Source organism: Schistocerca nitens, chromosome 4 (assembly GCF_023898315.1).
Source record: "Schistocerca nitens isolate TAMUIC-IGC-003100 chromosome 4, iqSchNite1.1, whole genome shotgun sequence".
In the NCBI taxonomy this organism is placed as follows: Eukaryota; Metazoa; Arthropoda; class Insecta; order Orthoptera; family Acrididae; genus Schistocerca; species Schistocerca nitens.
The window spans coordinates 426,465,993-426,538,081 of record NC_064617.1 but is presented as its reverse complement, the minus strand read 5'-3'; positions in this window follow the sequence as shown (position 1 = coordinate 426,538,081).

Below are 72,089 nucleotides of genomic sequence, written 5' to 3'. Positions count from 1 at the left end.
AGACCAAGACGGCCGGTGTGGCCGAGCGGTTCTAGGAGCTTCAGTCTGGAACCGCGCGACCGCTACGGTCGCAGTTTCGATTCCTGCCTCGAGCATGGATGTCTGATGTCCTTAGGTTATTTAGGTTTAAGTAGTTCTAAGTTCTAGGGGACTGATAACCTCATATGTGATGTCCCATAGTGCTCAGAGCCATTTGAACCATTTTTAAAGGCCAGAATCCAGAGAAAGCTTGGAACACAAACGATACGACACAAACGAGCAAGAGCGGTGAACATTCATGATTCTGAGTTCTAAAACTTCGTGACAGCGAGTGGAATTTATAGTAGCCCTTGCATTGCAATGAGGTATAATCACTTAGGAGATACATACTCCGAGCAGGGAAAAAAATGGTTCAAATGGCTCTGAGCACTATGGGGTTTAACTGCTGTGGTCATCACTCCCCTAGAACTTAGAACTACTCACATCTAACTAACCTAAGGACGCCACACACATCCATGCCCGAGGCAGGATTCGAACCTGCGACCGTAGCGGTCGCGCGGTTCCAGACTGTAGCGCCTAGAACCGCTCGGCCACTCCGGCCGGCAGCAGGGAAAAACATGTGTCGCAAAGTGCACACTCATAAATGTTGATCGTCAAACCCTCTGAGTTTGGGTCCCGACACGGACACAGTTTGCTGTGACGCTGCTGTTGTACACTGCAATTAAACCAATTGAGAGACTCCTTAGAGTAACAGTTGTATCTGCTGCCCCTGTAGCTCCAGGTTAGTTCCAGCGTCGGGTCAGCCACAAGAACTATAGGCCATGGCCACACGTTAACAGATGCACTATCATTACTGGCATCCCAGAACCAGACAGTGACGTAACCACTATCCACACTTCCCTAAAACGGAATGAAATCACACTCACAAATTCAAACAAGTCGTCGTAGGGTTTAGACTTGTGTTGGTTCACTGACAAAGACCCCATTGGTCTCCTTCGGTAGACACATCGTCCACTTGCCCTACGTACATAAGTAAACAAACTTCTCTATTGGTTCGCTGTTTTGTTTATTTATGAAGTCATTCATGAGCAATAAATATAATTATAATTGCAATTAATGATCAAGAACTCAGATGATAATAATGATAAGTTACAGACAAGATGGTGGCTGAGTAGTACTTTTCCTTTAATGTTTATCTAGGTGTCATTATGAAGATGAGAATTTGACCCAAAACTGGTGTCTCCCCTCCCCCACAACTGCAGTGTGCTCCTACCGGTCCTACCCCCATCATCGCTGTCGTAGTGTGCTTCTATTGGTCCAGCTCCCACCTTCATTCCCACCCCTTTAGTTCTCCAGCACACTGAGGCTGTCATTTTTAGTCTGTACCTCGATCAAGCAACAGTGCCACAACCATGAAGCAACAGAGATCATCCATCACCTCTGAGGAGAATAAAAATCAGTTTCATTCGAATGTATTATTATTATTATTATTATTATTTGTTTTTTAGTAATATTTTCCTGTTTCCTTCAGTGTAGTGGACTCCTGATGAAAATGCAGTCAGCCAGGCTCATTTATGGTAGCCATTTAATTTTTCACCACACTGTAGACTGTCAAATTTCGAGCTCTCAGTACGTGTTTCTTCTAACTTTGAGCATCCAAGGTAGCAGCAGCAACAGCAGTGGTAGTGGTGGTCCACTTGTGACGTATCAGAGATTAACGCAAAAGAGTTGGTCTTACATGAAAGTGAGTTATCACTAAAGTCGGCGTCTGTTCAAAAACTGTTAAAATTATCAATAATTATGATGGATTACAGCGCATCTATTTACCAGAAGTGGCATTCAGAAACTTGGTGTCAAGTGGTTCAGCAACCCAGAATACAGTAAATGACGTTGGCTGGTGATGGTTTTATGTTTACTGATTTTTTGGTCAAGTTTGGTTTTCTTTTCCAAAGTTGACTAATGGTGCCACTTCTACATCTACATCTACATTCGTATTCCGCAAGCCACCCAACGGTGTGTGGCGGAGGGCACTTTACGTGCCACTGTCATTACCTCCCTTTCCTGTTCCAGTCGCGTATGGTTCGCGGGAAGAACGACTGTCTGAAAGCCTCCGTGCGCGCTCTAATCTCTCTAATTTTACATTCGTGATCTCCTCGGGAGGTATAAGTAGGGGGAAGCAATATACTCGATACGTCATCCAGAAACGCACCCTCTCGAAACCTGGCGAGCAAGCTACACCGTGATGCAGAGCGCCTCTCTTGCAGAGTCTGCCACTTGAGTTTATTAAACATCTCCGTAACGCTATCACGGTTACCAAATAACCCTGTGACGAAACGCGCCGCTCTTCTTTGGATCTTCTCTATCTCCTCCGTCAACCCGATCTGGTACGGATCCCACACTGATGAGCAATACTCAAGTATAGGTCGAACGAGTGTTTTGTAAGCCACCTCCTTTGTTGATGGACTACATTTTCTAAGCACTCTCCCAATGAATCTCAACCTGGTACCCGCCTTACCAAAAATTAATTTTATATGATCATTCCACTTCAAATCGTTCCGCACGCATACTCCCAGATATTTTACAGAAGTAACTGCTACCAGTGTTTGTTCCGCTATCATATAATCATACAATAAAGGATCCTTCTTTCTATGTATTCGCAATACATTACATTTGTCTATGTTAAGGGACAGTTGCCACTCCCTGCACCAAGTGCCTATCCGCTGCAGATCTTCCTGCATTTCGCTACAATTTTCTAATGCTGCAACTTCTCTGTATACTACAGCATCATCCGCGAAAAGCCGCATGGAACTTCCGACACTATCTACTAGGTCATTTATATATATTGTGAAAAGCAATGGTCCCATAACACTCCCCTGTGGCACGCCAGAGGTTACCTTAACGTCTGTAGACGTCTCTCCATTGATAACAACATGCTGTGTTCTGTTTGCTAAAAAATCTTCAATCCAGCCACACAGCTGGTCTGATATTCCGTAGGCTCTTACTTTGTTTATCAGGCGACAGTGCGGAACTGTATCGAACGCCTTCCGGAAGTCAAGAAAAATAGCATCTACCTGGGAGCCTGTATCTAATATTTTCTGGGTCTCATGAACAAATAACGCGAGTTGGGTCTCACACGATCGCTGTTTCCGGAATCCATGTTGATTCCTACGTAGTAGATTCTGGGTTTCCAAAAACGACATGATACTCGAGCAAAAAACATGTTCTAAAATTCTACAACAGATCGACGTCAGAGATATAGGTCTATAGTTTTGCGCATCTGCTCGACGACCCTTCTTGAAGACTGGGACTACCTGTGGTCTTTTCCAATCATTTGGAACCCTCCGTTCCTCTAGAGACTTGCGGTACACGGCTGTTAGAAGGGGGGCAAGTTCTTTCGCGTACTCTGTGTAGAATCGAATTGGTATCCCGTCAGGTCCAGTGGACTTTCCTCTGTTGAGTCATTCCAGTTGCTTTTCTATTCCTTGGACACTTATTTCGATGTCAGCCATTTTTTCGTTTGTGCGAGGATTTAGAGAAGGAACTGCAGTGCGGTCTTCCTCTGTGAAACAGCTTTGGAGAAAGGTGTTTAGTATTTCAGCTTTACGCGTGTCATCCTCTGTTTCAATGCCATCATCATCCCGGAGTGTCTTCTGAGGATGTATTCAGTAAAAACATTGATATGTGTTGGAATGCTATAAGAAGAATATATTGTGCGTCATCACTACGTGATCTACGCAAAGAAATGCGTGCATACATACGTAATTTGCCTTTCCCACAATGTTACCCGAAATTAGAAGAACATATGAGACGTGTAAAAAAAATATTTGTACAATTTCAAGTAAAGATGCAGCGCCATTGCATCTCAGTTAGTAGTGTAGATGTACTACAAGAAAAAAAAATGATACTACCTCCATTACCAACTCTCAGCTGTATAACGGCCATATATTTTCACATGCAATTGAACAGCCCAAAAATATGTCACATGTTTTTGGTCTCTTTTTTGTAAATAAAAACGTCAGAAGAGACAATATTTGATATTCCTTTTCGCCTAATTCACTTCATATACGATAATTCTTTTGTGCAGAGATACATAGCATTGGTTAGACTATATACTACAGAGATATAGTTTTCTTTAATGGATGCGTGAATGAGTGTATATTATAGAGATTCATTTCATATGACTAGAAACCTTTTTACACTGTGACATTCTTTTTTTTATGTAGTGTTAGACATTCATAGTAATATAGCTAGCGTCTTTGACAATAAACTGGGCATTTTTTAAAAGAAGACAAATAAAAAATATATACACGAAGAATACTGGAACAGCTACTAGCACGTGAAACGATGTATATAGGGTCGTACGATAAAACTGATACTTTTTAGAATTGTAATTTCCAGTTTCCAATTTTTTTTCTGTAGTCAATTTGAATGGTATTTCGCTCCACATGACCGAAGCCGACAGAATTGTGTGAGTAGAGGAGAGTCTCAGTTCTATCCACATACACCAATCGTTTGCCGTTACGATGAGACAGACTGGTTTTAAGTTGTGAAACAGTATGCTCGATACGGTGCCATGATCGTGTGCTCGCTTGGCACACCACGTGTAGGTAAGAAGAAGAATGATCACAAGGTAGCAGGCACTGCCAGTGGCTCCTGTTCCTGTAAGCTGTGCATGTTGTTGTTGTGGTCTTCAGTCCTGAGACTGGTTTGATGCAGCTCTCCATGCTACTCTATCCTGTGCAAGCTTCTTCATCTCCCAGTGCCTACTGCAACCTACATCCTTCTAAATCTGCTTAGTGTATTCATCTCTTGGTCTCCCTCTACGATTTTTACCCTCCACGCTGCCCTCCAATGCTAAATTTGTGATCCCTTGATGCCTCAGAACATGTCCTACCAACCGATCCCTTCTTCTAGTCAAGTTGTGCCACAAACTTCTCTTCTCCCCAATCCTATTCAATACCTCCTCGTCAGTTTCGTGATCTACCCACCTTATCTTCAGCATTCTTCTGTAGCACCACATTTCGAAAGCTTCTATTCTCTTCTTGTCCAAACTATTTATCGTCCATGTTTCACTTCCATACATGGCTACACTCCATACAAATACTTTCAGAAACGACTTCCTGACACTTAAATCTATACTCAATGTTAACAAATTTCTCTTCTTCAGAAATGGTTTCCTTGCCATTGCCAGTCTACATTTTTATATCCTCTCTACTTCGATCATCAACAGTTATTTTACTCCCTAAATAGCAAAACTCCTTTACTACTTTATGTGTCTCATTTCCTAATCTAATCCCCTCAGCATCACCCGATTTAATTTCACTACATTCCATTATCCTCGTTTTGCTTTTGTTGATGTTCATCTTATACCCTCCTTTCAAGACACTGTCCATTCCGTTCAACTGCTCTTCCAAGTCCTTTGCTGTCTCTGACAGAATTACAATGTCATCGGCGAACCTCAAAGTTTTTACTTCTTCTCCATGAATTTTAATACCTACTCCGAATTTTTCTTTTGTTTCCTTTATTGCTTGCTCAATACACAGATTGAATAACATCGGGGATAAGCTACAACCCTGTCTCACTCCTTTCCCAACCACTGCTTCCCTTTCATGGCCCTCGACTCTTATAACTGCCATCTGGTTTCTGTACAAATTGTAAATAGCCTTTCGCTCCTTGTATTTAACCCCTGCCACCTTCAGAATTTGAAAGAGAGTATTCCAGTTAACGTTGTCAAAAGCTTTCTCTCAGTCTACAAATGCTAGAAACGTAGGTTTGCCTTTTCTTAATATTTCTTCTAAGATAAGTCGTAAGGTTAGTATTGCCTCACGTGTTCCAACATTTCTATGGAATCCAAACTGATCTTCCCCGAGGTCCGCTTCTACCAGTTTTTCCATTCGTCTGTAAAGAATTCGCGTTAGTATTTTGAGGCTGCGACTTATTAAACTGATAGGTCGGTAATTTTCACATCTGTCAACACCTGCTTTCTTTGGGATTGGAATATTATATTCTTCTTGAAGTCTGTGGGTATTTCGCCTGACTCATATATCTTCCTCACCAGATGGTAGAGTTTTATCATGACTGGCTCTCCCAAGGCCATCAGTAGTTCTAATGGAATGTTGTCTACTCCCGTGGCCTTGTTTCGACTCAGGTCTTTCAGTGCTCTGTCAAACTCTTCACGCAGTATCTTATCTCCCATTTCATCTTCATCTACATCCTCTTCCATTTCCATAATATTGTCCTCAAGTACATCGCCCTTGTATAAACCCTCTATATACTCCTTCCACCTTTCTGCCTTCCCTTCTTTGCTTAGAACTGGGTTGCCATCTGAGCTCTTGATATTCATACAAGTGGTTCTCTTCTCTCCAAAGGTCTCTTTAATTTTCCTGTAGGCAGTTTCTATCTTACCCCTAGTGAAACAAGCCTCTACATCCTTACATTTGTCCTCTAGCCATCCCTGCTTAGCCATTTTGCACTTCCTGTCGATCTCATTTTTGAGACCTTTGTCTTCCTTTTTGCCTGCTTCATTTACTGCATTTTTATATTTTCTCCTTTCATCAATTAAATTCAATATTTCTTCTGTTGCCCAAGTATTTCTATTAGCCCTCGTCTTTTTACCTACTTGATCCTCTGCTGCCTTCACTACTTCATCCCTCAGAGCTACCCATGCTTCTTCTACTGTATTTCTTTCCCCCATTCCTGTCAATTGTTCCCTTATGCTCTCCCTGAAACTCTGTACAACCTCTGGTTCTTTCAGTTTATCCAGGTCCCATCTCCTTAAATTACCACCTTTTTGCAGTTTCTTCAGTTTTAATCTACAGTTCATAACCAATAGATTGTGGTCAGAATCCACATCTGCCCCTGGAAATGTCTTACAATTTAAAACCTGGTTCCTAAATCTCTGTCTTACCATTATATAATCTATCTGATACCTATTAGTATCTCCAGGATTCTTCCAGGTATACAACCTTCTTTTATGATTCTTGAACCAAGTGTTAGCTATGATTAAGTTATGCTCTGTGCAAAATTCTACAAGGCGGCTTCCTCTTTCATTTCTTCCCCCCAATCCATATTCACCTACTACGTTTCCTTCTCTCCCTTTTCCTACTGACGAATTCCAGTCACCCATGACTATTAAATTTTCGTCTCCCTTTACTACCTGAATAATTTCTTTTATCTCGTCATACATTTCATCAATTTCTTCATCATCTGCAGAGCTAGTTGGCATATAAACTTGTACTACTGTAGTAGGCATGGGCTTTGTGTCTATCTTGGCCACAATAATGCGTTCACTATGCTGTTTGTAGTAGCTAACCCGCACTCCTATTTTTTATTCATTATTAAACCTACTCCTGCATTACCTCTATTTGATTTTGTATTTATAACCCTGTAATCACCTGACCAAAAGTCTTGTTCCTCCTGCCACCGAACTTCACTAATTCCCACTATATCTAACTTTAACCTATCCATTTGCCTTTTTAAATTTTCTAACCTACCTGCCCGATTAAGGGATCTGACATTCCACGCTCCGATCCGTAGATTGCCAGTTTTCTTTCTCCTGATAACGACGTCCTCTTGTGTAGTCCCCGCCCGGAGATCCGAATGGGGGACTATTTTACCTCCGGAATATTTTACCCAAGAGGACGCCATCATCATTTAATCATACAGTAAAGCTGCATGTAAAGCTGCATGTCCTCGGGAAAAATTACGGCTGTAGTTTCCCCTTGCTTTCAGCCGTTCGCAGTACCAGCACAGCAAGGCCGTTTTGGTTATTGTTACAAGGCCAGATCAGTCAATCATCCAGACTGTTGCCCCTGCAACTACTGAAAAGGCTGCTGCCCCTCTTCAGGAACCACACGTTTGTCTGGCCTCTCAACAGATACCCCTCCGTTGTGGTTGCACCTACGGTACGGCCATCTGTATCGCTGAGGCACGCAAGCCTCCCCACCAACGGCAAGGTCCATGGTTCATGGGGGAAGAAGCTGTGCCGTTTCATCGAGTCTGTCCACCGAACAAGGTATTTGTCAAGAAAGGAAAGATCCTCTAATTTGACGCAAGCTGTGCATATATTTAGGATAAGACACATAAACCCAACGATCTATGACAAATTCATGTCGACTTTCGTCAGATCGATAAACTTCGTGTTTTAAGGTGTAATACCATAAGGATTATCGGTCACATATCAAGATATGTCAAATTCTGTGGGATTGTACTTAATTTGTATGGATCGCACCTTTGCCCAGTAGATCAAACGGTGTGTCCATATGAAGTAACTTTGGGTCATTAAATTTTGGCTTGACAAATTCATAGTGAACTCGATATATGTGAAGTTTTGGAACGTCCATTATACACATACCATCATAAAACGATGTCTTTAACTGTACCGAATCCTTAGTCATCTCGACAGGGAGCAAACCTTGACTGAAGATTGAGGAACATTTAAAATTTGTCGCAGGTTCGAATCCTGCCTCGGGCATGGATGTGTGTCATGTCCTTAGGTTAGTTAGGTTTAACTAGTTCTAAGTTCTAGGGGACTAATGACCTCAGAAGTTAAGTCCCATAGTGCTCAGAGCCATTTGCACCATTTTAAAATTTGGCATGGCAGTATTATTTGGTGCACCATAATGCCCTTCCCAGCGGTAAACAACATGAATTTCACATTGGGTTTTTAAATTCTCCATGGTTTGTCCGAAAAAAACATTTATTAATTTAAAAAATCTTTCTCAGAGTCAGTGTGGCTGCTTAGATGCCGTGAGTTACCCTAATTAGTTCCATTCCCAAACGGATACACTGCTGGAGGCTTGGGCAGTGCATAATGTAACTCTGTGTTCCCCACTCGCCGCCATTAGTTTGCGGATGGAACCATTACACGAAACTTGGTGCTTCACACATTGTGGCTAATCGCAGTGTGCAACACATAAGTTACCAGGATATTCCAGGTCTGCCTCCACGACATATTTTTTACCAGATTCAGCTGCCACAGTCGTAAAATCACCTCATCTAAGGATTTCCTCAAAATTCCCCAAACAATCAGATGCATGCCATATCCATGTAAGTTTTAACATCAAGGTACATGATGTAACTCTCATACTCAGATGCTCTGAACTGTCATCCAATTCGTGGTTATTCCCTTGGCATGCCTATGCACTGACAAAGACCCTGCGAATCCCATGTTCGAAAAAGGGCAGCATCACAACATCGGTCAATAATTCAATGCCAACGTGTGTGTTTTACATCAATACAGCCCCCGAAAGCCCTATATGGGGTAACAGAATGCCGGATCTAAGTGTATATGGCCACGCATACACTCTAGGATTTCTCGAAAATATCCGTTAGCAGTTACACATCCGCGTCCATACACAGTTTTGCGTACTAGCCTGAATTCGTACCACTCGCTGCATGCGCGTGCTACACATTCCTTATGGCGTTGCCTCTAAGGTTATTGGTGCATGTGGGTATGTAGGGCAATCCCGTTTCGTCGAGTCTGTCCACCGAACAAGGTATTTGTCAAGAAAGGAAAGATCCTCTAATTTGACGCAAGCTGAAACTGTGCGTCATCCGAAATACGTCTCTAGTGAGGTGCATGTTCTGCTGATGCACTGTCTCAGCAAGTTTCTGAAGAAGGACTTGCATAATCGAAGTGAGTTCAGGAAGTTTAACGTAATCTTTGGCATCACCTGCTTGCAGAACGAGATGTATCTGCCAAAGGTCTCAGGTAGGGCACTAATCTGATCATTACACAAACGAAAATCACCCAAGCACTCAGTAATGAAATATGCATCATTCCCACTCAGATTATGGAAGATGACAGGTAAGCATCATGGTACTTAGTAGTTTAGTTACATGCGCTGTGAGCTGCACTGCAGGACTACCCTATTTGATGACAGTGGCCTGTGCGTGGAGTTTTGGCTTCTCTGTCAAATGGCATCCTACAAATATAAAATTTGATTACTTTCTCGTATAAGGCTCCAATCTCCTCGTAGCTGGTCGTATGAATGTTGGTGTTATAAATGTGATCAACAAACTTTGCAAGTTTCTCAAGCTCAAAGAGTAACCATCTCGCAGAATTTTCCACAACGTATGATCTAAAAAGATTTTTACTTGTATCACATGAGCGTACAAGTTGATATGCTGTCACATATGGTGCATGATACTCTGAGTACTGTATGTGAGGCAGTGGGGTCTCCATTGCAGTGCACCAAAGGAGCAAGTAGAAATTGGAAATCATTGTAAATTACAAGGACGCCACTCTCCTGGTAGTGGAAACTCTTCAGCGTCAGAAAGTCGTTCTTCTCAGTTGCCATTTCCACACATATTTGCTGGAGCAATCAATCAGATGCTTCTCTGGACGCGTATTCATACTAAAAGTGGTGAGGTATCTGGGGCAGTAATGACATTTTTACATGAACTGAATGACATCTATGTTCATTTCTACTCTTCTGGATGAAAAGTAAGCAGGAATTGCTGTTTGTCACCCTTGGTCAGTAACAGCAAATCTACATGTTTCACACGCTGGTTGGCTACTCTGGGAGGATAGAGTGGTCCGAGAACATCGTGCTTCACTTCTTTCTTTTCCTGCACGCCATACTCTTCTAGCTTTATTTCCTCTGTCTGTGGGGCATAAACATGAACTGAACACTGTGGGGTCTGCCTCTGAAATTTAGGTACACTCTGAATAGTCACAGGGAAAAGGATGCTGTCAAAGTTGAAAAGTCCACAAACATTTTCTGTCCCATGTGTGATTGGATGCTCATCATCTAAGTCCAACAATTCTGAACATTCTGGAACTGATTACATAGGGATATGTCATGATGATGCAATTAGAAAACTATGGATTCGACATGACAGTGTTGATTTATATTACATACTCAAATGGCTTAAATCTAAAAATGTGCATAAGGCGATTCTCGAAGTTTATAAAAAACTTGTGGATGATTGCTACAATTAATGCAATAGATCACTATCTGTTTCCTAAAGAAATTATGCATGTTTTGTGAAATATTACACACAGATTTCACGAGCTTCTGAGGATGTTTCAAACTGATGAGTTTATTTCCGAGTGTGAGTGTTACGATAAGCGTTTTCAATTGGATAGAGATTGTGAATCTCATGGCCCACCTCATATTAAACTGCACTATGAAGTTTGAAGAAAAGGGATTGAATAAAATAAATGGTTTCTTTATGTGTATTCTTATTCTTTTCACATAAAATGTGCAACTGATGTAGCGCAACCGGTTGATAATGGGGGGGGGGGCTGGGGGGGGGGAGGCACTATCTTTTCCTATTTGAAGTCAGCATACTGACTGTGCTAAACCAGTAATACATCTTTAAGCACGCTGAATAAGATGCAAATCATGTAGTGAGAGACTGCTGCCACGAGACAGCAAACGGTGTGTCTGTGTTTAATAAAGTGCCGGCAGTGGAAGGATGAAGGGAGGATGAGGGGGGTAGAGGATGCAGTGACTGCCAGTTGCTGCATTTGTAATTCTGATTGCAGATTATACATTACCATGTTCGTTGTTAGGTCAAATATTCTTGTGCAGAAGCGCTATGTGCTGCAATATTACAGTGGCATGAATTTTTTTTGTTGTAATGTGACGTTAGTTAAAACAGTTTTACATGTGTTTGCAGGCTACTCAGTGCGATGTTAGTTGCTACGTCCCATGTTCTTGTGCAGGAATTTTCCTTACTGTAATATTACGATAGCTAGAGCGTACTTTTAATGCAATGAGTGATTGAGTTCCACATTTACAACTGTATTCTTAAAAAAAAGGTCAGTAAATGGCATTGGGTTGTCTTAACCATGCTGGAAACTGCAGACATTTCATGATGGTGCTGTTGCTCAAGCAAGGTGCAGACGATGAATGACGGTCTCAAGATGCTGGAGACCCTAAGAGAGGTATGGACAGTGGTAGCATGGAGGACCAACAGGAGCACATTGCAACAGTGGATACGTGGGGAAAGAACAATAGGGGCCCACAGGATCAGTGGGGGGAGAGGAGGCACTACTTTTGGATCATAAACTACTGTCTTTATGACGACATCTGGGTAAAAATAAATGAAAGTGCATTACCTAGCCGACATCATGCCTTTAAATTATCGTCATTATCATGAAGTTATTGATCATGATTACCATTATAATGAATATATTGCCCATTAATTACATCCTAAATAAATGAAAGGAGGGGTCAAGTAAAGATTTTTATTTACATACGCTAAGACAAGTGGCCAGATTGGTTACTTAAGAATAATGGGATGTTTTGAGGGAACCGACACAAGTCCATTACTCTCATAGACACGAGCCATCATACTGTGCAGCGAGACCCATTGATCACTGCGTGGATAAAAAATACGTAATTGCTAACGGAATAGTAGGAAAGGAACCATCATGCAGACAGGGCAACACTCAAGGAAACATACATAAAACTTCATTACTGCAGAATACTGAACTCAGTTACAAGATGCATGAACTGGAGTGGACACTCTACTCCAATCCGTAATTCTCATGAACTGTCCAGGGCGAGGCAGCTAGAAACACTGTAAGCGAGTAGTAGATGGACTCGAGGAAGCTGTCTCAAGAGCTAACACAAGACAGAGGCAAGACACTCTGCACTGTATGTGAACAGCGGCACAGAGTCCAATGAAAATGAAAGAAATTTTGTTCAGAATGGCTCTGAGCACTATGGGACTCAACTGCTGTGGTCATAAGTCCCCTAGAACTTAGAACTACTTAAACCTAACTAACCTAAGAACAGCACACAACACCCAGCCATCACGAGGCAGAGAAAATCCCTGACCCCGCCGGGAATCGAACCCGGGAACCCGGGCGTGGGAAGCGAGAACGCTACCGCACGACCACGAGATGCGGGCTGAAATTTGTAATGCCGGCCATGAACTCTGATCAAATCATTGTATTTTACCATGGTAACAGTCTTTCATATTCTGCCGACTCTTACCAAATCATATAACTTGCTAATCAAAAGCAATATGTGTCCTAACTTCCTGCATTGGACACTTCTAGGCAGGTACGTCTAACGGTATTTATGAGCCCATAAATTTCTTAGTTTGTGCTGATTTCGATACACACCGTGTAATATGAATGTTAATTTCCAAATGACCGATTAAACTAGTCAACATTGTAGCTCCAGAATTATGAGCTTGTTTAGGTATAAGCTTCTCATTCTTCCACCTACCTCTACAGATTAGATTACATTTACTTTCATTCCAATCGATCCGTAGTGAGGAGGTCTTCCAGGATGTAGAACATGTCAGGAAAACAATAATACATGACAAATATTTACAACTAAACCAAATAATCTAAGGTACCATTCCAGAGGTCCCAAGTGGAATGATCGTCATTTTTTAATAAACACTATATGAAAGAGTCATTTTACAAATACTAATGCACTGAATTTAAAATTAATTTTTTTTTATTTATAAGGTAATAAACGTTCAATACAACTATAATACTTATTTACAATGAGCACATACTGCAGTGAAATGGTGCAGAAGTTATATATATACACAAATGAGTTGGTTTTACTGAGAAATTCATCAATGGAGTAGAAGGAGTTGGCCACCAAAAAAATCCTTTAGGCTTCTCTTAAACTGAATTTCAATGGCAGATAAAAATCTTCTGTTCGCTGTGGCAGCCTAGCAGAGTCACACTCGTAACCGCATTCGTGCGAGACACCGACCCAAACGTTCTCCTGAAGCCACCCTCTGAACAGTAGGTGCAGTTAAAGTTTCCTCGAATGCTACACAAAGCAAGGATTAGGAGCAAATCTCTCAGCACATTTGTAGCTCAAATCATCAGTGGATGCCTGTGAATTCTTCACTCACCTCAATGACAAAGCTGGAAATCCGCTTGTAATAATTATTGTTTTCTTAACACATGCAAAATCGTTTGAGAAAATCCTTTAGTTTATATGGCCTGCTTTAAGTTTAGTTTAGTTACTACTCAGTTGTATTTAAGCTGCTGAAGCACTCATTCTACCACAGCCATTCAGTCACATGCACGCCTCCCCTAACACACACACACACACACACACACACACACACACACACACACACACACACACACACACACAAGTTGTCTGCAGATGGCCAAGAAAGCCGGTTCACAGCGAAATACAAAATAAATGTTGTGAAACATTAAGGCCGTGTATTTCAGATTTTCAATTTTCAAGTGATGACTGAATATTCCATAAAAGCTGTTATTCCCCACACTAAATTACTTGTCAGCTAAAGTCATCAATTTCCTGCACTATGTAAGCGTCAAGACTAGGTCTAAAATGGAAACGCAGCACAAAATGACACACTTTGAAAATATACCAGCACATATTGTTCCACGATTTCGCTGTACCAAACCCCTCATTATCAAATTCGCTTCAGTCTCACATCTCAAAGACAGACACCTAGCTTCCTTTAGACTCTCCCTGCAGAAGCTCTCATAAACAATTAGGTCGCTTTCTCTTCAAGACGCCATCTTTATGAAGCGGGATAGAGCTCTTATAATTAAACGTCTCTAGACAAGGTTTATCCTCTTCGTCTTTATTGAAGATCCTTGCAATGCACTTATAATGGAAGCTCTTATAGTAATTTGCACATTCCAGTGACTTAAAATAGGACGGTGGTGAACGCTTCCTCCTGGACGATAGATCTGCGTCTGTAATCTTGGCCGAACAGGACTGAGAAAAGGGGAGCGTTTCACAGTTCGACGCCTGTGTGTTCAGCGAGAGTGAAGGCACAGAACTCTTGCACAATACGTTAAAAGTGTTACGCACCGCGTAATGTGTTGTTCTGACATCTACGTGAACATCTAAAACATACTACGCAAACAACTATACTGTGTATCAAAGAGGTACTTCGTACCAATATTAGACGATTTCTGTCCTGTTCAGTAAGTATGCAGTTTCAGTTGAAAAGATGCATAATTTGTTGAGGGACATCGTGGAATACTCCCGCTTCCGCGCCTATAGTTTCCTGAGGTTCCAATACGTGGCGCTATACGTAACATTGAGAATGGCATCTGCAATGAAGTTGCGTACCAAGCAGAGGGCTGTGATTGCGTTTCTTTCGACGGAAAACCAGAGCACCGCAGATAATCATAGGCGTGTGCAGAGTGTCTACGGAAACCTGGCGGTGATCAAAAACACGGTGGGTCATCGGGGAAGGAGTCTCATCAATGCAGAAAGGTCTCACAAATCTGTCGGATCTCTCTCATGCCGGAAGGTCTCACATAGCTGTGACTGCTGCAGTGTCGGAAAGAGCGGACACATTGTGATCGACGCATCACACCCAAACACTTCCTTTCCCAACTGGATGTCTCTGTTGGCAGTGTTGACACAATTGCCCGCTATTTGGTGTACTCAAACGTGTGTGCTTGTTGGATTCCTCGCCGCCAGACAAATGACTATAAAGAGCAACGAAAAATCGTCTGTGCGGAACTGCTTGGGTATAATGAGGCCGATAGAGACAGTTTTTTGTTGAATATCGTCACAGGCAATGAAACAAAGGTTCTTCACTTCGGACCGGAACAAGGAGGTAATGCACGGAGTGGCGTCACACCACCTTCCCTACGAAGAAAAAGTTCAAAACTGTACCTTCAGCCGGTAAAGTCAAGGCAACGGACTCCTGGGACAGTGTTTTGTGTCCTCTCTCATGGTGCAACGGACAACTCTGAAGTGTATTGTGGTACCCTCAGGGAATTGAAGAAGCTGCATCAGCGTCTTCTTTGCCACATAAATGGAAACGAACCTCTCCATGACAACGCAAGGCCTCCACAAAGCCGGGCACCCGACAGCAGCTCACTTCGTTGGACTGTTATTCCTTATCAACCTTTAAGCACCTTAAGGCTTCCATCTGTTTGGCCGGAAGGAGGAGGTCCTCCACGGATGATGGATGATTGGGAGCTTATTGATGCAGCAAGACGTTGGCTCTGATGTCGACCATACAGTGGTACCATATGGGCATCAGATCCATCCAGTGAGGTGGCGTAAGGCAGTCCTATTGAACGGAGGTTATGTTGAAAAAAGGGTTTTCTATCCAAAAGTGTGGGAAATAATATGGTGTGCTGGAATCCTGAATAAAATCAACCTACTTACAAAAAAAAATTATATGTTGTATTATTTATTGAAGGCACTTCGTACCCATTATAGCAAGAACTCCGTAAACAGTTCAATCGCGGACCAATTTTACTAAAGCACTACCGGTCACGTGATATTGTCACGTTATCAGGTGCATATCTAAACAACAAGAAACAGAAAATAATGGTGACTGAACCCCTATAAATTATAGTAATACCAGAGTCACAAGCACCTAATTATGAAATAGATAACACACAAGTGTATTTACAAAAATTGAAATATAGTAAACAACATCGCGGAGACTATGGAAGGCCCATCCTTCATTGCTAAACCATAATGTCCGTAGGGCGTATAGCCAGTAAACAAAAATTTGAGCTAGAGAAAACGACCTTTGTCATGGAACAAGGACACGTCTAAAACCAATGAGCAAAATTGGGACACTGGACCAAAAGCAACGTATGGTAGCAGAAGGCATACCAACAAGTCAGCAGAGCCGTCCAGTTGAGCGGCAGCAAACACCAGCCGCACTGCAAGAGCGCAGCGAGGCGGGAAACAAAGGTAACGCCAGAGAGCAGAGAGTCGTCGCCCCAACGATCGCCGCCGTGACGTGGGATTGGAGAAACCAAACCCAACGCCGCCCCTATACTCTGACCGCAAGTTGGGGTTCGTTACACCGATTTTGATAAATTAAGGGTAATAAAGCAAGCAAACACCACGTATACAGATTGGTCATAAACAGTCTGCGAGGTAGGCAAATAACTGTTAATAAATAAGTAGGATACGTTGCGCTGTTTTCCATTTAATTAGCACTGAAGAAAATTTAAGGGGCCTCGAGACAGTTTCGCAGACGTATTCTTCGTTCGGTTTCCTCAAGCCGAAAAACGTAGCTTTTGTTCACCTAGCTTAAATCTATCATTTCCGAAAAAAGTATGTTTTAGTTGGGAATGAGCATTTGGTAAGTAGTAATTCAAGGACCCACAGATGTCGGTGCATTACCGCATTTTAGCGCTTGCAAGTGCTTGAACTTGCGCGCCAACGATCTGACTTGCTAACGTCATTGCTAATTAAATAGGAAACGGCGCAACATATCGATTTTTTTCCTTAACATTTATTTTGCAGAACAACCTACCTACAACACACTTACAATCTTTTCAGTCTATTTCTGGTCATCCTGTTTAAAGTCTGTAGGGTCGGCGCAGGCGCAAGAGCAAATTACATTACACGTACGGTGGTGGTAACCCAGTATGCAGTAAGGAAAAGATATCACAAAGCCGAAAAATGGCTGAGGTACAAGGGAGGCAAACTGTGGTAACCAGGAACACGCATAGATGATTTATGAGATGTTACGGCCATAATGATGCAATTAAAAACTGATATTAGACTTGACCACCGTATTTATTAATTTTATTTTGTCTCACACGTTTAGGGCTTACGCCATTCTCAAAGGCTCGATAAGAGAAATACATGGAAAGGTACCAGTGACAAAATATTGGCACAAGTACATAATATGTACTTCGTAAAAACAGAAGGAGCAAACATACACAGAAAAACATCGATAAAATTACATAAATTGCACATAGAGAAAAACTAAATATATGTAAAACATTCGTATGGGAAACCTAAACTGAATGTGTGAAACAGAGGCACAGAGCATCTGGTCTAACTTACGTGACGACATTCGAATGCAAACTAACTGTTCGCAATGAAGTATTAGGTAGAGAAAACCGTTAGATGGCAGTACTATATGGTGCTTATGAAAGTCGTAAGTAGTAGTCGTTTAAGTACAGAAATATTGATGCAGTTCACAAATAGAATACGCTGTTTAACGGCACATAAGTTTCTGTTCTGTCTCTATTAGACCATCGAGTTTATTATTTAATAAATATCCATATGAAGCAAGGAGTTTGGCGAAAATTGTCAACGTTAAGACGGTGACAAAGTACAATGATGTATATACAATAAGTCAACATATAGCTATTCAATGAAACGAATCACAAAATGTGAGTAATATGCTATAAAGAAATGCACTATTAGAAGCTATAATCGATATATTGGAAATCTAGACCGCAGCAGTTAAAAATAAGGTTACACGCATAATGTCAGGATGAGTATTTAGTTAATTAATTATCTTTCTGGACAAGCATCGGCGTATAATAAAATAGAAAGCAAATGTGTATAAGGATTGGATTACAATAGATGAATGTGATCTTAATCTACAGCTCACGATTAATAGTGAGACATTATCATCTGCACCAAATCTTGAGAACACGTTGTATCAGACGGATTTTAATTAATAATCTGATTGGTGTAACGGATACGATAGATAATTATTTGTCAGTTGGTTGCACATTTAGTGTAATAGGTCCACTGGCTTACAGACTTTGAAAAAGATTACAGTTTTGGATCAACAGTGTGCGCTCCCGTCACCACCATAACTTCAGATATTCAATTATTTTCTTTTTTCTTTTAAATTGGAGTTCGCCTCATTTGAGGAAGAATATGTGGAGAAAGTAAAATTCTTTTCTATAGTTTCTAAATATTCCGGAGGTAAAATAGTCCCCCATTCAGATCTCCCGGCGGGGACTAATCAGGAGGACGTTGTTATCAGGACAAAGAAAACTGGTTTTTACGGATCGGAGCGTGGAATGTCAGATCCCTTAATCGGGCAGGTAGGTTAGAAAATTTAAAAACGGAAATGGATAGGTTAAAGTTAGATATAGTGGGTATTAGTGAGGTTCGGTGGCAGGAGGAACAAGACTTTTGGTCAGGTGAATACAGGGTTATAAACACAAAATCAAACAGGGGTAATGCAGGAGTAGATTTAATAATGAATAAAAAAAAAAGGCGTGCGGGTAAGCTACTGCAAATATCATAGTGAACGCATTATTGTGGCCAAGATAGACACGAAGCCCACGCCTACTACAGTAGTACAAGTTTATATGCCAACTAGCTCGGTAGATGATGAAGAAATTGATGAAATGTATGATGAGATAAAAGAAATTATTCGGGTAGTGAAGGGAGACGAAAATTTAATAGTCATGGGTGACTGGACTTCAAGATGAAGGGAAAGGGAGAGAAGGAAACATAGTAGGTGAATATGGATTGGGGGTAAAAAATGAAAGAGGAAGCCGCCTGGTAGAATTTTGCGCAGAGCATAACTTAATCGTAGCTAACACTTGGTTTAAGAATCATGAAAGAAGGTTGTATACATGAAAGAACCCTGGAGATACTAAAAGGAATCAGACAGATAATATAATGGTAAGACAGAGATTTAGGAACCAGGTTTTAAATTGTAAGACATTTCCAGGGTCAGATGTGGACTCTGACCACAATCTATTGGTTATGAACTGTAGATTAAAACTGAAGAAACTGCAAAAAGGTGGTAATTTAAGGAGATGGGACCTGGATAAACTGAAAGAACCAGAGGTTGTACAGAGTTTCAGGGAGAGCATAAGGGAACAATTGACAGGAATGGGGGAAAGAAATGCAGTAGAAGAAGAATGGGTAGCTTTGAGGGATGAAATAGTGAAGGCAGCAGAGTATCAAATAGGTAAAAAGACGAGGACTAGTAGAAACCCTTGGGTGACAGAAGAAATAATGAATTTAATTGATGAAAGGAGAAAATATAAAAATGCAGTAAATGAAGCAGGCAAAAAGGAACACAAACGTCTCAAAAATGATATCGACAGGAAGTGCAAAATGTCTAAGCTGGGATGGCTAGAGGACAAATGTAAGGATGTAGAGGCTTATCTCTCTAGGGGTAAGATAGATACTGCCTACAGGAAAATTAAAGAGACCTTTGGCGAAAAGAGAACCACTTACATGAATATCAAGAGCTCAGATGGCAACCCAGTTCTAAGCAAAGAAGTGAAAGCAGAAAGGAGGAAGGAGTATATAGAGGGTCTATACAAGGGCGATGTACTCAAGGACAATATTATTGAAATGGAAGAGGATGTAGATGAAGATGAAATGGGAGACATGATACTGTGTAAAGAGTTTGACAGAGCACAGAGAGACCTGAGTCGAAACAAGGCCTCTGGAGTAGACAACATTCCACCAGAACTACTGACAGCGTTGTGAGAGCCAGTCCTGATAAAACTCTACCACCTGGTGAGCAAGATGTATGAGACAGGCGAAATACCATCAGACATCAAGAAGAATATAATAATTCCAATCCCAAAGAAAGTAGGTGTTGATAGATGTGAAAATTACCGAACTATCAGTTTAATAAGTCACAGCTGCAAAATACTAACGCGAATTCTTTACAGACGAATGGAAAAACTGGTAGAAGCCGACCACGGGGAATATCACTTTGGATTCCGTAGAAATGTTGGAACACGTGAGGCAATACTGACCCACGACTTATCTTAGAAGAAAGATTAAGGAAAGGCAAACCTACGTTTCTAGCATTTGTAGACTTATAGAAAGCTTTTCACAATGTTTACTGGGATACTCTCTTTCAAATTCTGAAGGTGGCAGGGGTAAAATACAGGGAGCGAAAGGCTATTTACAATTAGTACAGAAAGCAGATGGCAGTTATATGAGTCGAGGGGTATGAAAGGAAAGCAGCGGTTGGGAAGGTAGTGAGACAGGGTTGTAGCTTATCCCCGATGTTATTCAATCTTTATATTGAGCAGGCAATAAAGGAAACAAAAGAAAATTCGGAGTAGGTATTAAAATCCATGGAGAAGAAATAAAAACTTTGAGGTTCGCCGATGACACTGTAATTCTGTCAGAGACAGCAAAAGACTTGGAAGAGCAGTTGAACGGAATGGACAGTGTCTTGAAAGGAGGGTATAAGATGAACATCAACAAAAGCAAAACGAGGATAATGGAATGTAGTCGAATTAAGTCGGGTGATGCTGCGGGAATTAGATTAGGAAATGAGACACTTAAAGTAGTAAAGGAGTTTTGCTATTTGGGTAGCAAAATAACTGATGATGGTCGAAGTAGAGAGGATATAAAATGTAGACTGGCAATGGCAAGGAAAGCGTTTCTGAAGAAGAGAAATTTGTTAACATCGAGTAAGGATTTAAGTGTCAGGAAGTCGTTTCTGAAAGTATTTGTATGGAGTGTAGCTGTGTATGGAAGTGAAACATGGACGATAAATAGTTTGGACAAGAAGAGAATAGAAGCTTTCGAAGTGTGGTGCTACAGAGGAATGCTGAAGATTAGATGGGTAGATCACATAAATAATGAGGAGGTATTGAATAGAATTGGGGAGAAGAGGAGTTTGTGACACAACTTGACAAGAAGAAGGGACCGGTTGGTAGGACATGTTCTGAGGCAAAAAGGGGTCACAAATTTAGTATTGGACGGCAGCGTGGAGGGTAAAAATTGTAGAGGGAGACCAAGAGATGAATACACTAAGCAGATTCAGAAGGATGTAGGCTGCAGTAGGTACTGGGAGATAAAGAAGCTTGCACAGGATAGAGTAGCATGGAGAGCTGCTTCAAACCAGTCTCAGGACTGAAGACCACAACAACATTTTGTACCAAAAGTAGTCGTAATCTATTGGCTGATACTTTTAACTGCTCCGACAACCAACAATGACACTTCATCAGGCACTTAACCACTAGATCTGAATCGCTGGTTTCGGCCTCTATAATTGTGCCATGATGGACACTTCATCGTTCCACAGCTGTTGGCTGTGGGAACGTTAATTTCTGGGCTGTCCTGCCATGATGCGCTTTGGCATGAGAGGGCACCTGATGTCTGCACATTTTGGAGCAGCAACACGTTTGGAGAAACAACATTCCTTGGCGTCGAGTGAGATGGTCAACATTGCACAGCTGCTGCACCTGACCGTTGCTGGCAGGTAGGAACGACTTCACCTCGGCTGATACTTGGAATATTTACCGGGTGTGGCAGAACCCCACTGTGCAGGACATCAACATGGCTCCTAAGGCAACTGTCAGGAACACACAATGAACCTGAAAAAGGAAACATGTTTTCCTTTCAAACATGTTCTGAAGGAAACCTCCGTGTTCGTAATTGTATAAATCAAAGTTCAGCCAGTGGAGATTTAAATTATTGTAGCTATATGGTGTACTGATTGTCTTTTGGTGGCCAGTGTGCATACTTAGTTAAATTCCATTTTTAAAAAGTTTTTTTGTAAAGTGGTCATCGTGCCTAATCACCGAATTCGTATTGTTGTTCTTGTTATAGTACCTGTTGTGTCTAGATCAAACTCAAATTTTAAATTTTTGGTAAAGAAACAATTGGGCTTAATCATTAAATTCAAATTTTAAGATGTTTTTGTGAGGGGGAAAATGGGCCTAGCTTGAATCCAAATATTTTCTTATTACCATCATTGTTTCTTCTTTGGTTTGTGACCACGGGGGGAAATTAAGAGCTGTTCTAATTTTTACTTTAACAGGTGTTGTTAAGAATAACCCACTTAGTCAATTAGCCCTTCCACTTTCCCATGGCAAATTGAAGTTAAAAGGTTTTACACTCGTATACCCGACGGTTGTGTTCAGGTAAGCGGATATCCATATTTCGTGAACATAGAGCTTATAGTTCATTTTCTTCCTTGAATCACCAAATATACTGCTTAGGAAACGAATATCAAAAAATGTACGAATGTGTGTGAAATCTTTTGGGACTTCAACTACTAAGGTCATCAGTCCCTAAGCTTACACACTACTTAACCTAAATTATCCTAAGGACAAACACACACACCCATGCCCGAGGGAGGACTCGAACCTCCGCCGGTACCAGCGGCACAGTCCATGACTGCAGCGCCACAGACCGCTCTGCTAATCCCGTGCGGGATCGTTTCTCACTTTTAGCAAAGACTTATTCAAACATATGTAACCAATCGATTGTAAATTCCATAAAGCCAAACCGGAAATAAGATTCCTCGTAAATACATCAACTGGTAGGCATAATTCAATGCTTACGAATTATTTCCACAAAGATCTCAGCTGGATTTCTATTCACCAGATTTATACCGTGGGGACAAAAGTGTGGAAACAGCAAAAACACAAGACATTAGTGTGCCTATTACGGTGTTGGAAACCTGTTGGCAAAACAGTGTCTAATTGTCTCGGATTGGCGAGATACAGGTCCTCTAGCGTACCAAGGGAATCTTAAACCTTTCTTCCTGCAAATAGCGGTGAGTTCAGATACCGATGATGGAGGTGGATAGCGATCACGGACTCTTCTCTCCAAAGTAGACCACAAAGGCTCAGTAATACTGAGATCTGCTGACTGTGGTGGCAAGGGGAAATGTTCCAGTACCCATGGAATACCACGAAATGGCTGCCCAGTTATTCTTCGAAACCCTGGCATGTTTCAGTCCTTGGGTGGTACCGTCGACCACAAGATGGAAACGTTTTGAAACAAGACACATCCAACCAAATGACTTGATCCATTGCTCCATAGTCCAGGTGTTGTGACTTAGGTACCACGTTTTCCTATTAGGAAGGTGAAGGAGGAGGAGGAGGAGGAGGTGGGTTGGGGTTTGGTAGTCTGGGGAAAGAGTCCAAACAGAGAGGTAATCGGTCTCATCGGATTAGGGAAGGATGGGGAAGGAAGTCGGCCGTGCCCTTTCAAAGAAACCATCACGGCATTTGGCTGGAGCGATTCAGGGAAAACCTACATCAGGATGGCCGGACGCGGGATTAAACCGTCGTCCTTCCGAATGAGAGTCCAGTGTGCTAACCACTGCGCCACAGGAGCAGGAGGAGGAGACTAGTGTTTAACGTCACATCAACAACGAGGTCATTAGGGACAGAGCACAATCTCGGATTGTGGAAGGATGAGGAAGAAAATAGGCGTGCCCTTCCGAAGAAACCATCCCAGAATTTGACTTAAGCGATTTAGGAATATCACGGAAAACCGAAATTAGGATCGCCTCATGCGAGTCCATTGTGTTGACCACTGCGCTATCTCCCTCGGGGGGATTTTCATCATTGATGAATGAGTCTGGAATTCCAGCTCGCCCTGTAACACTTTGCTTATGGAGCTCCCTACGTTTTGTTTTGATGCTAAGAAGGTTCGCGAGTGCGACATTAACTTCAGTAGTGACATTAGTCTTCCCCCATGAACCATGGACCTTGCCGTTGGTGGGGAGGCTTGCGTGCCTCAGCGATACAGATGGCCGTACCGTAGGTGCAACCACAACGGAGGGGTATCTGTTGAGAGGCCAGACAAACATGTGGTTCCTGAAGAGGGGCAGCAGCCTTTTCAGTAGTTGCAGGGGCAACAGTCTGGATGATTGACTGATCTGGCCTTGTAACATTAACCAAAACGGCCTTGCTGTGCTGGTACTGCGAACGGCTGAAAGCAAGGGGAAACTACAGCCGTAATTTTTCCCGAGGACATGCAGCTTTACATGCAGCTTTACTGTATGATTAAATGATGATGGCGTCCTCTTGGGTAAAATATTCCGGAGGTAAAATAGTCCCCCATTCGGATCTCCGGGCGGGGACTACACAAGAGGACGTCGTTATCAGGAGAAAGAAAACTGGCAATCTACGGATCGGAGCGTGGAATGTCAGATCCCTTAATCGGGCAGGTAGGTTAGAAAATTTAAAAAGGGAAATGGATAGGTTAAAGTTAGATATAGTGGGAATTAGTGAAGTTCGGTGGCAGGAGGAACAAGACTTTTGGTCAGGTGATTACAGGGTTATAAATACAAAATCAAATAGAGGTAATGCAGGAGTAGGTTTAATAATGAATAAAAAATAGGAGTGCGGGTTAGCTACTACAAACAGCATAGTGAACGCATTATTGTGGCCAAGATAGACACAAAGCCCATGCCTACTACAGTAGTACAAGTTTATATGCCAACTAGCTCTGCAGATGATGAAGAAATTGATGAAATGTATGACGAGATAAAAGAAATTATTCAGGTAGTAAAGGGAGACGAAAATTTAATAGTCATGGGTGACTGGAATTCGTCAGTAGGAAAAGGGAGAGAAGGAAACGTAGTAGGTGAATATGGATTGGGGGGAAGAAATGAAAGAGGAAGCCGCCTTGTAGAATTTTGCACAGAGCATAACTTAATCATAGCTAACACTTGGTTCAAGAATCATAAAAGAAGGTTGTATACCTGGAAGAATCCTGGAGATACTAATAGGTATCAGATAGATTATATAATGGTAAGACAGAGATTTAGGAACCAGGTTTTAAATTGTAAGACATTTCCAGGGGCAGATGTGGATTCTGACCACAATCTATTGGTTATGAACTGCAGATTGAAACTGAAGAAACTGCAAAAAGGTGGGAATTTAAGGAGATGGGACCTGGATAAACTGAAAGAACCAGAGGTTGTACAGAGTTTCAGGGAGAGCATAAGGGAACAATTGACAGGAATGGGGGAAAGAAATACAGTAGAAGAAGAATGGGTAGCTCTGAGGGATGAAGTAGTGAAGGCAGCAGAGGATCAAGTAGGTAAAAAGACGAGGGCTAATAGAAATACTTGGGTAACAGAAGAAATATTGAATTTAATTGATGAAAGGAGAAAATACAAAAATGCAGTAAATGAAGCAGGCAAAAGGGAATACAAACGTCTCAAAAATGAGATCGACAGAAAGTGCAAAATGGCTAAGCAGGGATGGCTAGAGGACAAATGTAAGGATGTAGAGGCTTGTCTCACTAGGGGTAAAATAGATACTGCCTACAGGAAAATTAAAGAGACCTTTGGAGAGAAGAGAACCACTTGTATGAATATCAAGAGCTCAGATGGCAACCCAGTTCTAAGCAAAGAAGGGAAGGCAGAAAGGTGGAAGGAGTATATAGAGGGTTTATACAAGGGTGATATACTTGAGGACAATATTATGGAAATGGAAGAGAATGTAGATGAAGATGAAATGGGAGATAAGATACTGCGTGAAGAGTTTGACAGAGCACTGAAAGACCTGAGTCGAAACAAGGCCCCGGGAGTAGACAACATTCCATTAGAACTACTGATGGCCTTGGGAGAGCCAGTCATGACAAAACTCTACCATCTGGTGAGCAAGATGTATGAGACAGGCGAAATACCCACAGACTTCAAGAAGAATATAATAATTCCAATCCCAAAGAAGGCAGGTGTTGACAGATGTGAAAATTACCGACCTATCAGTTTAATAAGTCGCAGCCTCAAAATACTAACGCGAATTCTTTACAGACGAATGGAAAAACTGGTAGAAGCGGACCTCGGGGAAGATCAGTTTGGATTCCATAGAAATGTTGGAACACGTGAGGCAATACTAACCTTACGACTTATCTTAGAATAAAGATTAAGAAAAGGCAAACCTAAGTTTCTAGGATTTGTAGACTTAGAGAAAGCTTTTGACAACGTCAACTGGAATACTCTCTTTCAAATTCTGAAGGTGGCAGGGGTAAAATACAGGGAGCGAAAGGCTATTTACAATTAGTACAGAAACCAGATGGCAGTTATAAGAGTCGAGGGGCATGAGAGGGAAGCAGTGGTTGGGAAAGGAGTGAGACAGGGTTGTAGCCTCTCCCCGATGTTATTCAATCTGTATATTGAGCAAGCAGTAAAGGAAACAAAAGAAAATTCGGAGTAGGTATTAAAATTCATGGAGAAGAAGTAAAAACTTTGAGGTTCGCCGATGACATTGTAATTCTGTCAGAGACAGCAAAGGACTTGGAAGAGCAGTTGAACGGAATGGACAGTATCTTGAAAGGAGGATATAAGATGAATATCAACAAAAGCAAAACGAGGATAATGGAATGTAGTCAAATTAAATCGGGTGATGCTGAGGGGATTAGATTAGGAAATGAGACACTTAAAGTAGTAAAGGAGTTTTGCTATTTAGGGAGTAAAATAACTGATGATGGTCGAAGTAGAGAGGATATAAAATGTAGACTGGCAATGGCAAGGAAATCGTTTCTGAAGAAGAGAAATTTGTTAACATCGAGTATTGATTTAAGTGTCAGGAAGTCGTTTCTAAAAATATTTGTATGGAGTGTAGCCATGTATGGAAGTGAAACATGGACGATAACCAGTTTGGACAAGAAGAGAATAGAAGCTTTCGAAATGTGGTGCTACAGAAGAATGCTGAAGATAAGGTGGGTAGATCACGTAACTAATGAGGAGGTATTGAATAGGATTGGGGAGAAGAGAAGTTTGTGGCACAACTTGACTAGAAGAAGGGATCGGTTGGTAGGACATGTTTTAAGGCATCAAGGGATCACAAATTTAGCATTGGAGGGCAGCGTGGAGGGTAAAAATCGTAGAGGGAGACCAAGAGATCAATACACTAAGCAGATTCAGAAGGATGTAGGTTGCAGTAGGTACTGGGAGATGAAGAAGCTTGCACAGGATAGAGTAACATGGAGAGCTGCATCAAACCAGTCTCAGGACTGAAGACCACAACAACAACAACAGTGACATTAGTAGCTGCCTTCCTGTAATTTTTCGTCACGATCCTCTTCAATGGCCGACCGTCACGATCACTTATTTTCGTTCGTCTTGTGACTTAGCATTACGTTTTTTTTTTCTTTTTTTCCACTTTCCCTACGATACGATGCCTCTTAAAACATCACTTCGCTTACTGTCGTTACGGAAGCACCCACTTTAAGAGAACCATCAATTTTCCCACGTCCTACTTCACTTACCTCCGACATACATCTACAAAGAACGCTGTTCTGACCACGACTGATATTTGCAATGTGTTGAGGAAGTTGCACAAGTGCCGTTTACAGTCATATACAACAGCGCTGCCTAAAGGCTTGGCAGGCATCTGCGTTTATTTTGAAGTATTTACTTCTGACCATGTTCCCATATTTTTGCCAAACTCCTGTATGTGTCAAAACAAACAAAAACAGTCGTAGCCCAAATCGGGTCGCTAATTTCTTAACAAATATTAATAACTGTCACAGTTCAAAACTGAAATCTACCTGTGAAATTTTCTCTATGCTCAGAGCGTAAAATGAAAATGTAATCAGGTGAGAACACTCTGGCAGCATCAATCCTTTATTACCTCCATGAATTTACCTACCGTCGATCATGAAAAAAGTAAATTCTTTGTCGCAGTATCGTGTACCAGCTGAGTAATTAAGCATCCACTGCATTGTTCAATGAGCGTTAACTGACTAATGACAAGCGCAGTTCCTAATATATGGAGACCGAGAAGACCTTATGGTGTTCCACTGCACAGCTGACAGAACTTTTGCTAAAGCAAACGTATGTAATCTAAGCATTATTCTTATGTCACAGTTAACTGATTACTGAACCGCATATTAAAGAACACATGTGGGCACTAAATCTGTTACGTTATTCACCTACATTTTAAAAAGTAATTACACTACATAGCAATATTTAAGACGTACTCATGATATTCATCAATGAAATTTAACTATGAACGTGTACAATGCCCAAAGATTGGAGGCGCTAAAGCTGGTATAGTAGTCAATGACACTTTTAGGAGGAAAGTTGTTATTCACATTTATACATACCACAGGCACACGTTCCTCAATGTAGCCTGATTTATTACTGTGCAGAATAGTGCTTAGAAGATCGTGATCTTTAAACTGCTAATCGTTACATCACACTCTTTTGAACACTTTTTCAAATCTAAACCTGCATAGTAAAAAGTTTACAGTTTGCGATTATTTTTCGAAAGTAAGGTTAACCCAACATCTATGTATTCAACTTTCTGAACACTTGGAGTTATTCTAAGACTGCTTTATCTACCAGGTTACAAAACAAACTCCACTCAATGCTTTGCACAATCTAATAACTGCTGACAGTAACTGTTATAAAAACTTTCACTTTCATAACTGCCCGGAAATATTAAAGAGTTATGAATGCGAACTTAAAACAGTTGACGTGATGCACGACGCAGATATATGCCTGATACATGTAGTTAAAGTTAATGCTTCTATTGTACAAACGTCACAGAAACGCGGGCTGATTCATGCAAATGTGACAGCTCATGAGCTAGCCTGGAGAGGTTCGAAGAGCTGAGCTACTGTGGCTGCGACGCTGGTCAGTGCAGTGCAAACATGACCCTTCATACAATACGCTCCACAAAAGCTTTTCCTGGCCACGCAAACATTGAAAATTGCAGCGAAATGTAGGAAGATCTGCAGCGGATAGGCACTTGGTATAGGGAGTGGCAACCGACCCTTAACATAGACAAATGTAATGTATTGCGAATACATAGAAAGAAGGATCCTTTATTGTATGATTACATGATAGCGGAATAAACACTGGTAGCATTTACTTCTGTAAAGTATCTGGGAGTATGCGTACTGAACGATTTGAAGTGGAATGATCATATAGAATTCATTGTTGGTAAGGGGGGTGCCAGGTTGAGATTCATTGGGAGAGTCCTTAGAAAATGTAGTCCATCAACAAAGGAAGTGGCTTACAAAACACTCGTTCGACCTATACTTGAGTATTGCTCATCAGTGTGGGATCCGTACCAGGTCAGGTTGACAGAGGAGGTAGAGAAGATCCAAAGAAGAGCGGCGCATTTCGTCACAGGGTTATTTGGTAAGCGTGATAGCGTTACGGAGATGTTTAGCAAACTCAAGTGGCAGATTCTGCAAGAGAGGCGCTCTGCATCGCGGAGTAGCTTGCTGTCGAGGTTTCGAGAGGGCTGCGTTTCTGGATGACGTATCGAATATATTGCTTGCCCCTACTTATACCTCCCGAGGAGATCACGAATGTAAAATTAGAGAGATTCGAGCGCGCACGGAGGCTTTCCGGCAGTCGTTCTTCCCGTGAACCATACGTGACTGGAATAGGAAAGGGTGGTAATGCAGTGGCAGGTAAAGTGACCTCCGCCACACACCGTTGGGTGGCTTGATGAGTATAAATGTAGATGTAGATGTAGAATTCAGAGCGTGCTACAGTATTCCACGTTGCCATACACTATTGTCGTTTCACCTGAGGTTCAAATAAACTTTAGGGATAATTTCGCCTCGCCCTCCATTCCAGTTGGTTGCACATCAATGGCTGGCCCCGAGACTAGTAACCCTCGAGATAGCTCCTAACTTAACGCTCTTTCACATTTTCTACTGGCGCGTTCGCCTCCCAGGCATAGAGGGACTTCCGTCCTCCTCTCCCTAACTAAATATGAATCGGCGCGGTAACGTTGTTTCATACATTTAATGTACAAAATAAAATAAATTTCGTAACTAAAGACACAAATTTGAAAGCAAAAAAAAAAAATAAGAGAACAGTAGTTTTTATCTTACGAGTACATGACATGAAGCATCAGTAATGTTATGTTTTAGATAAAAGGTATAGATTTTACACAAAGAGGATGCAGATTTACATCTATCTTCATTACAAGTGTGGCTATACGTAGTGATTTCCTGTGGTTGTATGACGTAAAGCTTTCTTGAATGTGTATGTGTGACATAGTGTTTGATGTTTTGCCGCACTCTTTGAAATATCCCAGTTGCGTGTTGTAGAATGAAACGCAACTCGGATACCGTCACATACTCCATTTCTCTCAGGGTTTTATACAACTACTTTTTCGTGTAACTGCACTGGTGTGATATCGAACTACGGCCCTGACAAGCAGGTCTGGAAAATTTCATAGAGATAACAAATTTTACACGACATCTCTGAGTGTAACGTAGCAATTGCATTCACAGAATGAATGTTTCACTCTGAACCTGAGTATGTTTTATACTAGAACTTTCTCACATTATAACCAGTTTAAAAATATGTGCCAAACCTGGACACAATCTTCAATACTGCATTTGTATAGTACACTCTTATCAATAGAGCAAGGCAGTTTCGCTTAAATAAATAACTCTGTAGTTCTGAAATACATCACGGATATAGTAATACGTACAAAGAATAATTGAGGACATAATTTACAACTGCTAGTCTGAGATGAAGAAGAGATTGGCACTGGAGAGAAATTCATCGTGGGTGGCATCAGACCAACCAGAAGTCTGGTGATACGAAAGAAAAGTTCTGAAGTTTTTCGAACACTTGAAGGAAAGTAAATATGAGGAAGAGGTCACTTTCAACACTGTTGGCAAGGATTAGTGATAAAAGATCTATGTGATTCTTGTACAACGATGTGGCTCTCATTTTAGGTCTCTATCCGTATGATTCATGGCTGCCAATGGCTCTTGGAACTATTACCAAGGCACGTGATAATAGCCCACTAATACAGACATATAGGAGTTATTATCTCTTAATTGGGATTTATTCTCAGATTAGATGTATTGGTCTGTGTAGTCCGTTGGACTTCCGCCAAAATCACTGCTATAATACACAGACCTACTTGTCATGTTGTACAGTAACGGTTATGTCGCCACGATATGCGGCAGAAGAATTACAAACTCAAGGATAAGTTATGGGATATAACGTACATGTCGTGATAGTAATAGTGCGGATGACTAATGACCACATTTGTAAATATGCAAGTAAATATAACTATAATTGTTTTACGTTCGTGGGCATATGCAAGTGAAATTGGAATGCATTAAATTCTCCTGGGTTGCAGACCGAACCATACTCCACATTTTCTTCCTCCATTTTTTCTATTATTTCAAATGATCAAAAACTTGGTTCAGTATTTTTCACTGTGACATGGTCAACAACATTCACCATGTTCCAGAGAAAGACGACCACAGACTGGATCATTGGCAGTAGGTCTTGCCATTCGAAAGTACACAGAGAACATACTTTTGAATATTCATAGAGAACTAATAAAATATTCACCAACTGAAGAAAACATAAGATCTGACCTAAAAGCACTATAAAAAATACTAAAATGCAATGGTTACAATTTCACTTTAGTCCATAAAATTTATACTAAAAAAATTACACGCCATTGAAAACAAAAGACAGTATTATCCTAGCAAAAAGTAGTGATAACATAAAACATGAGCCAGTATCATACAACATTAGGAAAAAGTTCCACAAACAACTCTTACCCCATAAGAAAGTAATTGTAAGTAAGCTTTAGAATACACAAGAGAATACCGTCACAAACGTGTCATTCCTTAGAGGAAACCCGTAAATACAGACTTAAGGTCCTTATAAGTTAAATTGTGGCAGCTGCAAGAAAATATACTTAGGGCAAAGAGGAAGAAATATCCACAGAATAATCCCGGTGGCATGAACGTATTAGTAGTAAGTGAGGACGCTGAGTGCACTCATGTTTTTAATGCTCGTACTTTTTACAGATTCATTAAATTAATTATATGACATAATTTTCAATGCAATAGGGTCTGCAGCTGTGATGAATTTTTTGAATGAATTCTTGAAGCCTTCAGCTGCTATTTTCTTTATTTCCTTCACGATTGTACAATTTCAGCCTTAGGCCATTTTCAAGTATCTAAAACGGAAGTTGCATACATTGAATACATTAGTGACACTTGTGATTTTGATGTAGGAATAAGTCATATCTGTAGATGTACTAGGTGCATAATAACTTACTTTATGGATGATTTTTTTGTTAACAGTCTGCAGTCTATAATTTTTGCTGCAGTCTATAATTTTTATGCCTAATTGTTTTGTCTCGTGTATAAATAATATATCACTGTAGTGTATTTTCAACACAGTACTTCAGAATGAATTGTGAATAGTAACCTTTACATAATGAGCTATAAATGTATATCATTATTTTTATTAGATATTATCCACCTACAGAATCCATCATTTGCTTTAAATTTATAAACAGTATCACCATTAAAACTGTGAACTATAATGAGATTTGGTACATCTATTCCTGTTTTTTGTTGAGCTTCATAATGAAACCACATGTATTTTTCAGTATAGGTACAAGCAATTCTCTTTGGGGACCATTTTTGCAACACTTGAACTGTTTTCCAACATTGTTGCATTTTGAACAGCAAAAAACCTAATAACTTTGTGTTCTCCATTAACATACATCAATTTTACTACATTTCGGACAACCTGTGACTATATATTATTCAGTAAATCTTCTTTCACGTATGACACCTATTTGAATTTTGTATTGCATGTAACATTTATGCTTTTTAATTTCTACTTCTAGATCACAGTTTCTATATCTTTCAAAGCCAGAATTATGTACTTTAGATCTCAAACAAATCCGTTTTTATTCTTCACATTTATAACCTAGTTCACAGACTTCTTGGTAATTGTTTAATCATTCTTCATTATAACAGTGTCTATTAAGGTTTTCACAATATATCTTATTTTCCGAAGTACTGTGTCCAGTACCATTTCGTAATGTACATATTTTTGTTTCTGTCTTTCATTTATGTTCGTTCTTGTTGTTATATGTTTGTACATTTAGCACAGCAACACGATTATCCTAAAAATGCTGACATAATTGCATAAAAATGGTTGTGATTTCTATACAGATATATTTTTAATGTTTTCTCAGGACCTTGATATATATCTGTACTGAAATTTTCAGAGCATACAACATTTTTTTGAATATACAATAGTTGCTCAACATTTTTAATATCATCTAGAGTAAATCCTTTTTCGTTGCATACGCCTAATTCGTTGCATAATATCCTGATTCACTCATTTTGAAATTTGTATTTATCTCCTCATGGTGAATTAGTACCCAATTTACACGTTTTGCCAATAGGAATCGTTGCTGTTACGAGCACTTCAACTCTGAAGTATGTTTCAAATTATCACACCATTTCACATGCACACTATGATTCATTTGTTATCTGCACGGCAACAGAAATGTGTCCAAGGGAAACCTAGAACATGTACTCTCTTCTGACAATGTTCCACTCTTCTTGCTAGATGCTCTTAGCGTAGGACCACATGCGTAACTTGCTTTCTAATGACCCTATTTAGAATTGCGACAAGGTTCAGCTGTGTTCTGCTCTTGCTTCTTCTGTAGGTAGATGCTTGGTGCGGTGACAGAGGAGACGGAAGCGCGACATGGATGACCATTTTCGACCATCATCAACTTCGTTCTCTCTTCTTCAGCTTTGGTGTTAGGTTATGTAGCCTCCTTCACCCTTTAAATCCCTTTCTACATGACATTGCCTAGCATTTAATAAAACGTTCAGAATTTGTACATAATGGAGGCTATGGTAAACAGTCGTAGCAATACATAAACATACAGAATGCTCATACAGTAATAAATAGAAAAAAAGTAGCACTTTTTCTGGGTAGCTGTGTCCTCGCTCTGCAGAGAGCTGCCTAAGCAGGGAAACCAGACAGGGTTTTTCTCCCGTGAGTGCTACATAAAATCTTCATTGGCGCTAAATTTGCCTTCAAGTAGCCATCGTGGTGATTTGTTCATAGTCTACTCTTGCCATTTTGGAATGAAAGGTGTTCACTCACAAATATTCATGAATAGCCATTTTTTCCCACTAAAACAATTCTCTCATTGAGGGCACCAATATTATTTATAATAGACTTTATTCGCAATAATCTGTTTGGAAGCTAAACTTATTAAAAGTTCGATTTTACATATGTTTCGTTGAACTAACTACAAGCAGGTTTCGCACATAGTGTCAAATAATTGAAAGGATGGCAAATATTTGATGTTAAATACGTACAACCATTTTGAAATATTTGTCAATCATAAAACAGTAGTAATAGTAGTAATAACAATAATAATAATAACCATTCATAGCAGCTGTTATACAGTCCAGCATCACTTAGTTTCACTGCAGTAAACACTCCCTTTCCGACGATAAATTTTGAGGAAACTGTCGCTTGTTAACGGCCTTACAGCAATCATTATCAGCAACACACCATGTTCTACCACTAATAGCAGTAGCCTCACTCGGATATTTTTGATCTTTTATCGATTTACTTTAAGTTTTTGATTCACTTTAAGTCGTGCTTCGATTGCAATACCATACTCAAATTACTTACTTACTTCAATTAATCACAAGCACAATTTCAAGAGAAAACACATAAATAAAAACACAAAAGTAATCAGAAAAGGGCCACAGAAAATAAACGCTCAGACTAGGTAGTGAAAAGAGCTTAAACAGAGGAAGCAACCTTACATAAAATATTTACAACATTAAATAAAAGTGGTGACATACAAAATAATCATTACAACACTGCAATCAACAAATTATTCTAGTTGCGAAAGCAACTAGACACAGGCAATCATTGGACGCTAACACTGGCTGCTTGAGATCAACTTTATACAACACTTTACAACAGGATGGACAGGACTTTCTGAAACACACATAAAATAAAAGAGCTACCACACATGAAATATTTCAATAGACAGCTTATAAAACACCCTTTAAAAGAAAACCCTTCCAAGCTCTGGATTATATGTTAGCTTCAACGAACAAATGGATAAACAATTAACATCAATTAAACTTTTCCTGACAACGTTAATGGTAAGCACCACTTTGATCCAGTTATCTTACGCTAAAGCATGACATCCCCTACATGTAAACTGGACCACGCACACCTTTTTCAGAATGCAGCGCTGTAGCCTGCAGTGAGGGTCTTGAGCCAGTTATCCATCCATTGTGAGTGCTCGATAACCTAGAAGACAGGGTGTAGCAGACGTTTCCTTTTATACAAACTGAATCCACCAAACTTCTTTTACTTTGAAACGTCAACGTCACCGCGCAGTGTGGCTATATACGCTGTCCTCGTCTAAAGTGCATTGTGGCAATTGATGCACAGCACACCGTGCCCCAGTACATGTTTCACACCACAGTAAGCCCGATCCAACGTCATCAACTCGAACACTGCATTCAGGTCTGGCTAACGCTTCAGTCAACACACAAGGCAGAGCACGATCACAGACACTACCCGAGCCGGCCCCCGACTTGAACTATCGACGACACGATTCGCCCCTATCTTTCGGATCGACTGCGGGCCGACTCAATGATCTCACCGTCCTGTATGGGTAGAATTCCCATGAGTGTGTCCAAAATAAATACTTTGATTAAGTGAGAACGTCACAAAATTCCCATGGCTCTGAGCACTATGGGACTCAACTGCTGAGGTCATAAGTCCCCTAGAACTTAGAACTACTTAAACCTAACTAACCTAAGGACAACACACACATCCATGCCCGAGGCAGGATTCGAACCTGCGACCGTAGCGGTCGCGCGGTTCCAGACTGTAGCGCCAGAACCGCTCGGCCACCAGCGGCCGGCAAAATTCCCATGTTGGGAACAAGTTATGAAAAACATTGATATTAAAAGCAGTTTGCTAAAGATTTAAAAATGAGTACAGGATTTAACAGTAAATATTTGCCATCTTTTCAGTTGAGTTATTTCAAATTGTGTGCGAAACCTGCTTGTATTTGGTTCACAAGTCTACCAGCTAACAAACATATGTTTAATTAAATTTTTAGTATGTTTAGCTTCAAAATAAGTTATTACAAACGATGCCATTGTACTATATTATGAGTAAATCATAAAATTTAGGAATTCTGGTAAACAATATACAAATCACTGATATATGTTTCTTATATTGGTAAATAGAATGAATACTAATTTTCCTATATCATATCCTTTTCTATATCTAAATATATTCAACTCATGTTAGCCCAGAAATTGGTTGATATTCACTTATTCGTACAAATACAATATAAGCAGTAGCAGAAATCTTATTTATATATGTTTAAACACAGCATACATGCTTTTAGCGAATGACAGGCCATTGTGGCTGTGACTGGCTCATTTTTTTCTTCAGTGACACACATATCACTACATGTCGATTCTTTTAATTATTTCTTACATTCCGTTAAATTTTTATTTCCTTAACTCTTCTACACATTAAACTGAAGTTTATATTATGTTGATTTATCACACGTAAAACACTGGTAAACACATCTCTAGGGATCGAATTTCTAATTTCATAATTTTTAATATGGCTCTTGAGTGCCCTAAGCTACCAGCTTTAAAACAGCAGTAATACACATTCATCTACACACAGTCACAGAAGAATAAAGACTCAAATTATTTAAAAATGTCTCTGTCTGATTTCAAGCTAGTACTGCGGCGAAACTCAATTTATTGAGAAATGATAAATAAATAAAGTGGCAGTGAAAACAAAGGGTTATTAAACGGAAACTTACGTTTTCATTATTGGATCAACAGTACAGATACAGTCTCATGACTAATCTGGCTAGGTGTTGACTGGGTAATTTTACATGTAGCGGAGGGGTGGGGGGAGGAAGGGAGTGAATTGACAAACTGGCAGGCAGTTTTGCATGTAAGCGTGTGCAACGGATGCCATGTTCGCATGATGCATCGATCGTCCCTTGTCTAGTGTGTAGCTGCATACTGACAGGCAGCGAGTTTCATCTTCTGTGTACTGCAGGCTTGGAAGTGACACACTGGGTGGATTCCTTGTTCCACGCTCGCTGACCTAATTCCCTAGCACGACCCCAGCGGCCGATCTGGTGTTATGGTCCTTGCGCTCTCGGCTACTGTTATCTGTGGTGATTATTTTACAGAGGTGGCAGAGGCTGACGTCACACAAGGAAGTGCGGATGGATGCTCAAGGATTCGAGCATCAGACCACAAGGATGGTGTATTCGCATTGACCGATCGCTGATTACCTGATCTGTCTCACTCATTACACTCATTGTCTGATTGCTGCTCTATCTGTGCCTTCCTCTGCTAGGCAGTTATCTTAGTTGTCCCAGTCTCTGTCTCCAGCAGGGCATTAAGATTATCATCGTACTGTGTTCGTCATTGATGTGATGAATTTGCAATCCCACCCCATGAACGGTTGATACTGAGTAACAATGCTTCGCAGACTACATACAAAATGAAAATCTCCGACCTTGAAGGAGCTGGTGTGTGACCTGGAAACTCTGCTTTAGTGGAACCATCATCGCTAACACTATTTTTCGATATTCCTTCACAAAAGTAGACGACGTAAAAGTGCCAGAACTCGAATCAAGAACACCTGCCATCATGAATAACTTAGCAGAGAGATTCGGTGTAGCGTAGCAGGTTAAATCACTTGATAAAGGCAAGTCCTTCTTGCCCGATTGTATACCTGTTAGGTTCATTACAGAGTGTGCTGTGATAACAGTGTCATACTTAGCAATCATATACAACTGCATCCACCCAAAGACTGGAACCTTGCACTTGTCATACGAATACTCAAGAAAGGAAATAGAAGTAATCCGCTGAATTACAGACACGTATCACTAACGTATATCTACAGTAGGACTTTGGCACATATACTGTGTTCGAACATTATGCTATTAATCTCGAAGAACACAATCTATTGGCAAATAGCATGGATTAAAAAAAATATTGTTCTTGTGAAACACAACGAGCTCGTTATTCAAACCAAGTAATGGGTACTATCGTCAGGGAATCTCAAACTGCCGGCCGAAGTGGCCGTGCGGTTAAAGGCGCTGCAGTCTGGAACCGCAGGACCGCTACGGTCGCAGGTTCGAATCCTGCCTCGGGCGTGGATGTTTGTGATGTCCTTAGGTTAGTTAGGTTTAACTAGTTCTAAGTTCTAGAGGACTAATGACCTCAGCAGTTGCGTCCCATAGTGCTCAGAACCATTTGAACCATTTTTTTTTTTTTGAATCTCAAACTGGTTCCATATTTTTATATTTACAGAAACTTTCGACACTGCTCCTCAAAAGGGAGTTCGAATCAAATTGCGTGCTACGTAGAATCGTGATTGTTGTGCGATTGGATACTTGATTTCATATGAGAAAGATCACAATTCGTAGCAATTGATGGAAAGTCATCGAGTAAAATAAAAGTGATATGTAGCGTTCCCCAAGGAAGTGTTATAGGTCTTCTGCTATTCCTAACACATATAAACGATTTAGAAGACACTTTGAGTAGCCCACATAAATTGTTTACTGATGATAATGTTATTTACTGTCATCAGAATATCTGAAATTTGTAGAATGATTTAGAAAAGATATCGGTATGGAGTAAACAGTGGCAATTGATTCTAAGTAATGAAAATTGTGAAGTCTTCCACATGAGTGCTACAAGGAACTTGCTAAATTTCGCTTACACGATAAATTTCACATATCTAAAGAATGCGAATTGCACTAAATAATAAGGGACTACAGTTATGAATAACTTAAACTGGTACGATCAGATAGGCTATGCTGTGGTCAAAGCTAACCAAAGACTGAGTTTCATTTGCGGAACTGCCAGAAGTTGCGACAGGTCAATTAATGAGACTGACAAACGCTATGCTTGTCCGGCCTCATCTGTAGTATTGTAGGGCGATATGGGATCCACATCAGATAGGACTGACGAACGACATCGAAAAAGTGTCTCGTTTTGTATTATTGAAAAAAAAATGGTTCAAATGGCTCTGAGCACTATGGGACTCAACTGCTGTGGTCATAAGTCCCCTAGAACTTAGAACTACTTAAACCTAACTAACCTAAGGACAGCACACAACACCCAGCCATCACGAGGCAGAGAAAATCCCTGACCCCGCCGGGAATCTAACCCGGGAACCCGGGCGTGGGAAGCGAGAACGCTACCGCACGACCACGAGATGCGGGCTATTATTGAAAAATAGGGGAGACAGTGTCTCAGATACGATAAACGAAGTGGGGTGGTAATCTCTAATACAAAGGCGCTTTTTTTTTCTTGGTGCGGCAGTGTCATTTCACGAAATTTAAAATACCAAATTCCTCCTCCGAATGTGAAAATATGTTGTTGGCGCCCACCTACATAGGAAGAAGTGATAGTAGTAACAAAATAACTAACTCCTCGTGAACAGGCCATGAAGACCCAACGGTAACGACCGGCTGCCGTGTCATCCTCACCCCACAGGCGTCACTGGAAACGGGTATGGAGGGGAGTTTGGTCAGCACACCTGTCTCCCGGCCGTATGTCAGTTTCCGAGCCCAGAGCCGCTACTTCTCAATCAAGTAGCTCCTCAGTTTGCCTCACAAGGGCTGAGTGCACCCCGCTTGCCAACAGCTCTCGGCAGACCGGACGGTAACCCATCCAAGTGCTAACCAAGCCCGACAGCACTTAACTTCAGTGATCTGACGGGAACCGGTGTTACCACTGCATCAAGGCCGTTGGCAGTAACAAAATAAGAGCAAGGGAAGATTAAGTGTCCTTCTTTTCCGAGCGCTGTTAGAGAATGGAACGCTAGAGAAATAGCTTGAAGGTGGTTCGATGAGCCTCCTGCCACGCTTTTAGTTGCGCATTGTAGAGTGGTCTTGTAGATGTAGATGCTGAGATAAATTTGTGGTGGGCCGCCCAAATCAGTGAGAAGATTGATAGGGAAAAAAAGCAAAAGCAAGAGACAGTACCGGATACCGTATTGTGAGTCGCTATAGCTCTTCCATTTTCCATCTGAAGGATCAATCTACAGTTGCAAAATATACCTTAAACGTGAAAATATCAATATAATAGCAGTAGTACAAACCAGGTCCCAAAGTAGAAATTAGACTGTGTGCTGACTAACGTGATTTGCTAAATTAATCATGCCATGCAGCTGCCAGTAATTAAGTCAAACATACTTGGATTTTCTCGGCTGAGTTTTCTTTTATGGGACGGGTAGGTACGGTACTGCTTACAGGTCAGAGATACTCCAGATTCTCGGAAGCGCTCACCCAAAAGGCCAGAATGTTGTTGCAGGTGGGCTTCCGCGAGCAGCAAGACACTTAAGCAAATACTGCCTAGGAAAATCAGGAAACATATAAGTATAGTACCAGGCTGACAAATAAAATTTCCATAAATGGCCGAACACGCATCTGGAGAAAGTGAAGGTCAATTCCCTTTAGTAAGGCACCTCAGACGGATCATCGCCAACTAAACAAATCAAAGTCTTCTCATCCAAACTGCTGCTGGAGAACAACATCTCTCCGATAAGCCGAATTCTTTGTTTCGGCCTGCTGTACTGCCACGGTATTCTGTCAGCAATGTCATCTACACATAAGAGACACCGAAATATTTCCTGTATATATATTTTATAAGGGGCAATGAAAAAGTTCCCGTTCGAGGGTCGTCCATTCCAGAACGGTAAGCGAATAGTGCAAATTCACCAAGAGCGTTCAGGCAATTATCCTACGGACGCACCAGGTTTAAGATACAACCTACTGCATGAAGAAGTCCGTAACTGTCTACCTCCCATCCTCGTCCGACAGGACTCTTCGACCACTCAAGGCCTTTTCTAAGAAACCGAAGACGTGATAATGGGCCTGGGTGAGATCAGAACGACGGCCGGTGTGGCCGACCGGTTCTAGGCGCTTCAGTCTGGAACCGTGTGACCGCTACGGTCGCAGGTTCGAATCCTGCCTCGGGCATGGATATGTTTGATGTCCTTAGGTTAGGTATGTTTAAGTAGTTCTAAGTTCTAGGGGACTGATGACCTCAGATTTTAAGTCCCATAGTGCTCAGAGCCATTTTAACCATTTTTTGAGATCAGAACTATAGAGCAAACGATCGAGTACCTACCATTCGACTTGACATAACTTTTGCGTTACGAAATTTGTTGTATGGGGACGCACGCTATCATGAAGCAGCAGCATCCCTTGTCACAGTTTTCCCAGGAATTTCGCCATAATTGCACTCTGCAATTTCTCCAACGTTGCGCAGTACCATTCCCTGACGGAGAAGCCGGGTTCTTTGAAATCAGTAACATGGATAACGCTGGGCTCCCAGATCTACCTGCGTCATGTATACAATTGCGACCAACATGGAACTTGGGGCACCATTCTAGAAGGGTGGCGCGCTACGTTACATATACACTGCACAACGCCCTCAGACGGAAACGTCTTGATCACTCTTTATAAACCAGATTGGATGAACTTTGCATTCCAATAGACAAACAGTCAGGAGGATCTCCCGTATGCAAAAACTTTCAGAAGAATAGGAATACTCAATAAATATGTACAAATAAAAAATAATGTACCTCCCACAGATCCCAAGTCAAACGGTCCTCGTGGAAATGGAATAAGTGAAAAGATCTTAAACATATTTTCATTTAAAAGGTTATCAATAACGTGTCACAAAACACGAAAATATTCCATACACTGAGATGAATACCATAATTTTAATGGTATTGCAGCCATACATCATCAAATAGAAAAACTATTTTACAACATTTATTTTCAATGAACGTATTAGGACAGGTAATACTTTTAGTCTGCCCACGTTATTATCACGTGCCAGTGCTTGCGCACTGTGACAGACACAGAAGATCTAGAACAGCAAGTGTCAGTTGCTTCGACCTTGTTAATTTGTCTGTGGACTTTAATTTTCTCCGGATACGAAGATCCAGGTAATTATTTTTGTTAATGTTTGGTGGCTAATAGAAGTGCTGTTTATAGCTGTTGGTTACAGCATGTTCAACATGGAGAAATAAACAGACAGAAAAACCACACCATAAAGCAATAATCCAAATGGTATGGAAATCAGTAGATGTGACCTACATGTACAGACAAACAAATATGTGTAATTTTAGAAAAATTGGATAATTGACTCTAGAGAAAGCGCTTCACAAACTGACCAAGTCAATAATGCCGCTATGCAAACAGGTATTCGGCTTGGCATTGGTTGACAAAGTAATTGGATATCATCCTGAGAGATATTGTGCCAAAATCTGTCCAGTTGGCATTTTAGATCATCAAAACTCCAAGCTGGTTGGAAGGCCCTGTCCGTAATGTTCCAAACGCTCTCAGTTGGGGAGAGATCCGTCAGACTTGCTAGCCAAGGTGGGGTCTGTCAAGCAGGAAGATATACAGGGTGATTCAAAAAGAATACCACAACTTTAAAAATGTGTATTTAATGAAAGAAACATAATATAACCTTCTGTTATACATCATTACAAAGAGTATTTAAAAAGGTTTTTTTTTTCACTCAAAAACAAGTTCAGAGATGTTCAATATGGCCCCCTCCAGACACTCGAGCAATATCAACCCGATACTCCAACTCGTTCCACACTCTCTGTAGCATATCAGGCGTAACAGTTTGGATAGCTGCTGTTATTTCTCGTTTCAAATCATCAATCGTGGCTGGGAGAGGTGGCCGAAATACCATATCCTTAACATACCCCCATAAGAAAAAATCGCAGGGGGTAAGATCAGGGCTTCTTGGAGGCCAGTGATGAAGTGCTCTGTCACGGGCTGCCTGGCGGCCGATCCATCGCCTCGGGTAGTTGACGGATTCTCAGTGCCCCATATACAGACATTGTGACGGTTGACTTTCCCGTTAGTGTGGAAAGTTGCTTCATCACTGAACACAATCTTTGAAACGAAAGATTCATCTGTTTCCATTTGAGCAAGGATAAAATCACAGAAATCGATTCTTTTAATCTTATCAGCTGCAGACAGTGCTAGAACCAATTTCAGACGATAAGGTTTCGTGTGGAAAGTTGCTTCATCACTGAACACAATCTTTGAAACGAAAGATTCATCTGTTTCCATTTGAGCAAGGATAAAATCACAGAAATCGATTCTTTTAATCTTATCAGCTGCAGACAGTGCTAGAACCAATTTCAGACGATAAGGTTTCATAACTAACCTTTTTCGTAGGACTCTCCATACAGTTGATTGTGGAATTTGCAGCTCTCTGCTAGCTCTGCGAGTCGATGTTCCTGGGCTGTGAACAAATGCTTGCTGGATGCGTGCTACATTTTCATCACTCGTTCTCGGCCGTCCAGAACTTTTCCCTTTGCACAAACACCCATTCTCTGTAAACTGTTTATACCAACGTTTAATACACCACCTATCAGGAGGTTTAACACCATACTTCGTTCGAAATGCACGCTGAACAACTGTCGTAGATTCACTTCTGCCGTACTCAATAACACAAAAAGCTTTCTGTTGAGCTGTCGCCATCTTAGCATCAATTGACGCTGACGCCTAGTCAACAGCGCCTCAAGCGAACAAATGTACAACTAAATGAAACTTTATAGCTCCCTTAATTCGCCGACAGATAGTGCTTAGCTCTGCCTTTTGTCGTTGCAGAGTTTTAAATTCCTAAAGTTGTGGTATTCTTTTTGAATCACCCTGTATAGTAGAAATTCTCGTCGTGTGCGGGTGATGAGGTGGGGGGGGGGGGGGAGAAGCGCATTATCTTGCTTAAATGTAAACCCGGGCTGGACTGCCATTAGGAGCAACAAAACGAGGCGTAGAATATCGTAGATGTACCGCTGCGGATGACAACCATAGAGGTCCTTCTACGAAAGAAGTGACACCGCGGACCATCACTTCTGGCTGTTGATTTGTGTTGCGGACTGCAGTCCTTCGAATTAAGCCCCGATGACCAACGAAGACGTGTCAAAGATGTCTTGAACAGTGGCGGAATACCAACCCGACTGACAGCCCAGCAACCAGGAGTGATGGTCTGGGGTCCCTTTCTTTTCATAGCAGGGCCCCTTTGGTTGTCATCGGTGGTAAATCGTCAGTAATCTGCGCCCCGTTTTGTTGCCCTTCATTGCAGTCCATCCTGGCCTTACATTTCAGAAAAATAATTCCCGCCTACACACGACGAGAGATTCTACTGCTTCTCTACGTGCTTACCAAACCACACCTTGGCCAGCAAGGTTGCCAGATTTCTCCTAATTGAGAGCCCTCCGACCAGCTCAAGATTTTATTTGACTTACAACACCAAGCCGAATAACTTGGAAATTTGTAGTAAGATCTTATGGGACCAAACTGTTGAGGTCATCGGTACCTAAGCTTACACACTATTTAGTATAACTTAAACTAATTTACGCTAAGGACAACACACACCCATGCCCGAGGGAGAACTCGAACCTCCGACGGAGGGAGCCGCGCGGACCGTGACAAGGCGCCCTGGACCAATCGGCTACACCGCGCGGCGCCGAATAACTGCTTGCTTGACGGCCTGAGATGTACTATGGCGTTTTTGACTTGCTCGGTTTGTGAAGCTCTTTCTCTTGAATAAAGTATTTATTTTTTCTGAAACTGTAATAATTTGTTTGCCTGTACGTGCACATACATCTGCCGATTTACGTACCATTTGGATAATTCCTTCGTTGTACGAGTGTTTTTAATTTTTTTTTTCTTCTTCTTCTTCTTCTTCTTCTCCTTGCAGTAGCTTAGGGCCGAGACAATACTGACTGACGTAAGAAAGCAGGAATATGATATAAGCAAATACTGTAACGTAATAGCAAAAGCAGGCGTCGTGAGGGGATGGCCACTCTGTGAGTAAAGAGATTTTTGCGTTTGTGTCGTCGCTGATGACACTGCTCTCATTTCTATGAAGAAGTGGTGGCAATAACTTCTCATGTGGATTGGTGGACTGAAGATTAGATGTATTTAGTGAGGGTGTCTAACGTCGTGGTAATTAGTAGCTGCGATGGAACTGCTATTGTCGGCTAACGTAAGACTTCAGTTATTCTCTCTCTGCAGTTGAGAGATGTTTGTACATTTTGTTGCTGGAAAACAATTAAACGTGTTGACGTTCGTCATTTTCTGCGAATTCCCTGCTAAAACAGTAAGGGGGATATAATTAACTTTAAAATATGCAATCACATGTTCCATGTGGAACACGTGTGGCAATACTGATCCTACGACTTACCTTAGAAAATAGATTAAGGAAAGGCAAACCTACGTTTCTTGCATTTGTAGACTTGTCGAGAAAGCTTTGGAATACTGTCTTTCAAATTCTGAAGGTTGCAGGGCTAAAATACAGGGAGCAAAAGGTTATATACAATTTGTACAGAAACCAGATGGCAGTTATAAGAGTCGAGGGGCATGAAAGGGAAGCGGTGGTTGGAAAGGGAGTGAGACGTTGTTGTAGCCTATCCCCAATGTTATTCAATCTGTATATTGAGGAAGCAGTAAAGGAAACAAAAGTAAATTTCGGAGTAGGAATTAAAATCCATGGAGAAGAGGTTCTCCGATGACATTGTAACTCTTTCAGAGACAGCAAAGGACTTGGAAGAGCAGCTGAAAGAAATGGACAGTCTCTTGGAAGGAGGATATAAGATGAACATCAACAGAAGCAAAACGAGGATAATGGAATGTAGTCGAATAAAATCGGGTGATGCTGCGGGAATTACATTAGGAGATGAGACGCTTAAAGTAGTAAATGAGTTTTGCTATTTGGGGAGCAAAATAACTGATGATGGTCAAAGTAGAGAAGATATAAAATGTATACTGGCAATGGCAAGGAAAGCATTTCTGAAGAAGAGAAATTTGTTAACACCGAGTATAGATTTAAGCGTCAGGAAGTCATTTCTGAAAGTATATGTATGGAGTGTAGCCTTGTATGGAAGTGAAACGTGAACGATAAATAGTTTAGACAAGAAGAGAATAGAAGCTTTCGAATTGTGGTGCTACAGAAAAATGCTGAAAATTAGATGGGTAGATCACATAAATAATGAGGAGGTATTGAATAGAATTGGAGAGAAGAGAAATTTGTAGCACGACTAGGAGAAGGGATCGGTTGGTGGGGCATATTATGAGGCATCAAGGGATTGCCAATTTAGTATTGGAGGGCAGTGTGGAGGGTAAAAATCGTAGAGGGAGACCAAGAGATGAATACACTAAACAGATTCAGAAGGATATAGGTTGCAGTAGGTACTGGGAGATGAAGAAGCTTGAACAGGATAGAGTAGCATGTAGAGCTGCATCAAACCAGTCTCAGGACTGAAGACCACAACAATAACAATGTTTCATTGGAGTATTTACACGCGACCCGATCAAAATATATGAACATTAATGTAATTGTGGTAAGTTCATCCAGCTTCATTCCGTTTCGTGGCGATTGTTGCGTACACGGATAAATGGAGCCCATATACTCAGGAAACAGGCTTATCTTTATCTCACCAATGTCTCGTCAGTTTATACTCGACAGAACGTGATGTTTCGTAGTTAGTGAACCGTGTTACACGTAGTTCGTAACATCTGCCGAAGGAGTGGACGTTCGAAGTGATCGGCCTTCGAGCAAGTACAACACTAACCTGAATAACGGTCACGAAACACGTCAGAGTAGCTGTTTCCTGCGAGGCAGTACTTTGTCGCAGCACTGCGGAGGCGGCTCTGGCCCGTGACGCGGCCGTGATGGCTGTTAAGATAGCGGCGATCCGCAGATAGGGGCCAGCCAGGCCAGACGCCCACGCTGCCGCCTCAGGGAGGGCGCGGCCGGGCGAGAGCCACTGGCCGGCTGTGCGGCGTAGCACTCCACTTCTGCGTCTCCGTGAAACGTCAGTGTGGGGCGAAAGCACACAGGTGGGGCATTTGGAGGTCGAGGCATTACTACAGAAGAAAAGCGCACATCGTGAACTAAAGAAAAATCTCCACAGTTTATAACCTTTCTGATTTTAATTTGTTAATTTATTAAACCAATACGGAACAATCAGAAGACCGAAAAAAATCTATAATAAGTTTTATGAAGGTGTTTAATATCCATAGATGAAGAACTTCCCTTCCAAATTCGAAGAGTCCGAAATGATCTGTGAAATATCTGCCATTTATTTAGTGTTCAGACCAGTTCTTTTCACTCATTAACAGCAGTTTCTCGGCTAACCAGCAGCTGATTCATATGTACACTTCAGCCTTCCTCTGCGTTGTGGCTGTGCCCTCTTACATTGTTTTATGGTTCCTGGCTGGATGGGGAGAGGATGGTATGATAAGTGGGTGGCCGGTTTCTTCTCACTACAACACAAAGTGCTTACGTGGTTAAGAAACACTTTATTAGATGGACCAGTTGAGTGCTTAGCTTCAATGATGTCCAATCTGAAGTTATATACTTAACAGCAATCAAATAACATGTACCACTTCTTGAATCTTGCGCGTGCCCATATCACAACTGTATACAATGACTAACGCTCCCTCACTGCTAGCTAAGGTGTGAGGCGACGACTATTACTGTGAAAGACTACAGCACAGTGCGACGTAATGAGGTGCAATGCGAACTGAGTCCCGATGTGGCGTACTGGGGTACTGAGATTCAGAGATTGAGACAGCTCGGTCAGCGGCGGCGGCCTATGTGCACGCAGCTCAGGGGGCATTATCGGCGGGTAACCTGGAGGCGTGTCTTGGTCTTCTCTTGTCATAGGAGCTCCTAGTTCAGCGCCTGCTATACAATGTTGTGCCGACCGGTGTGCTGGCGAAGGCGTACGCCAGCACATTCTGCACCGTATCTTTGGGGCAGGACCTGAATGTTGTCAAATATTCATACCACTATGACGTTCCGCTCAATATCCTATACATTTTAACTTAGCTTGTTATGCTATAAAGTTCATCTTCGCTCTTCTTATTTCAGTCATTCCTTCACTTCACTTTTAAATTCAGTTAGACTCTCCTATTTCATTCTAATGTAATCACTGTCTCTAGCAAGTCCATTTTTTTACAGTTACTTCATCTAGTGCAGCAAAAAGTAATTAAGGTATCTCATAATTTTCATAATAACTTAACAGTAGAACTGTATCTCGTACTACAAATGTTTGATGTTACCGTTTTAATTCTTAGCTGGAGGTACATCACAAAATTACTGGTTTTCGGACTACTCGTATTTGTTTCTTCGGAAGTTAAGTGAATTACATTTTTTAAAATATGATTTTGACTAGTCCTTCCACGTTAAAGTTCTTTTGTGAAGTACATATCTCAAAATATTAGTCATTTTCACCTAAGATCCACCGGCTGACAAAAAGAAGAAAAGAGAAATCCAAAGGAGGGGACACAATGAAACTTCACTGCTTAGGGTACGGGATGTTGTTGCAGCGTTCATGAAATCGAATCAAATTTACGTACAAAGAACTTGGTAGAGTGCGCACAGCCGCGCGGGGTAGCCGCGTGGTTTAGAGCGCCTTGCCACGGTTCACGCCGCTGCCCACGTCCGAGGTTCGAGTCCTCGCTCGGGCATGTGTGTGTGTGTTGTCCTTAGCGTAAGTTATCTTGTTAGATTAAGTATGTAAGCCTAGGGACCGATTACCTCAGCAGTTTGATCCCTTGAGAACTTACCACAAATTTCCAATTTCCAGTGCGCACACTTACGTATGACGATGCACTCCCTAAAACGTGGATGTATGCATTGGTTCTGTTGGTAACGTTGTTGTAAAGTTCCAGTACCCTCTTCTGTGGCAAGCGTGCTCACAACTGTTGTAACTGATTCACGATTTCCCGGATACTGACGTCCGAGTTGGTTCCATGGAAGTTATACTGGGAACAAATCTGGGAATTTTGCTGGCCGCGGGAGTTCATAGACAACAGTTCATAGGGACAAGTGCCACATGCAAACGAGCACTGCCCTTTGAAGATTGGCTCCGCGGTACTGTCTCATAAGAGGTAATACATGAGGAAGCAGGATGTCTGTGAGCTACCGTTGTGACGTCCCACTTCCTTCAATCATCAGCAGCCCTAATCTGACGTCATACCTGATGGCTCCCCAGATGAAGACGCCAGGAGAAGCACTTCTGTGTATCTCCTTAACATTGGAAGAATGGTACGTCTCTCTAGGTCACCGACATACACCGCGGCGAGACTCATCTGGAGTTGTGCAGAAATGCGATTCATCGCTGAACACAATACGACGCCATTCATCAGCAGCCCATGCTTCCCGATCAAGGCAACACTCCAAATGCAGCTGTTTATGTTATGATCTTCACAGCAGCCTTCGCATGGGACAGTAATTCCCTAGATCATCTGCTGCTAGTTCCCGTCCAAAGGTGTGGGCTGATATAGAATGTTAAATAAAGTCAATTGGTTATTCTCAGATGGCTTTGAGAACAAACGGTGATCTTCCACCTTCTGATGGTTGACCGGAACGTTGTCAACGTCGGGCCACTGTCACATCCGAGAGCTCCACAGGTCAAGATATTGTACGATTCGACGAGCCAGCCAAATGGAAACTCACAATGAGGCCTCTTTCAAACTCTAGCAAATGGTGATAACGCTGTCTTATACGGGTAGCGGGGCCTCCGTGTCCTTCACAATGATCACTCAATGTCTGACGCTGTCCACGCACCTTAATGCTCACAAAATAATTGATTTTATTTTTATTTATTATTACAGAGTACTCCACCCCCTTGCTATGGAGGGTAGTTTCCTACTAGAAACTACTAATAAAGATGCAGAGGTGGTCCCTTCATCTTTTTCTATAGTTTCTCTCAGTGCTGTTTTACGTAATTTCTTCTTAACTGAAAACACATATCATGCATAAAATAAATTTTGGAAAGGGGAAACAAATTTTACCGTATTATTAAGAACAAAAAGTTAACGATAGGTGAGCCGTGACTTCTGTCGAAGTTACGCGCCTTGCGGCGTGCTGTATTATATCTCTTTAAAAAAATAACGTGTAACTAATATATTTTTAGAGGAAACACTCTCCTAGTAAATTTGTTTGTCCTTTGATTTATCGTGATCTGTTACTGATTTTTAGTGAAGTTAGTTTTTACGTTTCGCTTTCAAAAAAATACAAAAGAGATATAATAAGCAAAATAATGAATTTCGTAGGTTGTCAATTACGTATTATATCGGGTTTTATCGAGCGCCAGACTCTCTACAAATTACTGTAAATGCAATAGCGTAGTATTACTCAGCTCCAGTTCACTGATTTGAAATTATTACTATCACAGAAAATAGACAAGTTTTAATAAAATTATTTCACTGGATTCCTTCAATTAATCTCACTGAATATTTTTACATAACTTCTTCCGCTCCTGCTATCAGATATTGTGTTGTGAAAAAATATTTTTAAAAGTACCGCGTAATGGCGGCTAATTGTTAACAGTCAGAGACCACTGTTACGCGCTCCGCAGCAGCTGGAAACATGCTAAATAATTTTCATTAAATATTCTTCTCATAAGATAAATGTGGCGTAGGTTCTTGAAATAACACACGGAGATCACTTTATACTAATATATTCTTACTAGGACACAGTTTACACCATTAAATATTTGCAATTACGTTACGACGGAAACAAATGCTAGCACAACACAATAGCTTGCGTACCTTATACCAGCTAACACCAGAACGAACAGAACAAAACAGACTAGACAGAAGAATGAGCATTGCATTGTGAATTATACTCTTACAAAGATAATAATACTTCTTTCAATTACTTACGTATTATAATCTCATACAATAAAAATAATGTCTTTTCTGCATCTATCGATCTATATTGTATATTTTTACGGTTAGTGTTATTACCTTCCGCAGATAAATCGATGTTTGCAGTTCATTTTGAGTAACGTACAGTCATTTTTATTTATGTTTCACCTCGATAATGGTGAATATTGCAAAAGGGGTGCTGTATTTCTAGAGGAGGCCGAAATGCACGCGTTTATATACAAGCAGATTGGCGTGAGGTCTGGAACAGGACAATGTCTTTAGAATTGCAATAAAGTACGAAAATCTTGTAATACTTAACTTTAATCCACATTTGTAGAACATCGCTCTTGATGATACATGCTTCACAATATTAATTATCAAAGGCTATGGCGCCTTGCTAGGTCGTAGGCAAATGACGTAGCTGAAGGCTATGCTATCGTCTCGGCAAATGAGAGCGTATTTGTCAGTGATCCCCTTCTGGAAAAGTCGTCTGTACAACTGGGGCGAGTGCTAGTACGTCTCTCTAGACCTGCCGTGTGGTGGCGCTCGGTCTGCAATTACTGACAGTGGCGACACGCGGGTCCGACGTATACTACCGGACCGCGGCCGATTTAAAGGCTACCACCTAGCAAGTGTGGTGTCTGGCGGTGACACCACAAGGGGCACTACAGCTGGTCGGCTAGAGGCCTCTATTTAGGACGGCCGCGGCTCGCTAGCTGAGACTCGCTTGAGAGCAGTGACGGAGTCTCGGTCGGGGCAGTGACAGAGGGAAGACAGCGCACGGAGCATCGAGAGTAGTCACACGGAGCTTCGTGTATTATGAGGACGCACGGTGTTGGCATTATGGCGCCTGAGTCTGGTGCGCGGAACTGGAGTGCGGAAGCAGTCACCGGTTAACATAGGCTCAGTTTAAGAGTCGCGTTTATCCCGGATCCTGAGGAGAGCACGGGTGTTTACCCTGGCGCATATGTTAACAACGAGCTCCTGGACTAACTTTAAATGGTGAGCCATTTTGCGGTGGGAATTTTGGATGTGACTGCTCCGTGTGGCTATTTTGATGTTCGCTAGTCATTCCTTAAACCACTCGGACGTGGGTACGGGATACTTGGTATTGCAAACCCATGTAACTCTGCTGTGCCCTGATTCCGTGGCATTTATCCTGAATTACAAGTGTGGCCGATATTCGGCGATTCCTTTTTTTGTTGTTGTTGTTGTTATTATTAATATGTTCAGTGGTCAATTTTATGAATCAAAAACTTCAGCCCCTAATTTAAATTGGAATTATAATCCTTCCTTGTTGGTAACTGCAATGGTTCAAATGTCTCTGAGCTATATGGGACTTAACATATGAGGTCATCAGTCCCCTAGAACTTAGAACTACTTAACCTAACTAAACTAAGGACATCACACACATCCATGCCCGAGCAGGATTCGAACCTGCGACCGTAGTGGTCGCGCTGTTCCAGAGTGAAGCGCCTAGAACCGCTCGGCCACCACGGCCGGCGCAAATGTAATAATAAAAATTTTCCGCCGTCAAAGGGTGCTGTGGTGTTTAAGGTTGTGTGCGGACTATCTGGTCACCTTGAGCTAGTTGCGGTTTATAAATTTATCAAGTGAAATTTCACGTCATTGGAGATTGTTTAATGAACTATTGCTTTGATAGTAACTGTGGTTGTCATACTATAACGTTTAACATTTCTTCCTGCATTTGGCTCTACCCGGTGCTTGGCTGTAGGTTTTAATATGTTAGTGAACTGTGTATTAATACTGGGTTTGCGTGTTCGAGAATCCGTTATTGGTGTGCGCACGCCATCGTGCCTGTTGTTACTTGAGTTCTCGAGTTCGTAGTCCAGACAGGCAGCCGATCTGAACATCAAACGTCGGGGATGCGCTGATTGCTGTGTGGATCGTTCAGCCTAACATAACATCATATTGTCGAATGTTTTCCATAGTAGATAAATCACGTATTTATGAAATCCTGCTATTTGAGTATTTTCGAAATCTAATAGCTTTTACAAATTGTTATTTTTCATTTTCCTAAGGCCTGATAATTGACTTACTTTCACAACTAGTGAGCTCAGATCTGAAGTTATATTAAAGTTATATTTGTGTAAAGTAATTTGAGCAGTGCACGGCTCGCATTTTTCCCCTTTTGTTGTTTCTCATCTTCTATTACGGTACTGCCGCATCGTTTTCTTATTACATTTACTGGCATCACTAACTTCCTGCCTTACTTGCCCGTGAGAGGCAGCAGCAGTGCGTATCGATAAGTTCACTGTCGTACCATTTCTGGAGCGACCGATAGTATTTCCGGGTCGTCATGTGTCTGGCAGTCAGTTGGAGACGGACTTAGAGTGCAGTCGGGACGCAGCAGCAGTGAAGTCGAGGACGGAGCGCCGGTGAGGCGCCGACAGCCAGTGCTCGCCGATTGCTGGCGACACACATGAACTGTCCGACCGAGGGAGATTGGAGCGGGACGCCCGTTGGTTGGTCGTTCGTTTGGTCGTCTCATCGGCCGACGTATGTTTGGTCCTTTCATCGTTTCCGGACCTTAGCAGTTGGTCGGTTGGCGTGGAGCAGCGAGGAAATCGCCGCGGCGCGTCGTTTGGCCGGGCCCGCTGGCTGCCTCTAAGCGGTGTCGGGGTGTGTGGGGCTGTTCCCACTGCTACGAGGTTCGTGGCTCACCGATACTGGACATGAAAGTTGAGTTTTGACTTAATCTACCAGCAAGTCACGACTGTTCACATTGTGTCGTTTGGAGTTCTTTGTCGGCTTTTGGGATATTCCCACGAGCAACAACGTGTGTTTTCAAGTTGGCTGGACAGACTGGTAAAACAGGACAAGCGGCGAACTGTGGCGGAACAATCATCAGACTTTAATGCTGGGCAGAGACCAAGCGTGTCTGAACAAAATGTGCACCAAATACTCCTAACCATGGGTCTCCACAGCCGATGACCCATGAATTTGCCACTCTTAACACCACGACATCGGCAACTAAGACTGAAGGGCACGAGACCATCCGCACTGGTCCTTGACGCAGTGGCAGAGTGTTGCATGGTCCGATGAATCCCTATACGTTCTTCGCCATACCGATGGGAGGGCGCGAATCCGTCGTCTTCCAGGGGAATTGCTCCATGACACCTGTATTGCGGAACAGAGATAAGCCGACAGCGTCTCCTTATCTCTGGAGAACATTCACGTGGGCATCCATGGATCCAGTGGAGCAGTATGATGGCCAAGGAATATCGTACACTGGTTGGATACCACATACACACCTTCATGACAATGATGTTTCCGGACGGCAGTGGAGTTTTCCAACAAGGTAATACGCCAGTTCAGAAGGCCAGGAGTGTGATGCACTGTTTCGAGGAACACAGTGGCGAGTGCCAACTGATTACTGGACCCCAGTTTGCCAGATCTGAAACCGACTGAACCCATCTCGCATATTATTGAACGTGGCGTCAGATATCATCGCGCCCTTCCTCAGAATTTACGAGAATTGGGTGACTTGCGTGTGCTCTTGCGACTTACCAAGGCCTCATTGCATCCGTATCACGACGCACCGCCGCTGTTATCCGTGCCAAATGTGGACATACCGGCGATAAGACAGGTGGTCATAATGTTCTGGCTGGTCAGTTATGTGTCATGAGATTAGTTCTCTGTTGTTTGTATATGAGGTACAACAGTATTGCCATTTGTTACGCTATAACTTTCTTCATTTTCGAGAACGATAAGTGTGAGGCACTTTTTGTCTATGTTGTGCGTTGGTGTTTGTGTGATTAAGTCTTACTGTATTGCATATGTATTGTTATGTAAACATTATTAGATTCCCTTCAGGAAATAAACTATACCGGTGCTTGGAACAAATTTTCTCAACCTCAGCCATCACTGGACTGTCTTGTCTGAAATTTCTCAATCTTTTTGTCATGTCTCAAGTTTACGAAGATTTAATTGGCGTTTTTCTATAATATGCTCTCCTGTCGTCTCATGTTCCCTGTCCAGCGTGCCTCTTTTGAGGCAGTATGCTGCTACTCTCTGTATGATAGTTACGCCAGTAGGGTATGTTGCAAGTATAACGCACAGGGCTTCCACTGACATGGTGCCAGATCCTCTGACACCATGAGCAATACAGTTCTTCGTCGACGCCTCACAAAGGTTTTGTGGTCCGTGAGAGACAGTCGATGAGCCTAGGAATTTGCTGTGAAGAACAGGGCTGTATGATACGAGGGTTGCAACTTAATTGTGGCAACTATTTATTCACAAACGATACAAAAGAGTTACATGTTTTCACTTGTTACTATCCTCCAAAGTAGTCACCAGTGTTGTGTAGAACCCATTGCCAGCGATGTGGAAGGCTTAGTATACCGTTAGCAGAGTGGTGATGTAGAGTAGGCTGAAGTTCAAGACATTAGTCAGGTAGTACCAATACGCAAAGAAGTGGGATACGGAAGTACTAAGGAATGACGAGATACGTTTGAAGTTCTCTAACGCTATAGATACAGCAATAAGGAATAGCGCAGTAGGCAGTATAGTTGAAGAGGAATGGACATCTCTAAAAAGGGCCATCACAGAAGTTGGGAAGGAAAACATAGGTACAAAGAAGGTAGCTGCGAAGAAACCATGGGTAACAGAAGAAATACTTCAGTTGATTGATGAAAGGAGGAAGTACAAACATGTTCCGGGAAAATCAGGAATTCAGAAATACAAGTCGCTGAGGAATGAAATAAATAGGAAGTGCAGGGAAGCTAAGACGAAATGGCTGCAGGAAAAATGTGAAGACATCGAAAAAGATATGATTGTCGGAAGGACAGACTCAGCATACAGGAAAGTCAAAACAACCTTTGGTGACATTAAAAGCAACGGTGGTAACATTAAGAGTGCAACGGGAATTCCACTGTTAAATGCAGAGGAGAGAGCAGATAGGTGGAAAGAATACATTGAAAGCCTCTATGAGGGTGAAGATGTGTCTGATGTGATAGAGGAAGAAACAGGAGTCGATTTAGAAGAGAGAGGGGATCCAGTATTAGAATCGGAATTTAAAAGAGCTTTGGAGGACTTGCGGTCAAATAAGGCAGAAGGGATAGATAACATTCCATCAGAATTTCTAAAATCATTGGGGGAAGTGGCAACAAAACGACTATTCACGTTGGTGTGTAGAATATATGAGTCTGGCGACATACCATCTGACTTTCGGAAAAGCATCATCCACACAATTCCGAAGACGGCAAGAGCTGACAAGTGCGAGAATGATCGCACAATCAGCTTAACAGCTCATGCATCGAAGCTGCTTACAAGAATAATATACAGAAGAAACGAAAAGAAAATTGAGAATGCGCTAGGTGACGATCACTTTGGCTTTAGGAAAAGTAAAGGCTCGAGAGAGGTAATTCTGACGTTACGGCTAATAATGGAAGCAAGGCTAAAGAAAAATCAAGACACTTTCATAGGATTTGTCGGCCTGGAAAAAGCGTTCGACAATATAAAATGGTGCAAGCTGTCTGAGATTCTGAAAAAAGTAGGGGTAAGCTATAGGGAGAGACGGGTAATATACAATATGTACAACGACCAAGAGGGAATAATAAGAGTGGACGATCAAGAACGAAGTGCTCGTATTAAGAAGGGTGTAAGACATGGCTGTAGCCTTTCGCCTCTACTCTTCAATCTGTACATCGAGGAAGCAATGATGGAAATAAAAGAAAGGTTCAGGAGTGGAATTAAAATACAAGGTGAAAGGATATCAATGATACGATTCGCTGATGACATTGCTATCCTGAGTGAAAGTGAAGAAGAATTAAATGATCTGCTGAACGGAATGAACAGTCTAATGAGTACACAGTATGGTTTGAGAGTAAATCGGAGAAAGACGAAGGTAATGAGAAGTTAATTTTAAGAAGAAATTTCTGAGGATGTACGTCTGGAGTACAGCATTGTATGGTAGTGAAACATGGACTGTGGGAAAACCGGAACAGAAGAGAATCGAAGCATTTGAGATGTGGTGCTATAGACGAATGTTGAAAATTAGGTGGACTGATAAGGTAAGGAATGAGGAGGTTCTACGCAGAATTGGAGAAGAGAGGAACATGTGGAAAACACTGATAAAGAGAAGGGACAGGATGATAGGACATCTGCTAAGACATGAGGGAATGACTTCCATGGTACTAGAGGGAGCTTTAGAGGGCAAAAACTGTAGAGGAAGACAGAGATTGGAATACGTCAAGCAAATAATTGAGGACGTAGGTTGCAAGTGCTACTCTGAGATGAAGAGGTTAGCACAGGAAAGGAATTCGTGGCGGGCCGCATCAAACCAGTCAGTAGACTGATGACCAAAAAAAAACAAAAAAAGCAGAGCCTGTTCTTGTTGATGGTGCGAATGGAGCGGTCTGCTGCCGGTCGAATCTCTGGGACAGTTCTGAAGCGAATGCCAACTTCGGAATCAAATCAAAGTCACAATGACTTAAGTCCGGAAAGTATGGTGGATGGTACAGTACGTCTCAGACCCATCGACCGAACAGAGCAGTTACAGCATGCGCTGTATGCGCCCGCTCATTGTCGTGCAAAATGATGCGTGGGTTGCGCAGAAAGTGTCGCCGCTTCTTTCGCAAAGCTGTTGACAGGTGATGCTCCAAAAACGAACAGTAATACGACTTAAGTCCTTGTGATTGATTTTATTCCAAAGATCAAGGATCCACTTTGTGACATTCGCTTCAAAACTGTCCCAGAGACCCGACAGGCAGTAGACCGCTCCATGCGCACCATCAACAAAAAAGGCTCTGCTAACGGTATACTACGCATTCCACATCGCTGGCAACGAGTTCTACACAACGCTGGTGACTACTTTGAAGGACAGCAATAGGTGCAAACATGTAACTCTTTTGTATCGGTTGTGAATAAATAATTGCTACTATTCAAGTTCCAACCCTCGTACATTCGTAGTGTCTGTAATGGTAGTCTGTGGTGAGTCCAGTTTCATGTAACACCTTTGTGATTTAGCCTTGTCGCTTTTTCAGTTGTCAGTGCTACGTGTTCGTTGAATGCTAATCGTTCGTCGAGGTGTATCGCCACATATTTTGTTGTTACTTTTTTCTGTACACTAGTTTTAGTCAATCTAATGATGGGGTTTCTCTGCAATGTCCCTTTGGTAGATACACTGTCTTGCCGCAATTCTGAGCTTGTTATAGCATTTTTTTTCTTTTCATTTACGCTCTCTTCGTCCAGATTATTTAGGAGTGATTCTATGGCAGTTTCCTAGAAAACTAACCCATAGATTCCACTTTGTGGGCATTCTTTAGTTATGTTCTTGATAATCTATTCTGTTCTCACATTGCATTGAGCTAAACTACCTCTTATCTTAGAAATAGTCGAGTAAGCTATTGTATAGGATTAATGGTGTCCACGTCTCTCATAGCCTTGCGAGCAAAGCTGTGGACTAAGGCTGAAAAGCCTGCTGTTTGACCGTAGACTAGCACACAGGAACTCGTCCTGCACCTTAGTCAAAACGTTCAAGAGGCAAATGGGCTTCTATGTCCATCGGTCTTTTGGGTCCCGATCCGCATATTTTCTGCTGATTACTGCTTTCCCAGTTTTCCATGTGGCGGGGACTCTACCTTGCAGTAACTCTGTTAGAAAAGGGATGATCTGTAGAACCGTACCTTAGACGAGAGACTTCTTATTCTTTAATTGTTTAATTGCTAATGCTACATCTTCTAGGGCAAATCGGACAGTAATGGGGCTATTGTGTCGATGTAATCAACTTTTCTGTGTGATGTTCCTGGTCATTCGTCTTTTTCGTCATCAGGGAAAAGCTTGTTCAGCAGAATCTTGCTGAATATCTCCAGCCCCCTACAATAGTGCCCTCTGTGAGCCAAAGAATTGACAGTACTGACGGTGTCTTTACCTTTTCTTTTTGAAGTTTTAATGATTCCGCCATATATTTTTTTGTAGCTTAGTGTTGACAAAATTGTTCCACTGCTCCTGTCTGGTCTTCTATAGTTCGTTTTTGTTGTTTTTGCTTCACGTGAGGCTATAGTATCAGTCTTACTCCCCTTTCTTCAACTGTTTTTGTATTTTGTTAGACTTTCTTTCCGCCTCCAGCGTCTTCCCTTAATGATTTTAACTGAATGGATCAGGAAAGCTTCAGTTTCGGTGCACGGATGGTCTATGAAGTAGCTAACCTGTGTTTTTGGAGCAATTCTGTCAGTATGTGCGCAATAGTGCCAGCTCTGAGGTGGCAAATTCATGAGAGACCTCGTAATATCGTGTCGGACCTACTTTGTCTCAGCGTAGTGCAGCAAGTCGACGTGGCATAGACCCAGAAAGTAACTGGAAGTCCCCTACAGAAATATTGAATTATGTTGCCTCTATGGCCGTTCATAATTATTAAATTGTTGCCCGTACAGTATTTTGTTCAGGGATTGACCTCTCGATTATGTCCCATAAATGTTGTATGGGATTCATGTCGGGCGATCTGGGTGGCCTAATCATTCGCTCTAATTGTCAAGAATGTTCTTCGAAAGAATCGCGAGTAACTGTGGCCCAGAGACATGGCGGATTGTCATACATACAAATTCCAACGTTGTGTGGGAACATTAAGTCCATGAATTACTGTACATGGTGTCCAAGCAGCCATTTCCAGTCATTGATCGGTCCAGTTTGACCACAGGACATCCCACGTAAACACGGTCCATATCATTATGCAGCCCCCACCAGCTCGCACAGTGCCCTGTTGATGACACCGAGGTCCATGGCTTCCTTGGACCTGCGCCACTCTCGAACCTTACCATCGGCTCTTACCAACGGAGATCGGAGTCATCTGATCAACCACGGTTTTCCAGTGGCCTAGGGTCCAACCGATATGGTCGGGAACCCAGGAGATGCACTGAGGGCGATGTCGTGCTGTCAGCAAAGACAGTCGCGTCAGTCATCTGCTGTCATCTTCGTTAACACCAATTTCGCCGCACTACCAGAACGGGAGCGTGTGTCATATATCCCACGTTGATTCTGCGGTTATTTGATGCAGTATTGCTTATTAGTTAGATGTGACAACATTACGGACAGACTGCTGCTCTCAGTCGATAAGCAAAGGCCGTCGCCCACTGCATTGTCCATGGTGAGTTGTAATCCCTGAAATTTGTTCCTGGCACTCTCTTGACATTCCGGCCACGGTTCTAGGCGCTACAGTGTGCAACCGCGCGACCGTTACGGTCGCAGGTTCGAATCCTGCCTCGGGCATGGACGTGTGTGATGTCCTTAGGTTAGTTAGGTTTAAGTAGTTCTAAGTTCTAGGGGACTGATGACCTCAGAAGTTTAGTCCCACAGTGCTCAGAGCCATTTGAACCATTTCAACTCTCCTGACACAGTGGACCTCAGAATATTGAATTCGCTAACAATTTCCGCAATGGCATGTTCCATGCATCTAGCTCCAACAACCATTCCGCGTTCAAAGCGTGTTAATTCCTGCTATACGTCAATAATCATGTCAGAAATTTTTCACATGAGTACAACAGCACTACCACGCCTTTTTATACCTTCTGTACGTGATACTACCGGCTTGTGTAAATGTGCATACCGCTATCGCATGACATACGTCACCTCGGTGTAAGTGACGAGTGCTCAACAGTTTCTCAGCCAATGATTCGTCCTCACAAACTTTAGCATTGTAACCATACAATATGAAATACTCTAATATTGAAGAGTTTAACTAAATTATTTTATTTAATATTGTCCGTTGCGTAAAGTGTAATTTACAACGTTAAAAACAAGGTTGGTACACAACATTCTGTAAAAACTGACTGGGTCTCTGCTTATAATGTTTGGTTACCTTGACGGAAGATCGTCGTTAATGAAGTCCACGCAGTGAACACCAAGTGAAAAGCTACTCCTTACGTTTCATATCTAGACTTCCATAATAAAATGGGAAGGAACTGTTAATTAGAACTCAGGTAGAAGTTGTAGTCTAATTGACAATCGATTTATTGATCTTAAACATGACAAGACAACAAAATTATTGACGAAACATCACACAAACATTTTTATTTAAAAAAAGGCCTTACTAGCATGGGATCTATGGTGGACAAAGTGATCTGCTGGGGATCGACACACTACACTAACCAGAAAACTATTCGCTCTATCTGACTTCATATACGTGAATCCAGGTTATGGCACCAAGCTACGCCACCACCAAGCATCTATATTCTACCATCATCGAAAGAACAGGGTGCTGAGAAATATATATTAAAGCCCTACGTCGAAGCAGTGAATACTTTACCCTCCTGCTGGTCAAGGCGGTACACCACGAGGTATTCGGCGACAGATTATTAAATGCGTGTTCCCGAAAAATGCAAGTACGCGGTCTCGCGTTCGGTTAATTCAGAACGCAGGTATCTCCCTATGAGTCTCTGTAACCCCGATGGATTCCAGTGTGCAGGTGGACCCGTTTGCTGGTCTCCCAAACCATTTTAACTCCGAGCCACGACTGAGCGTGTTGGAATACGTCAAATGTTTAGACGGCCGACTCAAAACAAATAAGTACACACACGAGTCACACGTTGTGAGCGTGATGATATAAGCAGTACCTCTGACGGTTCAGAAGGTGTCTGGCACAGGCTCTAAGTCGCACACTAGCAAAGGACACACGTCTCACCGTTTAGGTAGAAACCTGCAGTTCTTCACTTGCGAAGCGCCAGTACAAGAGACTTGTACAAGAGTGATCCTTCTTCCTTTCTTACTGCTTCCTCCTCAGCTCTGTTCCAAAAACACATTTCTCTTTTTTGACTTTCCCTACTTTCGCACAAGCCAATCACGAGCTGGAGCCCAGCATTCTAAGCTCAGAGAATGGTCTTTGCACTGAAAACCGATTTGACCAATTAGAGAATTTACAGTTTATTGGCAGAAAACAGAATACCAATTCTACATTGCGGCCACTTTCCCATGTGTTTGCCGTGTCTTTTGCTAACACAGTACAGGGTGGAAGCACAGCCCTCCATAAACAACTTGTTGTCTCCCCTGTTGCGTCCATTTCAAAGTTTCCGAAGAACGGCTATAAACTCGCCAAGTACCGTGCTTTGACAAACTTGTTTTGAAACAGAGTCTGGGCGCCAGTTTCCCTGTCCCACAGCAATTTGCAGAATCTCTTACATTTCTTTTGGCGGCTTGCTCCCTAACAACAGCCCATCCTCTGCTTTATTCCCGGCCTACAATGCACTGTTGGCCACTTTTCAGTGCTGGCCCGTATACCTGGACGTCTGCCTCCCGTCTGGCGGCAAGTTAATGTGTTTTGCACGATGCGACTATGGCATGCGGCCGTCTGGAAATGTCTTCTCATCGTTCCCAAGAAAAATACGTTTTGTCGGCCCACCAATGCCTTGCTTTTATTGCAGTCGCTTAAGTCGGCACCCTAATCCTTTGAATGCAGGTAAAGCTTACCATATTTCCTTCCCTAGAGCACGCAAACAAGACCATAAACTAGTGCCCACCATTTCATTGTAATGTGTGAAGTCAAGTCGCAGTAAAGATCGTATTCCCTACGGACAGGAAGTGGCATAACACCAAATCAGAAGTGAGGGTGCCCTGCAATCTCTCAACCTAACAACTAATGCTGCTTCTGGGTATAGGCCAGTTGTTTGCTGAAGATGGACCAATAAGCCGTAAACTTACACTGAAGCGCCTAACAAACTGGTATAGGCATGCGTATTCAAATACAGAAATATGTAAACAAGCAGAATACGGTGCTGAGGTGGGAAACGCCTATATAAGGCAGCAAGTGTCTGGCGCAGTTGTTAGGTCGGTTATTGCTGCTGCAATGGCAGGTTTGAAAGAGGTGCTATAATCGGCGCACGAGCGATGGGACACAGCATTTCCGAGATAACGATGAAGTGGAGATTTTCCCGTACGACCATTTCACGAGTGTACCGTGAACATCAGGAATCTGGTAAATTTCTAATCTCCGACATCGCTGCGGCCGGAAAAAGATCCTGCAAGAACAGGACCAACGACGACTGAAGAGAATTGTTCAACGTGACAGGAGTGCAACCCTTCCGCAAATTGATACAGATTTCAATGGTGGGCAATCAACAAGTGTCACGGTGCAAACCATTGAACGCAACATCATCGATATGGGCTTTCGAAGCCGAAAGCCCACTCTTGTACCCTTGATCAATGCACGACAGGAAGCTTTACGTCTCGTTTGCGACGGTCAACACCGAAATTGGAGTGTTGATGGCTGGAAACATGTTGCCTGGCCGGACGAGTCTCGTTTCAAATTGTATCGAGCGGATGGACGTTTATGGACATGAAGACAACCTGATGAATCCATGGACCCTGCATGTGAGCAGGGGACTTTTCAAGCTGGTAGAGGCTCTGTAATGGTGTGTAGTGCGTGCAGTGGGACTGATATGAGACCCCTGATATTTCTAGGCACGACTCTGACAGGTGACACGTATGTTAGTACCCTGTCTAATCACCTGCATCCATTCATGTCCAATGTGCATTCCGACCGACTTGGGCAATTCCAACAGGGCAATGCGACACCCCACACGTCCAGAATTGCTACAGAGTCGCTCCAGGAACAATCTCCTTCGGCTGGCCATCAAAGCCCCCAAACATGAACATTATTGAACACATCTGGGATGACTTGTAACGTGGTGTATCACCCCCTCGTACTCTTACGGATTTATGGAGAGCCCTGGAGGACTCATGGTGTCATTATCCTCCAGCACTACTTCAGACATTAGTGGTGCTCGCGGGGGCCGTACACGATATTAGGCAGGTGTACAAGTTTCTTTGACTCTTCAGTGTATTTAGAAATAAACAAAAATCAGTAGGGCAAAGATGATTTACTTGTTATTCAACCTTTAGAAAAAGTGTCTACAGTCAGTCATCCTATGGATCACCTACGAATTTTATACGAATAGGGAAAAATAATAATGATATAGGATGTACTGTCCTACACAGATGTAGAAGTTAGAGCGTAACGGTATCGACAGTTTGTGGTGTGTAGTTCTAGAAAGTTTCCAGTCTGTCGTTAGTATCGCGTTAGGATCAGTTTGAGGGCTATAGTACCGAAATGGGGCTGTTTCGTGTCCTAGACTGACACGTGTCCTCAACTTGGGCTGTATTGTGCAGCACGCTGTGCGACGTCCAGGTGGCGGAGTGAATGCGCCGCCTGCCAGTGGCGCCCAACTGCACGGCGCCGAGTGGGCGGGGCCCACTGTCGTCACGCGGCCAAGTGTAAATCGAGTTTGCAGAGCTCCGCGCCGCCGCACAAGTCGTAGTTAGCAGCAGTTGGCGCGCCGCCACTCCGTCCAGCTGCCACCCGAACTCGGCCTGCTGTACAGCTGCCGGGGGTCACTGTGGGGACGGCGGTTATCGCTGGAACAATCGATTTTCGGCCGTATAAGATTTCCTCCACACCACTCTTTACCTAATTGTTAAAACCAGTCAAAACAATTGGTTTATGATATAACCGACTTCTTATTCCTGTAGTGTCCTGTAATAAACGTCGAAATCGAACAAAGACTGAAAAATTTTGTTTAACCCTTTTAGGATATACACAATCAAAATATTAAATTAAATAAGCAAATAAAAGACAACTTAGTGTGCCCGTAGTTCACTGCTTTTCTCTAAAATACCGGTTGAAAACTACAAAAAATCAGCACTATTCTCCTATTGATACCAATTTTCTGAAGCTCTGCCGCAAAATCTTATTTTAATACGCGATCATTCCTTTATTTAGGCACTACGAATAGTCAGTGCTAAAGAGCGAAAAATTGAAGTTGAAGAATTCTGTTTTACGTGTTAATTTGTCCATTTTCAAGCGCCACATTCGAATAAAAGAATATTATGTACACACAGTCAGCATATCAGCAACTTCCTATTTTTATTACAAACTGTGAATGAATTGCTGTAATTTTTTTGATTTATTACTGTTATCATAGCCGCGCCGGGTAGCAGCGCTGTCACAGGCGCCTTGTCACGGTTCCTGCGGCTGCCCCCGTCGGAGATTCGAGTCCTCCCTCGGGCATGGATGTGTGTGTTGTCCTTACCGTATGTTAGTGTAAGTTACATTAAGTAGTGCGTAAGTTTATGGACCCTTGACCTCGGCAGTTTGGTCCCATAGAACTGACCACAGCCAGCCGGAGTGGCCGAGCGGTTCTAGGCGCTACACTCTGGAACCGCGGGATCGCTACGGTCGCAGGTTCGAATCGTGCCTCGGGCAAGGATATGTTCAAAAATGGTTCAAATGGCTCTGAGCACTATGGGACTAAACTTCTAAGGTCATCAGTCCCCTAGAACTTAGAACTACTTAAACCTAACTAACCTAAGGACATCACACACATCCATGCCCGAGGCAGGATTCGAACCTGCGACCGTAGCGGTCGCGCGGTTCCAGACTGTAGCGCCTTTAACCGCTTGGCCACCCCGGCCGGCGGCAAGGATATGTCTGATGTCCTTAGGTTAGTTAGGTTTAAGTAGTTCTAAGTTCTAGGGTACTGATGACCTCAGAAGTTAAGTCCCATAGTGCTCAGAGCCATTTGAACCAGAACTGACCACATATTTCCAAATTTTTGTTACCGTAATTTCCTTGCTCTTTTATTGTTACATAGAAACTGCAGACAAATCCGTAATCTTTTAAAGCAAATGAAACTTTGTACTTCCAGCCACGTCATTTCGTAAAAATATTTCCAGAGTAGGGTAGGCGCGATTCTGCAGTACGACGGATGACCTGCGACAACAGCGATAAACTACCATATAGACCAGGTGGGGATAAGTACTGCACACTGAACTTATATGCGTACTTTATGCCACGACACACGGCAATAACATCATTATTGTCTCAGCAATCGTGTATCAGTTCTTATGCCATCTTTTTGTCGATCGTTTCTATCGGCATTTTTATTAACATAGCAATGACCGAAGTTCCCATTTCCTGCAATAACGCATTACTTGAAACCAATGCAACTCAAAAACAAAAATGTTTACTTAAACAACGAAAAATTTTGGTACTACTGCTATGGTTAACTGATACTTCGGTTTTTTACTCGGTTACTAGTAAAAAGTAAGAAATGCTTGTTATAACTGAGACAAAAAAATACCGAAAATACTGGTTATTCAGAAATAAGGTACCGATAACTGTTTTAAACGGTCGGCTTTTCCCAACCCTAGTCAGCTGGCACAAAAATATGTTCCCGCTTCCGAGAACATTGTCCACAATTGCCGTTCAGTGTGAAATAGTTACCTACATATTCTTATCTAAATACACCCCGCCAAACAAAAACTACGTACAACGCATTCAGTACAGCGATGAAGAGGTAATTTAAAGATAATATAATTTACCGACAACCGAAACCCAACAACATACTTCTACTATTTATATATTTGAATAGCCCCTGTTGGAGGGTACGATATCTCGACTTCTGCTCTGCTACTATGTGTTTAGTTTTCGTTGCTCCCAGACTGTCTTCATCCTTCGAGAGTGTCATTCCTTTTCTTCGTGGGTCCACTTTCTTTCTTTTTTAGACCTCTTTCTTTCCTGAAATCCGGCCTTTTTTGTTGTTTCTCTAAAAAGTACTCTTATCTATTATGCCTATTCTAATACCAGTGTTTTTCATATCTTTGTCAATTACTGTGAGACATGTGGGTTTGCATTTGTAGCTCGTTAGTAAGGTGAAGATCTGTTTGGTTAGTCCGTTGCTATCCATTACGTATACATGTCCATAAAACTGTAGTCTCAGTGAGCTCTTCAATTTTAAAATAGCGATCTCCTTTAGTTTCGTGTTCCAGGACAACGTTTTTTATAGAGCACTTTCCCGCGAAAGGCAAAGGTCCCGAGTTCGAGTCTCGGTCCGGCACACAGTTTTAATCTGCCAGGAAGTTTCAACGTTTTTTATGTTTCCTTTCGAATTGCGTGTTTTCTTTTCTCTTACGTATTTAAAACACTTCGTTTAAATGTTGTATGGTTACAGATTTTAAGATTTCGGGATGGGGCGTCTTTGATATTTATCATAATGTCTGTGTTTTCTAATGGTATTTTTAGTCCTATTTTGTCTCCTTGTTTCTGTACTTCTGTGATTAGTTCTTTGGTATTACTAAGCTGTTGAAAAGTAGAGCTCATAACCCATCTCCTTGTCTTAGACCTTATTTTATTAGAAAAGGTTTTGACAGCTCCCCCATAAATTTTACTTCCCATTATGTGTTTTTTAAAGTCCCTTTAATTATTGCTGTTGTTTTACTGTCGATTCCGAATTCCTATATATGCATCTTTAAAATCTACAGCAGTTACATCATATTTCAAGTTTCCGATCTACATCAATTCTATAATTTTCTTTAGATTTTAGTACTTAATCTCCACAAGACCCTCTCTTTCTAAATCCTGCTTGATATTCTCCTAGTTGTGTTTCGAGTATTCTTCGATCTCCGTTTAAAAGTGCAATGGCCAAAATGTTACATATCACAATAATGCCTTCCAAACACCATAACATACTACGAAAATCTACATTCTTGAGAAAAACTTCCTAGAAAACTAATTATTGGTTACCACCAAATCCAATTGGTGGTGAAAACGAAATCAAGCACGTTGCCATAGGTAGACCCTCTGTAATGGGTGTATTCAATGTAAATGTTGCCAAGAGCGCCTGCTTAGATTCAGACAAATGCTTGTCTATCATTAAGTTCAAGGTTAGACCAAACCAATACGAATCCAAAAAGGTTGACGCCTAGAAGTTATCTAGAGAAAATAATTATAAAAGCAGCTGGGTAAAGGAATACTACATATTTCAAGTTTCCGATTTCCCTCAGTTCTATCATGGTAGAATACCGAAATGTTGGAACCACTTCAAAATACATTTTTCAGAAGAAACTATTCCTCTAGAAAGAACTGGAAACTTTCCTGGTGGAATGAAGATTGTGATGAGTTAATTATAAAGAGGCAATGAGCTTGAAATATTTGGACCGTAAATAGAAATGATAGAAACAGTAAAAATATTATAGAAACAAGGAAACTTGTATCAAAAGATATCAAAAAGATCATAGTACGACATATAAAAGCTCAATTAACGTCACGTGAGTCATATGTAAATCAGAATAAAACAAGCGACTTTTATAAGACATTCAAAAATAGTTTAAAGAAGTACACAGCACTAAGTTTACAGTTTATAGATCCAAAAACGCGGAAGACTGCATATGATAACACCGAGAACTGCAGAATACTTGTGCACTACTTCAGAGAAATAGTACACAAGCGATCCAGCAAAAGCAGAATTTCATTTTTATAACGTAATCTGATGTGACCTGATAAACTGAAAGCACCTGAGTTTGTAGAGAGTTTCAGAGAAAGCGTTAGGGAACGACTGACAAGAACGGGGGAAAAATACAGAAGAAGGAGAATGGGTAGCTTTGAGAGATGAAATAGTGAAGGCAGCAGAGGATCAACTAGGTAGAAAGGAGAAAAAATAAAAACGCAGTAATGAAACAGGCAAAAAGGAATGCAAACGTCTCGAAAATGAGATCGACAGGAAGTGCAAAATGGCTAAGCAGGGATGACTAGAGGACAGATTTAAGGATGTAGAGGTATACATCACTAAGGGTACGACAGATACTGAATACAGGAAAATTAAAGAGATCTTTGGAGAAAAGAGAACTACTTGTATGAATATCAAGAGCTCAGATGGAAAACTAGTTCTAAGCAAAGAAGGGAAAGCAGAATGGTGGAAGGGGTGTATAGAGGGTATATACAAAGGTGATTTACTTGCGGGCAATATTATGGAAATGGAAGAGGACATAGATGAAGATGGAATGTGAGATACGATACTGCTTGGAGAATTTGACAGAGCACTGAAATACTTAAGTTGAAACAAGCCCCCAGGAGTAAACAACATTCCATTAGAACTACTGATAGCCTTGGGAGAGCCGGCTCTGATAAAACTCTACCACCTGGTGAGCAAGATGTATGAGACAGGTGGAATACCCTCAGACATCAAGAAGAATATAATAGTTCCAACCCCAAAGAAAGCAAGTGTTGACAGATGTGAAAATTACCGAACTATCAGTTTAATAAGTCACAGTTGCAAAATACTAACGCGAATTCTTTACAGACGAATGGAAAAACTGGTAGAATCCGACCTCGGAGAAGATCAGTTTGGATTCCGTAGACATGTTTGAACACATGAGGCAATACTGACCCTAAGACTTATTTTCGAAGATAGATTAAGGAAAGGCAAACCTACGTTTGTAGCATTTGTAGACTTAGAGAAAGCTATTGACAGTCTTGACTGGAATACTCTCATCCAAATTCTAAAGGTGGTAGGGGTAAAATATAGGGAGCGGAAGGCTATTTACAATTTGTACAGATACCAGATGGCAGTTATAAGAGGGACATGGAAGGCAAGCAGTGGTTGGGAAGGGAGAGAGGCAGTGTTGTTCAATATGAATATTGAGCAAGCAGCAAAGGAAACAAAAGAAAAATTTGGAGTAGGAAACAGTGAGGCAGTGTTGTTCAATATGAATATTGAGCAAGTAGCAAAGGAAACAAAAGAAAAATTTGGAGTAGGAATCCATGGAGAAGAAATAAAAACTTTGAGGTTTGCAGAAGACATTGTAATTCTGTCAGAGCCAGCAAAAGACCTGGAGGAGCAGCTGAAAGGAGTGAACAGTGTCTGGTAAGGATGATATAAGATAAACATCAACACAAGCGAAACGAGGATAATGGAATGTAGTCGAATCAAATCAGGTTATTCTGAGGGAATTAGATTGGTAAATGAGACACTTAAAGTAGTAAAGGAGTTTTTCTATTTGGGAAACAAAATAACTGATGACTGTCGAAGTAGAGGGGATATAAACTGTAGACTGGTAATGGCAAGGAAAGCGTTTCTGAAGAAGAGAAATTTGTTAACACTGAGTATAGATTTAATTGTCAGGAAGTCGTTTCTGAAAGTATTTGTATCGAGGGTATGGAAGTGAAACATGGACGATAAATAGTTTGGACAAGAAGAGAATAGAAGCTTTCGAAATGTGGTGCTACAGAAGAATGCTGAAGATTAGATGGGTAGATCACATAACTAATGAGGGGGTATTGAATAGAATTGGGGAGAAGAGGAGTTTGTGGCACAACTTGACAAGAAGAAGGGAGTGGTTGCTAGGACACCATCCGAGGCATCAAGGGATTACCAATTTCCTACTGGAGGGCAGCGTGGAGGGTAAAAACCGTAGAGGGAGACCAAGAGATGAATACACTAAGCAGATTCGGAAGGATGTTGGTTGCAGTAGGTACTGGGAGATGAAGAAGCTTTCATAGGATAGAGTAGCATGGAGAGCTGCATGAAACCAGTCTCTGGACTGAAGACCACAACAACAACAACAACAACAACCTAAATACAACCAGCCGGAAAGCCAGCTACAACAGAGGACATCAGAGAAATCGTAAAACAACGAAGCATCAGGAGAAGATAATACAGTTGCTCAGTTGTGGAAACGCTCTAGTCACAATATCGAGTCTAACAGAAATCTATAATGAAATATGGACAACGAACAGACTACCATCAGATTGGACATCCTCATTAACACATCCACTACATACAAAAGGAAAGAAAACTGATCTAAACATTTAATGCTTTATAAACAGAAACAAAAATCTCTTTATTGAGATAAGTTCTACTGAGTAGCAACCTCTTTTAATACAAGCATATCCCCTCACATGAATGCAAGCTTGCGTCCGATGATGCACGCTTCCCCCAAGTTCATTTAAATACGACAGTTCTAATTGTTTCCAGGCAATCCTGCGTAATTTTTGAAAAATTCGTGATGGGTCTCCATGTGTTTGTACAGTTCCCTTCAATCAATCCATAGCACCTTCCACAGCAATAATACCGAGTGAACATTTAGGCCAAATATTGGCCTAATATTTTTATGTAAATTTGGATCCCCTATTTCACCCCCTTAGAGCATTAATTTCCAAAAACAGTAAAGCACGTATTTTTTGTTTCTAACAGAGAAGCAAAAAATAAGTTTTCAAAGATGGATATGTAAAAACAATGAAACACTTTTTTTTAATTTCTAATCAAGACGTCAAACACCAGTTTTCGTAGATGTAGCTTTAAAATTCAATAACGATTTATTTTCAAATATACTTTCACCCACTATTTTATCCCCTTAGTGGTTGACTTTCCAAAAAAGCTGAAAAATGATCTTTTTTGTTTCTGAATAAGGAACCAAATATCAGTTTTCGTAATTCTAGATTCAAAATTCTCTTAAAAGCGACATACATTCAAAAAGCCTCTCATCCCCTACTTCACCTCCTTAGGAGTGGAATTTCGAACAATCTCTTCTTAAAGACGCGTACAGCATAGATCAACACCCTCTCAAAATTTCAAATTTCTGTTCTCAGTGGTTTGGGCTGGGCTATGATGAGTCCATCAGTCAGGATATTGACTTTTATTTATGTAGATATGGATACGGAAAGTAACTCAATATGATTTGTGAAATTGAGGTCGAATGTTTTTACATGAAATCTATTTGCTGAAATATTAACACCAATTTTAAGCTGTATCTATATCTAAAAGCCTAGTATGGATTGCTAACCAAGGCATCGAAATCTTATGAGCAAGCAGTCTGTAACCTCTACAATGGTTTAGTCTATAACAGTGGCAGTTGCTTGGGACATTGCTTAAAAATAACGATGCGTGGTCGAAAACTCTTTCACATAAAGCTTTCACTTAAATATTCCGACTCACTAGTTTTATTTCCGAACACCGCCATGTTTACGTCCGTGGCTATCAGTACGCTTACAGGCGTTCCAGTTTTGGGTGGAAGCTACCCAATACTGCATGCTGCTCCTACGCAGTGAGTTATTCACGAAGCGGAAAATGGCCGCGGCAACGGAACAAAAGCTTCACAGAGGAATTCCGTCGACATTACAGTGACTACATGACGGACAGACTAACGTTCCAAGCCCGTGCATGATGGATCCCGCAAATTGCTCCCATCACCACATCATGAATGAAACTGAGTTCATAAGCGTCACCACCCCGTGTTATTGGAAGGGAATTTGTGGTTCCTCTCTCGGACTAGGTAATTAGTTTTCATTCGTTATATCTGCTAACTGAATGTGTCGGTCCCACATGATTTTTCATCTTTGAGCTATCATGTCTCCTAGAAACAGTGA